General features: G+C 32.3%; 5 protein-coding genes across 5 annotated transcripts; 4 read left to right on the forward strand and 1 right to left on the reverse strand.

The window, feature by feature from the left end:
• Positions 1-475: 475 nt before the first annotated feature.
• Positions 476-1,405, forward strand: LOC141546730 (olfactory receptor 10AG1-like). The gene has a single exon (XM_074274728.1). It carries the CDS (start codon positions 482-484, stop codon positions 1,403-1,405), a length of 924 nt encoding a protein of 307 aa, XP_074130829.1. The 5' UTR covers positions 476-481.
• A 12,161-nt stretch (positions 1,406-13,566) lies between these two features.
• On the forward strand, positions 13,567-14,526 carry LOC141547507 (olfactory receptor 10AG1-like). Its single transcript, XM_074275903.1, has one exon. It carries the CDS (start codon positions 13,591-13,593, stop codon positions 14,524-14,526), a length of 936 nt encoding a protein of 311 aa, XP_074132004.1. The 5' UTR covers positions 13,567-13,590.
• A 12,942-nt stretch (positions 14,527-27,468) lies between these two features.
• On the forward strand, positions 27,469-28,431 carry LOC141546909 (olfactory receptor 10AG1-like). Its single transcript, XM_074275073.1, has one exon. It carries the CDS (start codon positions 27,508-27,510, stop codon positions 28,429-28,431), a length of 924 nt encoding a protein of 307 aa, XP_074131174.1. The 5' UTR covers positions 27,469-27,507.
• Positions 28,432-47,103: 18,672 nt separating this feature from the next.
• LOC141547508 (olfactory receptor 10AG1-like) lies at positions 47,104-48,039 on the forward strand. The gene has a single exon (XM_074275904.1). It carries the CDS (start codon positions 47,104-47,106, stop codon positions 48,037-48,039), a length of 936 nt encoding a protein of 311 aa, XP_074132005.1.
• An 8,577-nt stretch (positions 48,040-56,616) lies between these two features.
• LOC141547037 (olfactory receptor 10AG1-like) lies at positions 56,617-57,574 on the reverse strand. The gene has a single exon (XM_074275336.1). It carries the CDS (start codon positions 57,538-57,540, stop codon positions 56,617-56,619), a length of 924 nt encoding a protein of 307 aa, XP_074131437.1. The 5' UTR covers positions 57,541-57,574.
• Between the last annotated feature and the right edge of the window lie 14,515 nt (positions 57,575-72,089).

A 72,089-nucleotide genomic window follows, 5' to 3' on the forward strand; every position in this document is an offset into this window, starting at 1 on the left:
ATCTTATGTGAAAATTATTGCTTCCTATGTCAGGATATAAATGAATTTTAAAATAAAAGTAATGTAGAATAGTGCAATATGAGATTTAGGTTGGTTTCAAATGTTTTACTGGATGATATTTTTAGAACCATATTTTCATACAAATATCCAAGAAAGATAGTCACAGAATTTATTACTTTCCCTGACACGTAGTACATATTTAACCTAAATTCATTGGTTGCTTTTGGCCTTATGACAGAGAATATAGAATGTTAATACTAATAAGTGGTGTTGAACAACAGAACATTAGTTACTATTTGTTGAAGGAATGATTCAACAAAAATTATAAAAGCTAAGTGTGATACAGGAGCTCATTTAATCAAAATTTCTGTTCCTCCCATAGGCACATTTATTTTTCTAAGGTAGAAACTGAAGCCTAGCGAAAGAAAGGTATTGGCTGGTTCAGATTTCAGTATTTTCACACACAGAAGAAATTGATAAAATGGAAAGAAGCAATGTTACATTTGTGGTGGAATTCATTCTCCAAGGATTTTCTGACCTTCCCAATTTTAGAAGACTTCTATTTGGAATTTTCTTAGTCATCTATATGAATATACTTATAGGAAATGGCCTCCTCATTGTCGTAACCAAGATAAATCCTGCTCTTCAAACTCCCATGTACTTTTTCCTGGGAAATTTTTCCTTCTTAGAAATCTGTTACACATCAGTCACTCTCCCTAAAATGCTGACAGACCTTTGGACTCAGAAGGGAAATATTCCATTCCTGTCTTGTGCTTTTCAAACTTGCTTCCTTTACATTTTAGGAGTTGCAGAATGCTTACTCCTAGCTGTGATGGCTTATGACAGATATGTGGCCATCTGTAAGCCACTTTATTATCCTATCATCATGAATCATAAGGTTTGTGTCCAACTGGTAATTGCTTCCTGGATCACTGGTATTCCAGTACTGATAGGACTCACATACCAGATTTTCTCTCTGAACTTTTGTGGTTCTAACAAACTCAATCATATTTTCTGTGATGCTCCACCATTACTGGAGGTTGCCTGTGGGGACACATATCAGAAAGAGCTTTCTGTTCATGTTGCTGCTCTCTTTTTTGTCATGATTCCTTTTCTATTGATACTCATATCCTATGTCAAAATCATCACCACCATTCTAAAGCTTCCATCAACCTCAGGGAAATCTAAAGCCTTCTCTACTTGCTCTTCTCACCTCATGGTTGTAGGTTTATTTTATGGGTCTGGTAGTATTGTGTATTTGAGACCCAAATCCAGTCATTCAGCCAAATCAGACAAAGTCTTCTCTCTTTTCTATACTATTGTGACTCCAATGTTTAACCCCATAATATATAGCCTGAGGAATAAGGATGTAATAGCTGCCTTGAAAAAACTCCTTCCAAAATGATTGATTCATGTACCAAATGGTCAAAACTAAAAAAAAAAAAAAATCTAAAATTAAAAAAAAAAGTTTTCATCTTCATTTGCTACATTGATAGTAAGACATAGATTTCTGTTCTTTCATTAAACATTTACAACATACTGAAAAGAAAGTACAGGAGATTATATTTTAAAATACCCAACATCTGGCTTAAATGCACATTTTATTTTACTAGATCTTGACTTGGTTATGAAAAGTGTTCTTTATCTCAAGTGGTGATTACTCTCAACAGAAACCTTGAATGCAACTTCATTATATTTTGTTGTTTTGTCCTAAAATGTCCTAAAAACATTCAAACTTAATCCTTTTACTGATAATTTAGTTATTTAAATATTGATCACTTTAACCATGTATGTACATGTGCATGTTAAATTTAATTAACAGTTTAAAATTCTTGCTGTGTGACAAGAATTAGTTTTGGTGTTGAAAATGAAAATAAGAAAAAGCCTTCTAGTCTTTTCCTTGAATGTATTTGAAATGTAAGGGAGGAAGAAAACATAAAAAGAAAGTGAATTTGGACTGTGGAAATTGGGTTGGTCGCAAGGACTACCTTGTAATAGGAGCTTGATGTTCCATGGAGTCCAAAAAATGAGTTGTTCTTAAAGCAAGGAGAGACAGACAGACATAGAAGAGAGACAAAGAGAAAGAGAAAGAGGCAGACACAGAGAGAGAGACAGTAAGAGGTAGAGAGAGGGAAAGAGAGGAAGAGAGTGGAAGAGAGAGGAAGAGAGAAATGGGGTAGAGGGAAAGAAATTTAGATTCAGACAAACTGACAGAAAGGGAGAGAGGGAAGGAGGAAAAGAAGGAGATTTGGAATGCTGTATTCAGGTTAATTTCATGTCAGTTCTTAATTCCACACAAATCAAAATATCTGCAAATGAAAGTAGAGAATTCTGAGTTGAAACTTTGCTTTTAAAAAATAGAATATGAGGATGCAAAACCTGAATTAAAAACCATGAGCCAATAAAGTTAAAGCTAGAGGGAAGCTTAAGAAACAGAATGCCAGATCTGAGAGAAATACAGAAGTGAAAACTGAAACTCAAAAAACAAGTTTCCTTTCTACTAACAAATTCTTTATGTCCCCAGATATAAAACACAGTAAAAATGATAAAACACAATTTGATAGTCAAATCCATCCTCTTGTAATTTTCTGACCTATGTTACCATATGTTTCTATATTACCATATATAAGCTTCCCAACTATCCTCTCATTACAAATCCCAAGGTGTACCACCTAACAAAAATTTTTCGTGAAAAAATTGGCTAGGATCAAACAGATAGAAGTTGCTTTTATTGTAATAATGGAACTGCCCAATGGGGCTGAAGGTTTGCATTTGCTTCTCTTTCCTTATAATATATTTATTTTTGACAATTAGTCTGAAAATCCTTACTGTATTACACATCATTTCTAATAGAACAATAATATTCCATAACAATTATATATTACAACTTGTTTAGCTATTCCTCTGTTGATGCTGCCCCCCAATATTTCCATATTTTTCCCTATAAAAGGAGGTGCTGGGAGGGGGCAGAACAAAGATGAGATATGTCTTCATCTTAGCTCTCCCTTAAGGTCCTCAGATCAACATCAAAGCAAGTCTCTGAACTGGTTTTACATTGACAAAACCCACAAATGTTTGGAGTGAAACAAATTACCAGCCCGAGATATTTTGGGAAAACTTCAGAAAAAAAAATCTGTTTCAACTGGGCGCAAAAGGAGACAGATGAGCACAGGCACAGCACATTGACCCAGGACAGCATAGATTCTGTGTTCCGGGAGTAATCTACAGCCGTGTCCTGGTTGCAAGTCAGTAGATCAGCATTTTATTGTAAGACCCAACCCCCAAACAAAAGGCAATTAGTAAGCCTCTGAACTCCTGAATAACATGGAATCTGAAGAGGCCCATTCAACACCAGATGTTAGTCAGCACAAACCCAGCACAGCCAATGTGGGGAAGCTTGGAGAATCTTCTTTTTACCCTAAAACCAGATATCAACTTTTTTTTAATGAGCAAAAAAATCAAAAAGAACTCTGACCATAGATTATTTTTATGGAGAAAGGAAATAACAGACCTCAAAACTTGAAGACCATTAAAAGTAGATTATCTCTCAATGAAGTCCCAAAGGGTGATATAAGTTGGGTCTATCACAAAGGGCTCTCTTGGAAAAATTCAAAAAGGACCTTAGAAAGCACAGAAACGGCCCAAGGAAATGAGAACATTGCAGTAGTATTTAGAAAATAAAACACACAAATTATTTGATGAAAATATCTTACAAAATAAATTTATTGAAATAGAAAAAGCCTATAACTCTTTACAAAATAGATTTAACAAAATGGAAAAAGCAAACAACACCTTGAAAAACAGAATTTGTGAAATGGGAAAAAAAATCTATCAAAAAACAACTCATCTGAATAGACATGTTTATGTAACAAATTGGGATCTGTATCTGCATCAGTGCCCATCATGGACCAAACTGTGCCGTAGTGCGCTCAGCACTGAGCAAGCCCACTGAGGCTGAAACCCACCCCCCCAACCCTGTCTTAGGTCGGTCAGTCAGTCAGCCTGCCTGCTGTATTTGGAGTCCCTGTTTTCTTCTGGACTGTTCAAACAGAAAAGGTAACTAATACCTCCATCTCCTTTTGCGCTTATTAATATGTAAATTTTAGTTTTAGTGTTTAACTGGCATGGATTATAGAATTTGGAGTTTATTTTTAAAGAAAATGCACAAACTAACTTTAACATAAGTCATCACCCTTTATTTTATTAAAATGTATGATTAACTTAACTGGAGAAAGGCGAAGATTCCCCTTGGGAGTACGTTGTCATAACATTTAGAGAGATTTCCCTTCATTTAAGCTAAATGACTGTTCTGTGTTGGTCTCCCTTTTTTTCTGTATATTTGTCACAGAAGTACTTGCATCTTCTTGGGTGTATTGGAACAATAAACTTTGAGTTGTAAACCAAAAAAAAAAAAAAAAAAAAAAAACTCATCTAAAAATTCAATTGGCCAAATACAAAAGGAAATAAAAAAGCAACTGAAGAAAATAATTCACCAAAATTCAGAATTGAAGAAATGGGAATGAATGACTCAATGAGACATTAAGAATCAATCAACTAAACAAAACAAAACAAGTAAAATATCTCATTGGAAAAACAACTGCCCTGGAAAATATATGTAGGATAGACAATCTAAGGATTAGAAGATGTTCTAAAAACAATAATGAAAAATGAGCTTAGACATCACCTTTCAGGAAATCATCAAAGAAAACTGCCCTGATGTCCTAGAACTAGAGGATAAAATAACCACTGAAATAATTCACTGATCACCTCCTGAAAGAAACTCCAGAATCAAAACTCCAAAGAATATTGTACCTAAATTTCAGAATTATCAAATCAATGAAAAAGTATTTCAAATAGCCAGAATGAAACAATTCATATATTATGGAGTCACAATCAATATTACCCAAGATTGAAGGGCCTGAGATTTAAAAATAAAAACCACCAGGAATATTATAGCTAAATTCCACAACTCCCATACTGCAACCATCCAAAAAGAAACAATTTAAGTTTAGTGGAGACACAGTCAGGATAACATAATGTTTAGCAGTTTTATATTAAAGGACCAGAGGGCTTGGAATATTCTGTAGAGCAATGGAGCTAGGATTGCAACAAGAATCACCCACTCAGGACAACTGAATAAAAAATAGTTATTCAATGAAACAAAGGATTTTAAAGCATTCATGATGAAAAGACCAAAGCTGAATGGAAAATTTGATTTTCAAATAAAGGCCTTTGGAGAAGTATAAGGAGTTATATAATCAGAAATGTTATATATCATAAGGGACTTAATAAAATTTATCTATCAATGAGAAGATTGATGCTAGTGTCAATGATCTTGTGATTAAGGGAGCCATCACACTCAGAGAGAGGACTGTGGGAATTGAATGTGGATCATAACATAACATTCTCACTTTTTTTGTTGTTCACTTGCATTTTTTCTTACTAATTTCCTTTCTTTTTTTATCTGATTTTTTCTTGTGCAGCAAGATAATTGTATACATATGTTTACATATTGGATTTAACATATTTAACATGTTTAATGTTATAGATAAGAACTCTGAACTTGAAACAAGTTACTAAGTGGAATTAATGAGACAATGGTTATCTACTTTATGATGGTGATTAATAGTATTCTACATTCAGTATGATTGATTTAATCTTATAACAAATAATGGTTTCCTAGAGATATGATGATTGGTTTATACTCAGTGTGAAGCCTGTAAGCAGGGACTGAGAGCCACAGAAGAGAAGCTCTCAGAGGCAGAGAAGACAAGAGAACAGGAGGCAGGAGCTTAAGCTCTCAGGGCCAAGGAGCTAAATTCATTCAATCTTCAGTCAGGCTGCTGAGGGACTGAGAGGCTAAGAGAGAGAGCTAGAGAAGAAAAGGACTGGAGGCTGAAGCACAACCCCAGGGACTTACAGCCTCATTCATTCACTCCATCTCACACCACCTTGGTGACAGGATCTCCTCCTGCACTTCTCCCCTGAAACCAAGGCTCTGGAAGGCCTCTAAGAAAGCTAACTAGGCCCCAGGAAAGGAGATAAGACTTTGGAGGAGATAATAAAGTATTTCAATTTTAACATTTGGCTGTTCTTGTGGTGATTACTAAACTGAAAGGAAGGCTGCTCCCAGAGACTCCAGAAAACCGAACTAAGAACATTGCAGTTTAACATATATTGAATTGCTTGTCATCTAATGGAGGGGGTAGTGGGAAGAAGGGGAAAATATGAAACATAAGGTTACGCAAGGGTCAGTGTTGAAAAATCATCTGTGCATATGTTTTGAAAATAAAAAGCTTTAAAATAAACAATAAAGAAAATAAAGTTTTTCTGTATACATTCTAACATAGGAAAATGATACTTGTAACTCATCAGAATGTTCTCATTATTATGGCAGTTAGAAGTAGTAGTAAAGTATATATAGACAGAGGAAATGGTGTGAGTTGAGGATGAAGGGCTTATATATATATATATATATATATATATATATATATATATATATATATATTTAATGATGAAATTAAGTGGTGAGAGCAGAAAGGGAGAAGTGGAATTGTCCAAATTATCTGCTATAAAAAATAAACAAGAAAAAAACTTTAAAGTAGAGGGGAAGAGTGGAAGGAGAGGAGGAGTGAACTTTACTATCATCTGAATTGGCTCAAATAGGAAATAACATGCATGTTTAATAGGGATATAGAAAAATATCTTACCCTGCAGGAAAATAGAAGGGAAATAGGATATGGGAAGAGAAGAAGGATGATAGAAGAGAGGACATATTGAGAGAGTAGCAAAACCCTTTTGAGGGTGAAAGGAGAGATAAAATAAATGGGGGTAAAATACAGTTAGCAATAGTACTTATAAAAAAAAATTTGAAACAAGTTTCTCTGATTGAACATTTTTGTTTTCTGAAAAATGATGAGCAGAATCCTCTTGAGAAAAAAAAAACCTAGAAAGTTCACTGTGAACAAAAAATGAAATACTGTATACAAAGTAATAGCAATGTTCTGGGATTACCAGAAAATTCTAACAAAATAAATGACTATTATTCTCAGTAATACAAGCAGTCACAACTACTCTGAAGGGCTTGTGATGAAAAATCTGATCTAGACCATGAAAAGGAACTCATTCAGTCTGATTATATAGATCAAATCATTCTCTATTACTCTCTCCATCTCTCTATATATTTTGACTTAATTTTTCTTGAGGTTTTTCATTTTTATTAGAGTGGAAAATCTCAGGTTTCTTTCAGAACTTGACTTTTATGGGAATGTTGTGTGTAGCTTCAAATGTGGTTTTATAATTGTGGATAAGGATAAGGGAAAGATGTAGAACTCAAAAATCTTAAACGCAAACATAAAAAAAAAAACTATTTTGAGTATAAATGGGAAAATATTATTATTAAACAAAGGCTCTCCCAATGGTTTGCTAAAGTGGGTTTGGTTAATGATTTCAAGAATATTTCATGAACTTGATTATCATTTTTATCTTCTCTTGTTAAATGTTTGTCTCAATTGTCAATTTCTTTATTTGAAGAATGGCTTGTTATAATACATTTTTGGTGATTTATGAATTTAAAAAAAATTGTTATATTTATTATAAACATGTTATTGATATAAAGCTTATTTTCTAATTCTGTTTTTTTTTTTTTTTTTTCCTGGTGGTGCTTGTTTTCTGTGTGTTTGTGTGTATGTGTGTGTGTGTGGTGTGTGTTTTTTCATTTTGTTTTGCATATCAGCCTTCCTCAATACTATCTTCTGCTCTATCCACTATGCTACTAATATCAGTAGGTAAAAGTTTACCTTCCTACTAAAGAACATTTTAATGATTTCTACTAATGATGAAGTCATATTTATCTATAACTATATGCATTTAAATGCATTTTTATTTCTATATGTCTATATCTATCTATCTATCTATCTACACACACACATACACACACACACACACACACATACACCCACAGAATCCAACTCAGAAACAGTCTATAAGAGTTAAAAGTTAATCAGAAGGTTATTGACAAGATATATTAAATAACAGAGTTGAATGGTATATCAATTAAACAAACAGGAGACTTGGAAAAGGAAGAAGCTTAAGATTCAGTTTTAGAACAGGTGATCTGGCCCAGTGTCCTTCCATCTTACTTCATTTAGTTTATTGGTGATTCTCTGTTCATTCAAGTATACAATTTAGGGCAGACAATTATTTAAAACATTTAATCCAATCTGCTTAATTCAGATAAGATCAAAATAAGTGAGGAAAATAAGTTTTTAAGGTTACACAATAAAAAAAATGAAACAGGGATTTAAAAGCATAGTTATAATTTATAATCCAAGTTTCCTTCTGATTATACTCTGTGCCTCAATGCACAGGTTACTGGTATACCTTCCAAAGATCTGAACAATGAGTTCTAGGTAGGAAAATGCCAAAAACTTTCTTTCACAGATAGATGCTAAGAAAAAGATTGTATTCGGTCCTAGGATATAAGAGGCAGGTTGATTTTTAAATAACTGAATAAAAGCATTGATTAGTATAAATTTTATAATAATAAAATATATTTAAAATGTCCAACCTTTTGATATGTAATTTATTCCAATAAGACTATCATTCAAGGAATTCAAAACATTATCATTAAAACATGGAAGAAAAGGTTAGGAGAAAGTAGAGACCTTTCAATTATTACATAGTAAGGAAACAAGAAAGCTATGTTTGCCATATGTTCCTTGACTCAAATCCCCAGATTATTCTACTATATAATACTACCTTACTAATTGAAGTTTAGAAGATTTGAACTTTGAGCCAAAAGACCATTCTCATTAAAATGTGATAAGAACCATGAGAAAACCTTCCCAAGAGAACATAGAAGGATAGACATCATATCTACTTAAACAGTGTGGTAACAATCTAAATGATCATTTTTAGGAGTCAAGTTTACCCTTCCAACTCAGGTAGAACATTGCAATATATAATAATGTTTAAGGGAGTAAAAGAACAGATTAATGGGAAGATCATGACATTGCTGAAGTCAAAATTTCCTCTGACTCTTAGCCAGGTTATTCAAATAATGCAAGTCACAGTCTCTTAATATGTCAAGTGGAAATACCTATAATATCTATATTGGAGAACTTATGTCAGGATAAAATAAGATTTGGGAAATAAAAAACTTCCCAAATATTAAAGTACCTTATTTTTGCTAGCTGTTAATCTGATACTATTTTCTTATTATGAATTAAAGGAAGTACCTGCATTTGATTTAATATCATCTAATAAAGGTAAGTGTAAAGTCTTTTCTTTGTTTACTTCCTACTTCTCTTATTATGAAGAAGTTTATAGACCCACTCATTTAGAAACTTCCTGAATGTTTCAAAATATGCAATAATATCCAGCACTCACAAAACCAAGAAAAAATCAACTTCCCCTTATATATAAAACATATAAAACAAAAGTCAAATAGCACCATGTACTCTATAGCCATCTAAATAAAACCAGAGTGGTGTTTCTGTGGTTCATGTATTTCCTTCTAAATAATTACACTTTTTTTACATTACACAAATTATCTAGTATAACACTATTCTTATATTCCTTGTAAGAAAGAAAACAGTTAAAGAGGAGAAGGCATTAAAGAAACCATTTTTAACAACTTCTTTTAAATGCATTTTAATGTTTTCTTTCATTTTAAAATATTATATGTTTCCACATTACATGTAAAGGTAATATTTAACATTCTTTTTTAGTTCAAATATAGGAAATTGATACATACATACATATATATATAAACATATATATATATATAGCACACACACATACATATATATATATACATATATACATATGTGTGTATATATATATATATATATATATAATGTATAGGTTATATATGTACAAGTGATAACTTTATCATTTCTCCAGAATCATAGTTGTCCAGACTTAAGATGCTAAAAGGGAGGAAATATGTTTCAGCATTTTTTTCAGGAATAAATATTTCATTGAAATTAAATTGAACTCACCCATGTTTTAGATTTCCTTTCATTCAAATTACTGTAATTATTGTAGTTGCTGTTACATTAGTTGTATTTCTTTTCTCTGGAATCATTTAAATTTTGTTTTTCTCATTTTCTTTAGTTGTCCATATTCTTTTTCCTTAACATACATCATTTCATTACAGTCTCTGCAATGGACTCTCATTTTATTCACCATTAAAAATGGTATAATATTGGATGTCATTAACATATATTTAAATATTACTCCTACCTGATAATGGTAATTACAAAGCAGAATCTAAAATTACTGGGACTTTTTATATATTTATATACAAGTATATTTTTTTTATTTATGTATACATGTCCAAACAGTTATTTTGCTGTACAAAAAGAATCGGATTTTGAAATAGTATACAATTAGCCTGTGAAGGAAATAAAAAATGCAGGTGGACAAAAATAGAGGTATTGGGAATTCTATGTAGTGGCTCATAGTCATCTTCCAGAGTTCTTTTGATGAGTGAAGCTGGTTTAGTTCATTACTGCTCTATTGGAACTGATTTGATTCATCTCATTGTTGAAGAGGGCCACGTCCACCAGAATTGATCGTCATATAGTATTGTTGAATTATATAATGATCTTCTAGTCCTGCTCATTTCCCTCATCATGTGAGTCTCTCCAGGCCTTTCTGGAATCATCCTGCTGGTCATTTATTACAGAACAATAATATTCCATAATATTCATATACCACAATTTATTCAGCCATTCTCCGATCGATGGGCATCCACTCTGTCTCCAGTTTCTGGCCACTACAAAGAGGGCTGCCACAAACATTCTTGCACATGTGGGTCCCTTTCCCTTCTTTAAAATCTCTTTGGGATATAAACCCAATAGTAACACTGTTGGATCAAAGGATATGCATTCAAAAATTTATTCTCAATGTAGCCTTGTCATTGTGATCAGTCACTTAACCCTGTTTGAGTTCATTTTCTCATATGTAAAATAAATTGAGAAGACAATGTCAAACCACTCCATTATTTTTTTCAAGGAAACCCAAAATTGGGTCACAAAAAAGTCAAATTTAACTGTAAGAACTGTACAGCATCAATGAACATTTGGCAAATTAACAAACACAATTATACATGAGAATCTCACACTTACTCATTAGTCAATAGATGAGAAATCTGTATATTAAATATAAAGGATGAAAGTATTCTTCAGACTTCAATAAATAGAATAACTTAAATTGGTACCTTTTCACAGAGTAGATTAGTGCACACAATTTGTGTCTATATTTTAACTCAAAAAATAACAAAAGAACTATTAAAACAGTGCTTAAAAGTTAAAAGTTAGGAAAAATTGATTTTCTATAGAAAAATATTATTCTTCTCCAAGCTATGTGAAATAAAAAAAAAATCCAAAATATGGAAACCAATCAAAAAAAATCAGACCAATTTTTTTTAATGGAATGAGTTATATATCATCAAAATGCTCCAAAAATATATTCTGTGAGTCTGTACACAATAAATTGACATCCTAATACTTAAAAAAAAAACAGTTTTCATCTATTCAGTCATCCACAGACTATAAATGAAATAAGATTATCAATAGGTTTATGACTTACATAGGACAGAATTCTTTGTAAAATGATAATGAAGAAATAATGGTGATGACAATAAGGTCTTAAATTGAAATGTGTCGACTTTTGTAATTTTCAAAATGTTTTGGATGCATAATTTCAATTAATCATCAAAACAAAAGGAAGGCAAAGCTGGAAAGATGTTTTCCCTTTCACAGATGAGAAAACTAATACTTGAGAATTGCAATATCTAAATTCAGTTTATTGATTTACATTATGATGGACTTAGAACTCTAAATGAAATCCAATCATATACATCATCTAGTGTAAAACTAAGTATTTCTTTGCCTTTTCTAAGATTCAGAAATAGAGTTTGAAGATGGGTGACAATAAAAGCTTAAATGATACTGACATTCTCAGAGAATCATAGACATTAACCTGAAAGGAATCTCATAAATTACCTATGCTAATCTCTTTATAATATAGATGAGTAAGTTAATACCCAATAAAATTAAAAAGTGCAGATAATAAGCAAGAGAGACTCAAATATGTATTTTGTGAATATAGATTCATTGTGTTTCATACCTTTATTCAATTAAAAGAAGAGTTTGTTTTTATTTTCTTATTGTTTTGCTTTAATAAATATTAATCCCCTGCATCTGCATATTCATTAAAAACCCAAGGATTACTACTCCATCATTTTACTTATTTTTTACATGAAATAGATTGACCAGACTCATGTCTTAGCTAAAGTTGAAATGCAGTATAATTCAACATGGTAATGTAATATGCATGCATTTGTAAGTCCATATATGTATATGCCTGTATATATGTATACATGCCAACATATACACATATAAGTGTATATATGTATGTACACATGCCAAAATATTTCTGTGTTATTTTAATGTAAAATCCTCTGTTTAATATACACTGAATTAGGATTAAATAGACAAAGAGTTCACATAAAATATTGAAATGAGGAGAAAGATTTAATGAATTGAATGTGATCATTTGTTAAGACAGATGAATGAATCTATAAACATGGTATTTTAAACATTAACCACAAAAAATAAATATTTATGAAGAGGAAGTATCCCTCAACTCATTTATGTATTTCCTTAAATGCATGTTCAATAATCACCTGTTGTGTTCAAAGTTCATGAATATATACAAGATATGATTAACATGTAAAATGACTTAGAATCATGGAACCAACATTGGGGGGGGGAATGTATGTGTGTATATGTATACACTAGTTAGCAAATTCATTATATAAATTTCATTATGCATTCATTCATAGATGTAGAAATGTCAACTAAATAAGATCAGGAAATATCACACAGAAGAAATAATGAAGTTGAGACAGGTCTTGAGAGAATTGGATGATTCTGATGACAGTTATTTAATAAAAATTATCCAAGCAAAAAAAACAATTTTGAACAAAGCTAAAAGGGGATAACATAAGAAACCACATTAGACTAGTACTAGGTAGGGAAATTAATGATATATCTAATTTTTTTCATATATTCAATATCTTATATGAAAGCTATATAGCTTCTGGTATCAGGAAAGAACTACTTTGAAAATAAAAAATGTTAACTATGAAATGGTGTATATGAAATTTATGGATTATTTCAAAGTTTTTACTAGATTCCCTCTCTTAGATCTATTTCCTTTTCATCCAAATATACAAGAAAGGAAGTGATAGAACATTACTACACTATATGATACAGAGTCAATCAATATTTAACCAAAATTCACTGAAAAATTGGTCCTTGTGACAGAGAAAATTGAATGATAACACTTAGAAGTAAACCTTCAAGAATGAAACATTAAATCCTAACTACAGAATGGAAGATTAATATATATGCATGTTTGTATATGACCTGAATGATATGGGAAATCATTTAAATAGTATCCTCTGTGTCCCCCTCTGCTCCATACTTTTTGTTTTTCTATCATAGAAACTGATGCCTTGGGAAAGAAAGTGGCTGATTCTGATAAATATTTCCACAATCAAAAGAAATTGACCAAATGGAAAAGGGCAATGTTACATTAGTGCTGGAATTCATCCTCTTGGGATTTGCTGACCTTCCCAACTTCCAACATCTTCTATTTGGAATTTTCCTAGTCATCTATCTGTGTATACTTATAGGAAATGGTCTCCTCATTGTCATTACTAAGACCAATCCTGCTCTTCAAACCCCCATGTACTTTTTTCTTGGACATTTTTCCTTCTTAGAAATTTGTTACACATCAGTTACTTTCCCTAGAATGCTAAAAGATCTTTGGACTCAGAAGAGAAATATTCCATTCCTGTCCTGTGCTATGCAAATTTGCTTCCTTTATATTCTAGGAGCTGCAGAATGCCTACTTCTGGCTGTGATGGCTTATGACAGATATGTAGCCATCTGTAAGCCTCTTTACTATCCTCTCATCATGAATCACAGGGTATGTGTTCAACTTGTTATCGCTTCCTGGATCACTGGGACTCCAGTTCAGATAGGACTCACAGTACCAACTTTTCTCTCTGAATTTTTGTGGCCTAATAAACTCAATCATATTTTTTGTGATGCTCCACCATTACTGGAAGTTGCCTGTGGAGACACATATCAGAAAGAGCTCTCTGTTCATTTTACTGCTCTCTTTTTTGTCATGATTCCCTTTCTGTTGATATCTGTATCCTATATCAAAATCATAGCCACCATCCTGAAGCTGCCATCAACCTCAGGGAAATCCAAAGCCTTCTCTACTTGTTCTTCTCACCTCATGGTTGTATGTTTATTCTATGGTTCTGCGAGTATTGTGTATTTGAGACCCAAATCCAGTCATTCGGCAAAATCTGACAAGGTCTTTTCTCTTTTCTATACTATTGTGACTCCAATGTTAAACCCTTTGATATATAGCCTGAGGAATAAGGATGTAATTGCTGCAATAAGGAAAATCCTTCCAAGGTGTCGTGATTCATGAATCATATGAATATAGAGAAAAAAAATTACTGTACCCTTTACTTGTCCCATTGGTACTAAGAAATTGATTTCTGTTCTGTCATAAGACATCTTCAGTATGCTGAAAAGAAAGTATGAAAATTTATATTTTAAAATGCCAAACATTGGCCTGAAACATCCAGTTTGTTTTACAAAGCCTTGATTGGAGTGCTGAAACTGTCCTTTTTCTCAAGTGGTGTCTATTTTCAACAGAAATATCAAGTGGAACTTTACCACATTTTGTCCTTTTGTCTTAAAAACATTCATACTTTCTCCTTCTACTCATAATTTACTTCTTTATATATTGGCCATTGTAACTATATGCGTGTGTGTGTGTGTGTGTGTGTGTGTGTGTGTGTGTGTGTGTGTGTATGTCAATTCAATTAACATTTTAATTGTCCACTATGTGGCAAGAAATGGGCTAAATACTGGGAAGAAATATAAGAAAAAGAAAGATCTCAAAAGTTTAAAATCTAAAGGAGTAAGAAAATATTAAAAATAAGCTGAAGTTTGGCTAGCAATTTGGGGTGGACACTAAGGACTCCCTAGTGCTGAAGACATGATGTTTTATGAAAAGAAGGAGGGAGAGAAAGAAGAGAGAGAGAGAAAAAAAGAGAGAGAGAGAGAGAGACAGAAGGAGAGAGATAGTGAGACACAGAGACACCTACAGAGAGAGAGAGAGAGAGAGAGAGAGAGAGAGAGAGAGAGAGAGAGAGAGAGAGAGAGAGAATAGTACTTCAGATCACTCTTCACACTGCATCAAGATGAACAGGCTTCTGGCTTTCCAAGAGATATTCTAATCTTTCCCCAATAAATCAGCAAAGCAATGAATAATCAATTTTCTTGTAGATATAGCTATACAATGGTCTCTACAGTAACATCATTGCAAATTTCTGAAAGTCCCAAATGATCTTGGAAAATGTTACAAATGTTATTTAAAAAAAAAAAATGTTACAAAGAATAAAAAAAAAAATTCCAACATGGAGTAGAAGTAGACACAATTGTAATCATACATAACCTACTAGCCACTACAATAAAAGACCTCAGCTCTTGCAACATTATATATGGAATAACAAAATAACTAATGTGATGGCTGAAAATATCATACCCAGAAAAATTGAGAAGACAAAATGGTTGTTCAATGAATTGTGAGAGAATCCTTCCCTTCTCTACATATATGACATGTAGACAATCCCTTGCTCTTCTAATTTCTCATGATGTCATACTTTGTCCTAATCATATACTCATTTTGCTTATTTCCTTGTTTATGGAACATTATTTATTCTTTGTGTTTTTTAGAATTTTTAAGTTCTAGATTCTCTCCTTAGCCTGACACACAATTAAGAAAAGAAATATGTGCAAAACATTGCTATACAAGTTAAGTTTTTATATGGATATAATAATTATTAAGTAGACATTATGCTCAGCACTGGGGATACAGATACAATAAGTAAAAAAGCCCTTACCCTCAAAGAGCTTACATTTTAAAACTCAGATGAGACAACCCAACAAGGGTATTTGAGTCAGCAAAATCACAGGTATGGTGTGTAAAGTCATAAAGCAATTCATTGACCCCTCTTTTCTAGAATGGTAGTGTTGGTTTGACTATTATTCTTAGGTAAAGTTGGCAAGTGATTAAAGTTGGATGTAAGGGGAGAAGTTATTTCCCTCCACTAGAAATATAGCATGAAGATAGTGTAGTGAGTCTGGGCCAAGTTACCTATGGTGAATTCTTACCAATCAGAGACCAGGTGTTCAAGGAACCAGAACAGAACTAGAGTTGAAGTGCCAGATTTGGGGTTAGAGAATAAAGTAAAAAGCATTTAACTTTAGTGTTGAATTTTAGTTACCAGACTGAGCATACAGAACAGAGTCAAATTAGAAATGACTGAGTAGAAGAAATTCTAATAACATAAAGATCAAGTTAGTATATCTCCTTCAATTCATTTCCATGAAGTTGATAAAATAATACAATAGAATAAGTCCTATCAGTTCTCCAATCCCAGACAGAAAAACTGGGTTCAAATCCTCTCTTTGCACTTACTATTTTTTGACCATCAACAAAGCACTTCGTGAGACTCCAGTTTCCTCATTTGCAAAATGAAAGGATTGAATTACACAGCTTCCGATGACGCCTTTTTAACTCTAGACTATAGTGTCCTGATTTTTCTAAAAGTCAAATTATGAAAGAAAACATAAATCTCCTACCTAAATGAAAATAAAAAACCTTAAGAAAAATTAAAAGAGAGAGAGAAGAGGAGAGAAAAAGAGAAAGAGAGAAAAAGAAAGAGAGAGAGAGAGACAGACAGATAGACAGACTGCTTCATTCTGAATTCAGACACAATCAGTTTCTTCTCTGAGTATGGATAAAATTTTTCATCATAAGTTCTTTAGAGGAGTTGTGGATCATTGTATAGCTGAGTATAACTAAATCATTCACAGTTGGTCATTCTGGAATACTGCTATTACATTTCACTTTGCTTGAATTCATAGAGGACTTTCCAGAATATGTTTTTTGCTTGTTTGTTTATTTGTTGTTGTTGTTTTTTTCCTGAGAGCATACTGTTCATCATTCTTCATAGAACTATATTGTTCTGGCACAAACACATACCAAGTCTATTGAGCCATTCCTCAGTTGATGAGTATCCCTTTAATTGTCATTTTTTTGCTTTAGAAGAGAGCTGCTATTTAAATTTTTTTTTTATATATAAATCATTTTCCTTTATTTCCTGAATCTTTTTTGGTATTCATCCCTATCTGTAGTATTGTTAGGTCAAAGGATATGCATGACTTTATAGCTCATTGGTCACAGAACATGGCTTTTGATAATTTTCAACAGAGTCATGGCCCTTATTTTTTTCATAAATTTTATAAATTTCACTCAGTTCCATCTCTGTTTGAGAAATGAGGCTTATTAGAGAAACTTGCTTCGAATTCTTTTTACAATTACTGTTGCTAACTATATTTCCTCCCATTTATTCTCTCTCCTTGAACCTTGTCCCTCCTCAATAGTGATTTACTACTGACCACTTTCTCTCCCAATATTCCCTCTCTTTTATTACCCTCTCCCTCTTTCCTTCCCCTCCTATTATCATGCAAGGTAAATATATATTTATATACTCTTTTTGAGTATGTATGTTATATCTTCTTTGGGCTAGTTCTGATGAGAGTAAGGTTCACTCATTCATTCTTTCCTCCTCTTTTTTCCCCTTCATTGTAAAAACATCTTTTGCCTCTTTTTATGGCAGATAATTGGCACCTTTCCACTTCTCCTACTCCCTTTATCCCAGCACATTCCTCTCTCCCCCTTTAATTTCATCAATATTTAAAACTATATTATTCCTTCATATTCAACCTATACCTGTTCTCTCTGCCTATATATAATCTTTCTAACTGCCATAACAATGAAAACATTCTAATGAATTACAAGATCCACCCATGTAGGAATGTAAACAGTTAAACATTATTAAAGTACCTTATGATATATCACTTGTCTGATTACTCCACTATGCTTTTCCAGAGTCTTGTATTTAAAAACCAAATATTCCGTTCAGCTCTGGCCTTTTTTATCAAAATGAAAAATTATGTTTCATTGAATGGCCACCATCTTTTTCTCTGAAGGATTATATAAGTTTTGCTGGGTAGGTGATTTTTTGGTTTTAATTAAAGTTCCATTGCTCTCTGGAATATCATATTCTCAACTCTCCAGTCCTTTAATGTAGAAGCTACTAATTATTTTTGTTATCCTGACTGTGTCTCCACTAAACTTCTGGATTCTTGCAATATTTTCTCTTTGACCTTGTAATTGTTGAATTTTGCCATAATATTTTATGGGAGTTTTCATTTTGAAATCTCAGGAGATGATTGGTGGATTCTTTCTATTTCTATTTTACTCTCTGATTCTGGAATATCAGGACAAATTTCTTTAATAATCTCTTGATGGGATGTCCTGGTTCTTTCCTTTTTTTTTTTTTTCTTTTTTTCTTTTTTCTTTTCTTTTCTTTTTTTTTTTTTTTTTGATCATCACTTTTGGGTCAAAGAATAATTTTTAAATTTTCTAATTTTAATTTTTTTTTTTGTTTTCTTTATTGTATCTTGATTCCTCATAAAGTCATCAGCTTCCATTTGCTCAATTCTATTTTTAAGGGATTATTTTCCTCAATAAGCCTTTTCTTCCTTTCCCAACTGGCCATTTTTTGCTTTTTAAAGTATTCTCCGGCCCTTTAGCTTTTGTATTTCCTTTTGCAGCACTCTCACTTCTTTTCCTAATTTTTTCCTATATTTCTCTTGTTTTTCAAAATCCCTTTTTAGCCCTTCCATGGCCTGAGGCCAATTCTTACATTTCTTGGATGCTTTGGATATATGAGTTTTGACTTTATTATCTTCTGAATGTGTGTTTTAATCTTCCTTCTCTCCATAATAACCTTTAACATTTATAAACTTTTTTGTTGACTTCCCATTTTCTTAGCCTATTACTTAGCTTATAGCTATTTGTTAAAGTAGATTTTTTTTTTTCCAGAGTGGAGGGTGTACTGTCCCAAGCTTCAGGGGTTTTGTTTAGCTTTTTTCAAAATCTTTCTAGGAATCTGACCATAAGCACTCTTAGGTAACCCCTGTCCTACTGTATCTATACATTTAGGTAAAGCATCAGATCTCTGTTTTACTAACTCTGGGACCACCAGGGTTTGGGCCAGGGATCTCTTGATGTGATCTGCTCTGGGATTTACACTAGACTTCTACCCCACTGACTGTGACCCTCTTTGCTAACTTTCCAAATCCTTCCTGGTATCACAGGATGAAGAGGGCCAGAAGCCTTCAGTACTGCTGTTGATTCATTGATCCTTGATTAGGAAGGCCATAGTCAGTGCTAGGGTAGGGTTGGGGCCTATTTACATAATTTGTTATCTTTCTAATTTTCTGGCAGGTAAGATAGATTTTTATAAAGTAATAATTTTATATATTATTCCCTCTTTCTCACAATATTGATGAGTGTAAAATTCAAATGATGTACATCTATCACTCTCCCATCCTTCCATTCACTGTAAGAGATTTTTGTGTCCCTTCATATAAAAAAATACCCTATTCTATCTTTTCTTTCTTTCTGCATTGAGTGAACTCTTTTTTCATCATTTAAAAATATATTTTTGTCATTTCCTCAAATTCATCTTATATTGTTTCTGTCTGTTTCCTTGTAGATTTATTTTCATTGACCTCATAGTTCTGAAATTTGAATATAATGTTGCTTGGGATTTTATTTTGGTATCTTTTTCATGAAGTGATCTCTGAATTCTTTCAATCCTCTTTTGTCTTATGATTCCAGGACATTTGGACAGTTTTCCTTCTTAATTTCTTGAAAGATGCTATCCAGACTACTCTTTTGATTATGTCTTCTATGGAGTCCAGAGATTCTGAGTTTGTGTCTCCTAGATCTAGTTTTCAGGTCACTTGTGTTTTTATTGAGGCATGTTATATTTTCATGTATTCCTTCATTGTTTTGAAATCTTCCACCTGGCCAATTATGATTTTTAAGGAGTTGTTTTCTCAGATTTATACTTCCTTTTATATTTGACCAGCTGAACGCTTTAAGTTGTTTTCCTCAGTGGATTTTGTATCCTTTTTAACATTTCACCATGTCAACTTTGTAAGTACTTATTTTCTTTTTCCTAGCTCTTATTTTTTCTAGACTTTTTTTTTGTCATTTTGCCAGTTTTTTGACATCGTTGCAGTCTTTTGAGTTTATGTCTTAATTGCCCCTGTTACCCCAATAACTTTTTATATTCAGATTCTTTTTTTGTTTTTACTTTTGCCCATGTTTTCAATCTTTTTTTTTTTTTTTTTTTTTTTTTTTTTTACTTTAAAATGTAAGCTATATTCCAAGATTTAAAAAAAGGTCCAGTTTCAGGCTTGTTATTCTAAGGCATCAAGGCCTTGACTGTTTATCTGATGCTGCACTTAGAAGATGGGATGGTATCATGAATGGTGAAACTGAAGGCCATAGGGGTTTGACAGCTTACCTGGCACTGAGCTACGATTCTTGTAGTTGTTTCTGGCATATGCTAAATCCTATGGATTTTTTTCTACTTTTCTCTAGGGCTATGCTGAAACATAAGAGAACAGAAAACCCATGGAGGTTGCCTGTTTGTTCATGGTTGTGATAAACCACATAATGGTTTCTGGAGACAAAATCTGCTCATTCTCCTGGTTATGCTGAAGCATGTGGAAGATGGGGGAGAGGTTCATATTTTTATTTGCCTGCTCCACTGCACTGGGGCTCAGGCTCTCCCAAAGGTTTGCTGATGTGGGTGTATTAATAATTTAAACAATATTTTCATGAAGTTGCTAATCATTGTCTTTTCTTCTTTTGTTAATTTTTCATCTCAGTTGACCATTTCTTTCATTAAGGAGTGGTTTACAATGTTATTTTTTGTCTGATTTAACAGTCACACAATGGTCATACTTGGTCATATTTATTATAACCATGTTTTCATTATAATATTTATCTTCTAATTCATTTTTGTCATGTTTGTTCTCTCTCCTCTTTCTATGTATGTCTTATAAATACTGCCCTCTGCTCTAAAAAATATGCAACTATGTCTATATGTAAAAGACTATTCATACTAAGGAACATTTTAATGGATTCAATTAATGATAAAGATATATATATATATATATATATATATATATATATATATATATACACAACACATACATACAAAACAAATCAGAATCACATACATGTATATACATAAAAGAGATTCAGCTGCAAAACAGGTGAAAGCAGATTTTAAGAATTAAACACAAGTGACTGTCAAGGTCCAAGTACATCAAATAATACAGATAGATGGTATAGCAGTCACACAAATAAAAGATTAGGAAAGGAGAGTAGCCTAGGACTAATTTTTAGCAGGTTTTCTAGCCCTGAGTCCTTCCTTATTTTAATTTTATCATTTTAATTGGTGGTTTTGTGCTAATTCAATTTCCCTATTCAAGATAGACAAGTATAAGAAACATGTAACTCAATCTGATGCATTCAGATGAGATCACACTAAAAGAGTCAAATAACTGATATACAGTTATTTAATAAAAAAAGTAACAAAACAAAGATTCAAACCCATAAATTATCACTGACAATCTTAGGATTCCTTATGATTATATTCTGGGTATCAATGCACTATAAGGCTACTGCTATAACTTCATAAATATGAAGAGGAAATGCTAGGTAAAAAAACACCAAAACCTTACTTTCAGCAGTAGAGCCTAAAGAAAATATTGGGTTGATTACATGATACAAGCAGCTGATTGATTTTCACCTAATTGCATAGATTAAGCATAAAATAATAAAATTTTATAATAATAAGTATGGTTATAGCATTCTACCTTTTGTTATCTTATTTTTTCATTGTAACATTAGGTATCAAAGAATTCAAAATATTATCATTCCAACTTTGTGGAAACAGGTTAAGTAAAGAGTAATGACCTTCCAATTATTAGATAGTTAGGAATTAAGAAAGCCAGGGCCACCATATGGTCCCATGGCTCAAATCCCTAGATGTCTACTCTGTATAACACAGTCTCATTAAGTAATACTTAGAAGACCGGACTATGAGCCAGAAGACCATTTCCATTAAAATGTTGTTAGATTCATGGGAAATTGTCTCAAGAGAACATAGAAGGGCAGAAATCATTTCTACTTAAACAGTGTAGTAACTGGATCATTTTTGGAAGAGGTCTGATTCCCCTTTCAAAGTTATATGAAATACTGTAGTAGATGATAATGCTTAAGAAAGTAAAAGAATGACTGGGAGGAAAGGTCTTGAAATCCCTGAATTCAAAACTCCATCTGACACTGAGCCAAATTATTCAATATTTTGAAGCGCAGTCTTCTAATATATGAAGTGCTACCTATATTAGAAAAATGGAGTGAAAATAATAGGTAATAATATAGGTACAGAGCTTCCCAAACATTTAAACACCTTATTTTTGCTAATTATTATTTTCTCAGATTGTTTGAATTAAGAGAAGCACCTGAATATGGTTTGATAACATCTAATAAAGGTAAGTGTGAACTCTTTTGCTTGACCCCCCCTGAAAAATCTCTGATTATGAGGAAGTTTATATACCTCTTCATCAAAAAGGTTCTTGAAGTTTTAAAATAGAAAAATAAATCATGACATTCCGGAGGGGCGGAAAATGGCCAAAAAATTAATTTTCCCACTCCAAACTAAGTTCTGATCTATCAGTTTACCAAGAAAAAAAATAATAAAAAAGCAAAAAAGTACTATGTATTTCATTTCCATGTAAATAACATCTTTTTTTCTGTTGTTGCTTATTTCTTATTTATAAATATTCCCAATTTTTTTTTCTATACCACACTTACCTAGTATAGTGCCATTCCCATATCTTTTGTAACAAAGAAAACATAAAAGAGAAAAAGCATTAAAGAAACCATATTTATAACATATTTAACTGTTTTAATAAACTGTTTTAGTTTCAAAATATTTTCTATGTCACTTACAAAGATAATATTTAACATATTTTTCAAATTTTGAATTAAAATATAATCATTGTTTACAAATATGCAACTGATAAGTTTTTAATTCTCTACAACCATTTTTCTCTTGACCTAGGATATTAAGAGCTGCTGAAATGCATCTCTTCCAGAGGTTGATTGTTTATTAGAATTGATATTAATTCACCTGTGTCTTAATTTTCCCTGCATTCACATTACTATTATTATTGTGGTTACAGTTATACTGATTGTATTTCTTTGCCCTGAAGATATTTATAATTTATTTTCCCCTATTTTAGTTCTTCACATACATTTTCCTCATATTATGGCATTTCATTCATCCCCACCAAAAAACATTGTGGGTTTCACATCTAGAATTTTTTTTTTCATTCCATGTTTTTCCCCCTCTTTCATAAAGCAAAGATAGTTTTTTGTATACTTTCTCACTGTGGGACCTGTGTATCACTGACTTCCTTAAAGCCACATTAGTGATATTCCTGAGTCAAAGGCTGTGGATAATTAATTGACTTATACTTGCATAATTCCAAAAAGTTTCTCAGAATATTTAGAAGATTTAACATTTCCGATAACAATGTACTAATATGTTTCTCTTCTCTAAGATGGACAAAAAGTGATTGTCTAATTTTTATCCTATTAGCTACTTTGTGATTTGTGAAAAGGAAAACAAAGCTTTTAAATCATGATTTTTCATTTAGCAAAAATTTTCTTTATTAGTAAAGTGTTTTTAATGACTAATGATAATTTACAATTCATATTTTGTATATACCATCTGCTCATATTACTTTATTATCTACACAAGAATAATGGATCTTGGGATTTTCTATCAAGGATAATTTCAAATGTATTTTGAATAACAAAGTTTGTCAGGCATATATTAAAATTACTTGTGCTTTTTTTTAGAATTACATTTGCATCAACATTTTGGTAAAATAGCTTTTTTTATTTTGTCTAACTAAAATGACTTCTGTTGTTTGTGTTCTCTTTTGTCCCTTATTTTGTTATTCACATCGCTTCTTATTGGAACATAACTGTTGGCATAGAATGAAGGAAGACATGAGATCCAATCCTTCTTCTGATATTTGATCATTCTAGGAACTTTGTCAAGTCAATTAAGCTCTCTGACTGTTATTTCCTCTGTATAAAGGAGATCACAATCACTCACACCTCAGAATTGCTTGTTTATTGAATAAGAGGGAGTATGTAAAATCCTTGACAAACCATGAAACCCAAAATAATAGCTACTTAACGGGTTATATAATCATAAATCTGTAATGGTCTTCCTCATTTTATTTACCTTTAAAAGTGATCTGATCTTGTATGTCAATAACATACACATTTAGCTGCTACTTCTAAATGATCAATTTTCATTATGAAGCAAAAATCTAAAAATTCTGGCAAGTAAAATGAGAAGACCATAAAATATCTAATGGGGAAAGAAAGAAAACCTCTCTTGTTAGTGATTCTAAATTTAAATCATACTTTTAGAAAGATAGTAAGTGATTTCAGAGATCTTTTCTATGCAAGAGTATAGAAAACTAATTACTACACTGTCTGACACTGAAACATACGTGTCTACTCTTTGAATAGAAATGAAATTTAATGATTAAGTATTTTCTGATATGGCAAATTTCCTGATTTATTTTACTTAGTTCTACTTTGCAATAAAGTAGAACCTAATGTGACTATGTGTGTTTGAGAGAATGTTGGAAGGGGAAGTAAAGAATCAGGATAAGTGAAAATAAGTGACAACAATGTAAAAAGCAACAATAAACACATAAAGGGAACTTTTGCTATTTTCTTCAAGAAGAGGAAGAAATATGTTTTAGTGAAGAAAATTAGAACTTAAGATAAATTTTCAAGGAGGAATAATTAAAGATTTGATCTTACATTTAAGTGAGGTTACTATAAAAGTGACACAAATATTTATGCTAAGTCTTGGACTTTATGTTTACCTGTTTCATTCGATTGTGTTTTTCTTGTTGTTGATGTTGTTGTTTTCTTTTGTTTTTGCTGTTCCTTTTTTCAAAGTCACATAAGGAGAATGGAATAGCTTTTCCCAGTACATAGATTAATGACGATTTAGTCTAAATTATAACTTCAAATTTGGTTTGTATGTGAGTGGGAAGAGAAAACTTTGGCTTCACATAATTACCAACAGATATTTTACAAACACCTTCTTCCTGATTTCAAATCTGGCCTAAAACACTTATTCTCCTTGAAGCTTTATTGTTGTGATCAATCAATTAACCCTACATGTCTCAGTTTCCTCATTTGTAAAATGAATTTGAGAAGGAAATGTCAAATTATTCTTCTGTCTGCCAAGAACACACTAAAGGGGTCAATCAGAAATGATTGTATGACTAAACAGCATCAATGATTATTTGGCAAATTGGTGAACAGAATTTTACATCTGAATCTCACATTTTGCAAACTTATTCATTAGCAAACAGATAAGAAATCTGATACTAAAAATACAGAATGATATTAAACTTGGGTATTCAAAGAATAAACTAATTGAATTTGATGCCATTCACAGACTACAATAGTGCCCAAATTCCTGAGTAAGCTTAAAATCATTTAAAAAAAAAAAATTGCTGAAGTGCCCTTAAAATAGTGTTAAATACTTAAGTATTAAAAGTGAAGAACAAATGGATTTTCCATGCCAAATACTTTCTCTTAAAGCTATGTAAAATTAAAAAAATTCAAAATATGCAAGCCAATTAAAAGAAATCAGACAAATTTTTGAATGCAATTAATTATATTTTATCATATCATCCTAAAATGTATTCTTTGAGTTTCTTGACAATAAGTTGATATCCTAATATTTTAAAAACTATTTTTCACAATACAAACTCCCACAGATCATTAATGAATTAGGATTATCAATAGAATGTGACTCAGTGGAACAGAATTCCATATAAAATAAACATGAAGGAACAATGGTGATGACAAAGATATCCTGAATTGAAGTGAGTCAATTTTTACAATTTTCAAAATATTTTGAATGTAACATTTCAATTATTTTTCATTGTAAAAAGTGGGTGGAGCTTTAAATGTGTTTTCCTTTTTATAGATGAGAAAGCTATTGTATGAGAATTATTATAATTTAATCCACCTTATTTATTTAATGATTGAATCACCATTCTAAATGAGATCCCATCATATGTTTTCTAGAATAGAACTGACAATTGCTTCATTTTTTCTAAGATTGAGAAAAAAAACGATGAAAATAGATGATATTAAAAACTTAAATGCTATTAATATATTCTCAAGACAGACAATCATAGACATTGACCTGAAAGGGATTTCAGGAGTTAATTAATCTAATCCTTTTTAGTTTATAGGAGGAAGCCAAAGCCCAGGAAAATTAAATTACTTGTTCAAGGCAGAAGATAATAAGGCACCAAGAGAAACTTCAATATATGCTTTATGATGTTACTTTCTATCATTAGTTTATTGGAATTGCTTTAAAGCATCTCATTGTTGAAATGAGCCAAGTCCATCATAATTGATGATTACATAAGTTTGTTGTTGCTATGTACAATGTTCTATTTTGTTGTTGTTGATTTCTCAGCATCAATTCCTATAAAAAAATTGGAATTGACATGTAATAAATATATGAAAAGATGATTGAAGGTAGCAGAAGGCAAACATATACTAGCTAGAAAATTCGGGATATAATTCTTATGAATTAGTAATTCAAGGACACGAGACATATTTGTTAATCAAGATGCCCAGGGAATGCCACACTGAGGAAAGAGTGAAGTTGAGATAGGCCTTAAGAAAATGGGGAGATTCAGATAATGAAACATGAATAGGGAAAAAATATTCCCAGGGAGAAAGAAAATCATGAATAAAGCTTAAAGGGCTAACATAACAAGGAGTATAAGACAATGATATTTAGGAAAATTAATAATATATTAAATTTCTCCTATTTCATATCTTATATGAAAACTATAGTGTCTGGTATCAGAACAGAGTTACATTTCAAAATAAAAATAATCTGGAATGGTGTTTCTGGTGGTATATATGAGATTTAGGTTGATTTCCAAGGTTTTATTAGATGACATTTCTTAGATCCATATTTTCATTCAAATATCCAAGAAAGATAGTCACAGCATTTAGTACATTTCCTGATGCATATTAAATATTTAAACGAAATTCATTGGTTGCTTTTGGTTTTAAAAGAGAGAATATAGAATATTAAGACTTAGAATTGACCTTGGAAAACAGAACATTACTTGTTAGATATAAAATGCATAATTCAACAAAAGTTATAAAAGCTAAGTGTGATACAGGAGATCATTTAATCAACAATTTCTGTTCCTCCCACAGGCACATTTATTTTTCTGAGGTAGAAACGGAAGCCTAGGGAAAGAAAGGTATTTTCTGGTTCTGATTTCAATATTTTCACACCCAGAAGAAATTGAGAAAATGGAAAGAAGCAATGCTACATTTGTGATGGAATTCATCCTCCTAGGATTTTCTGACCTTCCCGATTTCCAAAGGCTTCTATTTGGAATTTTCTTAGTCATCTATATGAATATACTAATAGGAAATGGACTCTTGATTATCATAACTAAGACCAATCCTACTCTTCAAACCCCCATGTACTTTTTCCTTGGAAATTTTTCCTTCTTGGAAATCTGTTACACATCAGTCATTCTTCCTAGAATGCTGATAGACCTTTGGACTCAGAAGGGAAACATTCCATTCCTGTCCTGTGCTATACAAAATTGCTCCTTTAATATTCTAGGAGTTGCAGAGTGCTTACTCCTGGCTGTAATGGCTTATGACAGATATGCTGCCATCTGCAAGCCTCTTTACTATCCTATCATCATGAATCACAAGATGTGTGTCCAATTGGTGATTGCTTCCTGGATCACTGGTATTCCAGGTCTGATAGGACTCACATACCAGATTTTCTCTCTGAACTTTTGTGATTCTAACAAACTCGATCATATTTTCTGTGATTCTCCACCATTACTGGAGGTTGCCTGTGGGGACACATATCAGAAAGAACTCTTTGTCCATGTTGCTGCTCTGTTTTTTGTCATGACACCCTTTCTGTTGATACTCATATCCTATATCAAAATCATCACCACCATTCTAAAGCTTCCGTCAACCTCAGGGAAATCCAAAGCCTTCTCTACTTGTTCTTCTCACCTCATGGTTGTTGGTTTATTTTATGGGTCTGGTAGTATTGTGTATTTGAGACCCAAATCAAGTCATTCAGCCAAATCAGATAAAGTCTTCTCTATTTTATATACAACTGTTACTCCAGTATTAAACCCTATGATATACAGCCTGAGGAATAAGGATGTAATTGCTGCACTGAAAAAAATCCTTCCAAAGTGATGTGATTCATGAATGAAATTGTCAAATTTAAAAATAATGTTTTCTTCTCCATTTATTCCAATGATGCTAAGAAATAAATTTCTGTGTTTTTTATAAAATATTTTCAAAATCCTGAAAAGAAAATACAGGAGATTATATTTTAAGATATCCAACACCTGGTTCAAATATATATTTTATTTTACTACACATTGATTGGTTATAAAAACTGTCCTTTATCTCAAATAGTACTACTCTCAACAGAAACACTGAGTGCAGCCTTATTATATTTTGTCTTTTTGTCCTAAAAATGTTCAAACTTATTCCTTTTACTCATAACTTCATAATTTACTTATTTTTATATTGATCACCTTACCATATATGTATGTGAGTGCATGTTAAATTCAAATAATCTTTTAAGGTGCCTGCTATGTGCCAAGAATTGGAATTGGTCTGTGTTGGAAATGAAAAAAAAAAAAAAAAAAAAAGCCAGCACTTGCCTTCAAGGGAGGAGAAAACATATAAAAGAAAAGAAGGTCAAGTTGGGCTGGGGAAATGTAGTGGGTCCCAAGGACTACTTAGTACTAGGAGCATGATGTTCCATGGAATCCAAAAACATGACTTGTTCTTAAGGAAATAGGAGAAAGACCCACATAGAGAGACAGAGAGAAAGAGAGAGAGAGAGAGAGAAAGAGAGAGAGAGAGAGAGAGAGAGAGAGAGAGAGAGAGAGAGAGAGAGAGAGAGAGAGACAGACAGAGCAGGGAGAGGAAGAGGGAAGGATATTGAGAATGTTGCACTCAGTTTCATTTCATATCAGTTCTTAATTCCACATAAGATCAAAATATCTACAAATGAAAGTATAGAATATCTACAATAGAAAGTATTGAATCTTTCTTTAAAAAATAGAATATAGAATATAACAATTGAATTGAATTTAAAAGCATAAACCAATAAAGTTAAAGCTTGGGGAAACTTGAGAAAGAAAACATCATATCTCAGAGAAATCAGAGAAATATTATATAAGAACAAATTCATCTTTTCATTTATATCATTTATATAAAGTCAGAAAATAAGTTAACTTCCTACTTTTGAATTCATTATGTAAGACAGTAAAAAAAAAAAAAATAGCAGGAGACAATTTTATTTTAATGGTCAAATTAATCCTCTTGTGATTTTTCTGACCCTTCTAACTTCCAGGGATTTCTCTTTAGGATTTTCTTATTTAATCTTCATTTTTATAAATAAAGGAAATATTGTCAATTTTGTTATAACCAAAGTTGATCCAGCTTTTCAAACCTTTATCTACCTTTTTCTTGGAAACTTTTACTTTTTGGAAATAATCTGATCTTCAATCACTATCTGTAGGATGTCGTCAGTCCTTTGGAAAAAGAAGAGAATCATTTATTTTGTGTGCTGTGTTATACAACTCTGTTTTTTACATGTGGTGAAAGGCAGTATCCACAACAGGATGTGATAGCTTATGATAATAAATGTGTTACCATCTGTAAGCTTCTCAACTATTCTCTCATCATGAACCACAAGGTGTGCCTCCTAAGAGTCATTTCCTCTTGGATTTGTGGTATTCCACTTTTTTTAGACAGATATGTCAGATATTCTATTTTCTTTTCTGTGGTCTCAAAAAAATAATTATCCATCAACAAGATTATATGATAATCAATTCTGATGGACATGGCTCTCTTTAACAATGAGATGATTCAAATCAGTTCCAATTGTTCAGTGATGAAGAGAGCCATATACGCCTAGAGAGAGGACTGTGAGGACTAAGTCTGGACCACAATTTTCATTCATTCAGTACATATTTGCTTGCATTTTGTTTCTGTTCTCAGGTTTATTTTTCCTTCTTGATCCATTTTTTTTTCTTGTGCAAAAGATAACTGTCTTTATATAGAAATTGTGTATTTATATAGAATTTAACATATTTTAAAACATATTTAATATGTATTGAACTACCTGCCATCTAGGGAAGGAGGTAGGATGAAGAGGGAAAAAATGGAACAGAAAATTTTGCAAGGGTCAATGTTGAAAAATTATCCATGTATATGTTTTATAAATAAAAAGCTTTAAAAATGCTTCAATAATATATTCAATGATGTCTCATCCCTACTCAAAATGGCCTATGGAGACACCACTCCAAATGATTATTTTGTCTATGCTGATTCTGATAAATTTGCCTCCCAAATCCTGACTCCCGACTTCCGACTCTAACCCTAACCCTAAATTTCTTTTGCTTCCCAAGCTATTGATTCTCATATCATGTGTTAGAGTTAGTACCATCCTAAAATTGCTATCAATTTAGGGTAAATTCAAGGCTTTTTCCATCTGTTTTTTTTTTTTTTTCCCCACCTTACAATTGTGGGACTATTTTATGGGACAGTTATCATTATGTATTTGTCCTAAGTTCAGCCACTAGCTAAAACATACCATAGTAAGCTCCATCTTTAACCCCCTAATATATAGCCTAAGAAACAGGTATGTTGGAGTAGCAAGATTGTGCAGTGGATAGAGCATGGCCCTGGAGTAAGGAGGATGTGAGTTCAAATCCAGCATCAGGCAGAAAGAAGGATGGAAAGAACGAATGAAGGAAGGAAAAAATAAAGAATAAAGGAAACAATTTTTTAAAAAGGAAAGGAAGAAAGAAACTAAGAAAGGAAAAGAGAAATAAAGAAATAAAGATAGAAGGATATTATAGTTGAACTTGAGAAGTTAGTACCAAAGAGGTTGAAGTAGTGAAGTAATATTCAAACTACTGGAGATTTGTTATTCTTTCTTAGCCTCCAGTCTGTGAACTCCTCTTTCTCAATCTTTACTTTATCTTTAGTATACACATTGCAATGCACAAATGCAATGAAGGCTGGAGCTGTTATCTTTGACAATATCAGACAATTGCCTGAAATTTGCATCTCAATGTTCTGAGTCTCCACAGAACCACTTAACCACTGTAAAGATTTATTGTGAAGATTGGGTAATATCAGGATATCTTTATTTTTCTAATCCAAGACTGAAATTTCCTTGACCTATAATTTCCTAGAGGAATGAATTCCACTTCCATGTTTCTGTTTTTGTATGAAAGGTTATTGTTTGTCCTTCATTCTTGAAGAAATCAATGATATCAGGGAGGTGATGACATGACAAGCAAGGGAGAGCTGGTGAATGAGGGATAATAGATTGACTGAGAGAGACAGAGAAAAACACAAATGAAGACAGACAGAGATCAGATTAAGAAATAACTTGAAGTTTTATAATCTTAAGGCACTTCTTTATCCTTGAAACTTATTTCTGAATACATTTAATCTTATATGCAACCTGTCCATAAAACATCCAATTTTGAAAATTATGTTCTAATTTTGCTATGACCAGGACAGAAATACTATACACTCCTCTATCCTGGATATTATGACACCATTAATATGATATAATTGCTTATTCATTTTCCATTAATATTACATTTAAACTCATTCAATTTTCAATCTTGTAATATACAATTTTTTAATTTAAAAAAGTATGCGAATTCATCTCAGTAAAATTGTCCATGTAACACAAGTTCTTGATATAAGTAGGTTTTATGTTTAATTATATTGAATTATATTTTATTAAATGTCACTGAAGTTTGTTTCACATATTTTGTTGGGATATTAAATCTTCATCACAGTCTGTGAACTATTTCATCTATTTCTATAATAGTATGCATTCTAGAAATTTTCTTTTTCTTTGAATAGAATTCAAACTTTTGTCAGTCAGTTATGAGTATATTTAAACAAGTTAACTTTTTTTGTTTTTCAGTAAAATTTCCTCCAAAATCTCTTAATGGCTAGAAATGTGTTAAATTCATGCTCATTAAACTGCACCAGAAGCAAAAGAAAATAAGATATATGTGAATCCAATAAAAAAAAGTTTCCTGAAATAATTGGTTTGGATGATTTAAATTGCCCTTAATATATTAATATAGCTGTTCAATAGAGCTAACAATCTAAAAGACTTGTACTTTGTTCTCTTGCCTTATAACCTATTAATTTTTGACAATTACTCTGGAAACCCTTAATTATTTCATATCATCATTTCTAATAGAACAATAATTTTCCTTTAAAGTTCTATACCTAACTTGGTTTACCATTTCTTGGGTTGATGCTCCCCTTTTCAATATTCCCATATCTTTGTCCCAATAAAAGCAGTTACTGAGGTTTTTGTTTTGTTTTGTTTTGTTTTGTTTTTGTTTGTTTTTTAATAAATAAATCCTTTTACTTTCTAAAAATATTTTTAAATAATATTATTGTTGTTGCTCAGTTATACTTTTTATTCTTAAAGAGAATATATCAAGAGGGCAATGTCAACTTAATAAGTGATTTGGATTCAAGTGGAGCAGGGTTGTCTCTTCAAGACTCAACTGAGTTCAGTGACAAGACATAGATCAAAACAGCCCCAGACATAGTAGGGACCCTGGTCTTTTTAAGCTAAGTGGTTTTTTCCATGTTCTCAGTTTTTCTGAAACAATGTTTATTCAGTGTTTGAAATTTAGGTAAGCAGTTTATGCACAATTTTATGTTCTTTGGGCATAGTTATAAATTATCTTCTAGAATGGTTTGATCAGTCCACAGTTCTAATCAGACTGCATTTTTGTAAGTATTTTTCCATATTGCCTTCAGTATTTGTCATTTTCCTTTTCTGTCATATTAATCTATCTTGCAGATGTGAGGTGATACCATAGAGTTCTATTTTTTATTGTTCACTTGAATAGTGATGTAGAACATTTATTCATGTGACTATCAATAGTGTTTTTGTTTGTTTGTTTGTTTGTTTGTTTGTTTGTTTGTTTTCCGAGAACTGCTTTTTCAGGGAAAATGACCCACATGTGCAAAAATGTTTGTAGTAGCCATTTGTTTGTGGTGACAAGGAATAGGAAATTGAGTGCATGCCCATCAGTTGGGTGAATAAGTTATGGCATATGAATGTTATGGAATATTATTTTTCTATAAGAAATGAGCAACAGGATGATTTCAAAGAGGTCTGGAGAAAATTACATGGACCGATGCTAAGTGAATCAAGAAAACATTGTACACAGCCACAACTATAATGGACTTGGCTCATTTCAACAATGAGAGGACTGAGAACAATTCCAATAGACTTATGAGGGAGAGAGCCAACTGCACACAGAGAAAGAGGTGGATAATGAATATGGATCATAACATAGTATTTTCATCTTTTTGGTTGTTCTTTGATTATTTAAATTTTTAAATTCTTTTTCATATCTTTGATCATTTAGCAATTGAAAAATTCCTCTTATTAAAATGAATTTGTCTTGATATCACATATTTGAAAAGAAACTTTTAATAGAGAATCTTGCAAACATTTCCCTAATTTCCTATTTTTCTTCAAATTAATGGGAAAATATCCTTTGTTGACATATTATAAACAAAACAATCCATTTTATTTTTTTTTTTTGTAATCTATCCTTTGCTTTGGTCATAAACGTATGCTTTTCCAAGGGTCTAACAAATAAAATTTTTACTTCTCCATAATTTGTCCAAATTATGTGACCGTTTGGCTTACATTATGAGATAGTGGCATCTGCCTAATGTCTGCCAAATTATCTTTGATTTCTCTCACATTTTGTTAAAAATAGTAAATTCTTATTCCTCAAATCTTGCATCAATACTACTTCTAAAAAAAAAGTTTAAAAAAGCCTAAGATAATACTTCTTTCATTCTGGGATCAGAGATCAAATTTAAAAGAAAGGAAAAAAGTGCAAAAAAGTGAGAAAAAAAAAGAATCTGATGATAGAAAGTTGATGATGACAAGGAAGACCAAGACACAAACTGAAACAAGAACAGCATTTGTGAAACTACCTATTGAGAAAAATCATAAAGTAAAAGCAGTAAGTGGTCTTAAGTACAGAAGGAATATATGAAAGAGCTCAAAAAAAAAGAGCTTAAAATATATAAGAGAGGTGAAATGAAGATAGAAAAAAGAAGAAAGAATGATGCAAAGTAATTATGGAAAAATTAACATTTTGGAAAACTGCTTAAAAAGTAGAACTGGACAAATAGAAAAGGAGATAGAGAATCCATTGAAGAAAACAACTCCTAAATAGTACATTTGGGCAAAAACTAAAGGACAGAAGGTAATTGAGGAAAACAACCTTAAAAGTTAAAAAGAGGCAAGGCGAAATTCACAACTGTCTGAGACAACAAGAATCAATCACCCATATTCAAAAGAATGAAAAAAAATAATAAAATACAAAATATCTCATTGGAAAAACAACTGACCTGGTAAACAGATTAAAGAGAAACAATATAGAATCAGTGGACTGCATGAAAGACATAAGCATAAGAAAAGACATAAGACATAAGACAGCATCTTTCAAGAAATTATCAAGAAAAATTACCCTGATATCCTGGGACCAGAGGGAAAAAGAACTTTGAAGAAATCTATCAAGTATCACAGTAAAGAGATTGAAAAATTAAAACTCCTAGGAACATTATAACAACATTTAAAAACTATCAGGTCAAGAAAAAAAAAATACTACAAGTGTCCAGAAAGAAACAAATCAAATATTGGGAAGTCATAGTAAAGATTACACAGTTGAAACATTAAAGGATCAGAAGTTTTGGACCATGCTATTCCTCAAGGCAAAGGACAATTACAAGAAAGAATCATTTACCCAATAATCAATGAAATTACCAATCAATGAAATGTAAAAAGTCCAAGATTTCATAAGTAGAATCAACTTCAAAATTTAATCAACAATATTAAGACCTAAGAGAAGCATAAATAGGTAAAAAGGGAAAAGAAATGTGATTAAAAAGAATTAACCTGTTTATAGCACTCCATGAAAAAATTATACTTATAATCTTTAAAAAAATCACTAATAGCATAGCTAGAAAGAATATACACAGACAAAGAGTATGGGTATAAAGTGAATTTGAGGGAATGATCTTAAAAAAATTAAGGGATGAAAAGGAAGTATACACTAAGTGGTGATGGAAGGGAGAGATGTAATGAACTAAGTTTTTACATGAAAAGTCATAAAACAAAACACTGATTCCAATAGAGAGGAAGGTGGGAAGGTGGGCAGTGAGCAGGATTTGACCCTTACTCTCAGCAGTATTTACTCAAAGTTGGAATAACATACCCAATAAATTGAATGTAGAAATCTAACTTTCAGGACTGAGGTGTATAAGGGAAAGAAATTGCATAAGAGGACAGTTTTTTTTTTGGGGGGGATGGGTGGACTGACAAAAGGGAAGAAAGATTCGGGGAGATGATAGACGGAATAAAAATGATGTGTCAGGAAAGAAAAGGTTAAAAAATGGAGGAAAAGTGGATGGATAGATAGTAATCTTAACTTTTAATGTGAATGGGATGAATTCTCCCATAAAATAGAAGTGGATAGCAGAATGGATCTAAAACTGAAATCCTACACTGAGTTGTTTAAAAGAAATATATTCAAAGCAGACAGGTCCACAGACAATAAAGGGAACTTGAACAAAATCTATTATTCTTAAGCTGAAGTATTAAAAGCAGGGTTAGCCATCCTGATCTCAAAATAAAAGCAAAAAAAAAAAAATAGACTTAATTAAAAAGAGATGAGCAAGGAAACTGCATCTTACTAAAAAGAACTTCAAATAGTGAAGTGATGTAAGGGGCCTTTAAATGGGTGCCACAGCGCATCGGGAGATTGAGGCCCGGAAGTAATTTCTGTGGATATTAGGACTGCCCTTGGGCGGGATCCTGGCCATATTGAGATAGCTTCATAATGGGCGACTCTCTCGCTGATTGGCTGTGTGTGTGACCTCACAGGCCCTATGTAAGCCCACTGCAGGCATCAATCGCCCTCTTTAACCTGGTGTTCTTCACCTTGGCTTCCTAGCCTGGGTGGCCAAGCCAAGATGGATAGCCAAAAGAGGTAAGGGTTTTGGTAGTGAACACATGGGTCTTCTGACCAGGTGTTCACTCGGGAACCAACAAGTCAGGGCATCAGTTAGGGCATTATGTGAGTAGGTATAATAAAGGCTTTTAAGATTACATGTGGCTGTTCTTGAGTACGCTACTGGTTATTAAGCTATAGATTCAAGAGATTGTGGCCAGAGACCTTTGAAGGCCTCAGAGGAGGCGAGCCGGGTAGAGTTCACACTGCAAAGGACAGTGGTCAAAGGTACTCTGGTGGGTCTAGGACAGACTAGTAATTGTAACTGCCGGGAGAGCACGTTACAAAGTGATATCAATATTAACATATTTGCACCAAATATTATAGCATCCAAATTCTTTTTTTTTAATTATAGCTTTTTTTTATTTACAAGATATATGCATAGGTAATTTTACAGCACTGACAATTGCCAAGACTTTTGTTCCAATTTTCCCCTCCTTCCCCCCACCCCTCATCCCCAGATGGAAGGTTGACCAATACATGTTACATATGTTAAAGTATAAATTAAATACAATATAGGTATACATTTCTAAACAGTTATTTTGCTGTACAAAAAGAATCAGACTTTGAAATAGTATACTATTAGCCTGTGAAGGAAATAAAAAATGCAGGTAGATAAAAATAGGGGTTTTGGGAATTCTATGTAGTGGCTCATAGTCATCTCCCAGAGTTCTTTCACTGGGCGTAACTGATTCAGTTCATTACTGCTCTATTGGAACTGATTTGGTTCATCTCATTTTTGAAGATGGCCACATCCATCTGAATTGATCATCATATAGTATTATTGTTGAAGTATATAATGATCTTCTGGTCCTGCTCATTTCACTCAGCATCAGTTCATGTAAATCTCTGCAGGCCTTTCTGAAATCATCCTGTTGGTCATTTCTTACAGAACAATAATATTCCATTATATTCACATACCACAATTTATTCAACCAATCTCCAATTGATGAGCATCCACTCAGTTTTCAGTTTCTGGCCACTGCAAAGAGGGCTGCTACAAACATTCTTGCACATACAGGTTCCTTTCCCTTATTTAAGATCTCTTTTGGATATAACCTCAGTAGTAACACTGCTGGGTCAAAGGGTATGCACAATTTGATAACTTTTTGAGCTTAGTTCCAAATCATTCTCCAGAATGACTGGATGTATTCACAATTGCACCAACAATGTAGCAGTGTCTCTGTTTTCCCACATCTCCTCCAACATTCTGTATTATCTTTCCCTGTCATTCTAACCAATCTGACCAGTGTGTAGTGGTATCTCAGAGTTGTCTTAATTTGCATTTCTCTGATTATAATGACTTGGAGCATCTTTTCATATGGCTAGAAATAGTTTCAATTTCTTCGTCTGAGAATTGTCTGTTCATATCCTTTGACCATTTATCAATTGAAGAATGGCTTGATTTCTTATAAATTAGAGTCAATTCTCTATATATTTTGAAAATGAGGCCTTTAGGACCTGTTTGTGCCAAAATGTTTGTGGCAGCTCTTTTTGTTGTAGGTAGAAACTGGAAGTTGAATGGATGTCCATCAATTGGAGAATGGTTGGGTAAATTATGGTATATGAAGGTTATGGAATATTATTGCTCTGTAAGAAATGACCAGCAGAAGGAATACAGAGAGGCTTGGAGAGACTTATATCAACTGTTGCTGAGTGAAATGAGTAGAACCAGAAGATCTCTGTACACTTCAATGTTGTATGAAGAGGTATTTTGATGGAAGTGAATATCTTCAACATAAAGAAGATCCAACTCACTTCCAGTTGATCAATGATGGACAGAAATAACTACACCCAGAGAAGGAACACTGGGAAGTGAATGTAAATTGTTAGCACTACTGTCTATCTACCCAGGTTACTTATACCTTCGGAAGCTAATAATTAATGTGCAACAAGAAAATGGTATTTACACACATATATTGTATCTAGGTTATATTGTAACACATGTAAAATGTATGGTATTACCTGTCATCAGGGGGAGGGAGTGGAGGGAGGGAGGGGATAATTTGGAAAAATGAATAAATAAAAAAATAATAAAAAAAAAGAAATTGAGGCCTTTATCAGGACCTTTGATTGTAAAAATATTTTCCCAGTTTATTGTTTCCCTTCTAATCTTATCTTCATTAGTTTTGTTTGTACAAAAACTTTTCAATTTGATATAATCAAAATTTTCTATTTTGTAAGCAATACTGATCTCTAGTTCTTCTTTGGTAATAAATTTCTTCTTTTTCCAAAGGTCTGAGAGGTAAACTATCTCTTTTCCCTCTAATTTATTTGCAATTTCATTCTTTATGCCTAGATCATGAACCCATTTTGACCTTATCTTGGTGTATGGTGTTAAGTGTGGGTCAATTCCTAGTTTCTGCCATACTAATTTCCAATTTTCCCAGCAATTTTTGTCAAACATTGAGTTCTTATCCCAAAAGCTTCAGACTTTGGGTTTGTCAAACACTAGATTATTAAAGTTATTGACTGTTTTTTCCTTTGAACCTAAGCTATTCCACTGATCAACTAGTCTATTTCTTAGCCAATGGTTTTGGTAACCACTGCTTTATAATATAATTTTAGAACTTGGTTCAGCTAGGCTACCTTCATTTGATTTTTTTTTCATTAATTCCCTTGAAATTCTTGACCTTTTGTTTTTGTTTTTTTTTTCCATATGAACTTTGTTGTTATTTTTTCTAGATCATTAAAATATTTTTTGGGAGTCTGATTGGTAGAGCACTAAATAAATAGATTAGTTTAGGTAGAATTGTCATTTTTATTATATTTGCTTGCCCAACCTAAGAGCATTTAATATTTTTCCAGTTGGTTAGATCAGACTTAATTTGTGTGGAAAGTGTTTTGTAGTTTTGCTCATATAGTTTCTGATTTTCCCTTGGCAGATAGATTCCTAAATATTTTATACTATAACTAGTTACTTTAAATGAAATTTCTCTTTGTATCTCTAACTGTTGGATTTTGTTGGTGATATATAAGAATGCTGATGACTTATTTGGGTTTATTTTGTATCCTGCAACTTTGCTAAAGGTGGGAATTATTTCTAATAGCTTTTTAGTAGAATCTCTGGAGTTCCCTAAATATACTATTATATCATCAGCAAAGAGCGATAATTTGGTTTCCTCTTTACCTACTCTAATTCCTTTAATCTCTTTCTCCACTCAAATTATAGCAACTGAGGAACACCTCACTCCTATCAGATTGGCCAATGTGACACAAAAAAAGGGAAATTGATACATGTTGGGGAAATGTGGGAAAATTGGGACACTAATGCACTGTTGGTGGAGTTGTGAATTGATCCAACCATTCTGGAGAGCAACTTGAATCTAAACACAAATGCCAATCAAATTGTGCATATACTTTCATTAAGCATTACGACTATTGAGTTTGTATCCCAAAGCAATCATAAAAAGGGAAAATGACCTAATCATACAAAATATTTATATCAATCACTTTTGTAATGGCAAAATAATGAAAATTGAGGAGATGCCATCAATTGGGCATTGACTGAACAAATTGTGGCATATAAATGCAACGGAATATTATTATGTAACAGAGTCTCTTTTTTCGAATCAATTTTTTTTCAAGTAAGCACCGATATTTTATTTTTCATCACATGCATATATTATAATATTGACAATGAATTATTCTGCAATTGAATTATTCTGCAAGTTTTCTTTCAGGATTCCAGGAGGGACTTAAACTGAATGAATATTCAAAGAAAGGATGATTGCTTAAAGGAATTGTGATTTGGGATAATGGAGAAAAGGAACCATCAGATATGCAAAGCTCTGCATCCTTCAACATCAAATAAATATATATATATATATATATATATATATATATATATATATATATATATATATATATATATATATATATATATATATATAAATCGCTTCTAAAGAAAAAGAAAAGAAAAAGCCAAAATGGCCCAGAAAAGAGTGGAACTCACCTTAATTCTCAAAAATTCCTCTCTAAACAATTTAAAATAACTCCTTAACACAAACTCTGCAGCAGCAAACTCTTTCCCATCAATTAATATTTGGTGAAGAAGACACAAAAATCCAGTGAAAAGATTTGCTTTTCACAGATTATACTCAGAAAAATTTGTAAAGACTTGCATTAACTGATGCAAAGTGAAATGAGCAGAGCTAGGAGAACTTTGTATACATTAGGATGAAAATCAACTGTGAATCATTTAAGTATTCTCAGCAAAATGATTCAATACAATTCTGAAGGAATAATGATGAAAAGTACTATTCATTTCCCCCAAAAAAGATGGATTGATGGAATCTACAATCAGGTCAAATTATACTTTTTCTTTACTTTTCTTGAATTTTGTCAGCTTTTTTCTTTCAAAACATGACTAAGGAATTTATTTTAATGTTATTTTTAAATCTGTAATTGGGGAGATATAAAGTATTAAAATTTTTAAAATTCTGCAAATACAAGTATTATTTCAGAGGAGTTTTTTCTTTGTGTTGTGTATAACTCTTGTTGACTTTGTTTGGAGACTCTGTGACAAAAAAAAACTGGGGCAGTTTACCATTTGCCTCTCTAGAACACTTTATACCTAAATAAACTAAGGCAAAAAGTGTAAAAAGAACTGCTCAGTATCATACTCCTAAGATCTGAGACCCAATTTGAACTCAGATATTCCTGACTCAAAATCTATCACTCTATCCTATGTATCACTTATCTGTCCACCTTCAGGAGGCATAAAAGTTTTTACTACAACCTAACATCACAGTTTAAGAGATTTTGCATAGGCCTGTGGCAGTGAAGTATTCCTTCTTTCCAGGAACATTCCCAAGAATAGGCTAAAAAATGATACTTTAAGAAAATCAGCAAGACAAATTGTACTGGTCACAGGACCAAAAATTTTAGAGCTGGAAGTGAATGAAGTAATTCAAGGATAAATTGGTAGAAGGATAGATGAATGAATGAGTGGATACGTGGATAATATATGTAATGTTCTTTTCTAAAATATAATGTTCTCTCGGAGCAGGTTTCTTGGGGGGCTTCTGGGAGCAGCCTTCCTTTTAGTTCAGTTTCAATAATCACCTCAAATTCAGCCAGGAGTTAAAGACCAAATCCTTTGTTGGTTCCTTTTAATTCTTGTCTCTTTTCCTGGGGCCCAGTTAGCTTTAATAGAGGCCTATCTCCCTCCTTGGTTCCAAGAGCTCCCTCTGAATGTCTCCAAATCCAAAGGTTTGTCCTTCAGCCTCCAGCCAGCACAAAGGTGAAAAATGGAATGAATCTAAATTCACCTCCGAGAGTGGGCTTGTGGGCTTTGGTGGGCTTGTGGGAGCTCCTCCTTATATATGGTCTCTTAAAGGTGTGATCTCTAATAAGTACTAAGTACATAAAAATTGTCTCTATCCATTGTGAATGCACTAGCTTCTCTTTTCAAGATCTAGGATAACTGGATAATTATGCCATATGTTTCATTAAGCAGTGCAATGCTATAGAGGAGACAGTATGCTCCAAGATATCAGTCTACATTTTTCTAAATATGTGCATTACAAAATTTAAGACAATCAGTGATCATTTACTTCAATTATTATAATGAATTGTTTAAAAAAACTACTACTTGCTAATTGCTTTTCTCCCTATAACATCGTGAAACAAGGAATGAAAATAACATTGTTTACTTTTTACATATATAATAACTATTCCAAAGAGACATGTGATCTTATAGCAGAGATATTTGTGGATCCCCAAATCTAAGATCTCAATATATCCCTTGACTCAGGGCTCAGGATTTTTCCTCTATACAACCCTGCTTCATTAAGGGTTGTTTAGATGATTGGACTTTGAGCCAAAGACATATTCTCTCATTAAAAAAAAAAAAATATGGCCTGAGAGAGGAGCCATCCCCAGAGAACTAAAGGGGCAATAATCATTTCTATTAAAGAACAGTTCTCAGTGATTTCATCTAAAATTTATTTTTATGAGGCAGTCCAGTTTCTCTCACAGAGTTTGTTGGTGCCTTCTTTTGCATTGTAATATTTATGGTAGAAGAATAGTGGACTCATCAAAAGGGTTTTGATCCATGATCTTGAAAATATCATATTCAAATCTTCTTTGGCATCTAATAGCTCTGGAATTTATAGGAAATGTAGTCAGGTTGAGTCTCAATCTTCTCATGTGTAAAGTCAGAATGCCTGTGAAATCTGTTTTATAGTGCTGGTTCAAAAATGTACATAAAAAGCTTTTTTTTTTTTGCAAATATCATGTGGATGTAAATAATTATATGCCTCTGTTATTTTCATTATCATTACTGAAGAAGCAAAGAGTTGAATAATATTTCATTCTGTCTATGAAAGGTAAGTCTGAGCTTTCTTGCTATCTCACCTTAATTTTGATGATCTGAAGTGGATCATCATCTATGACCTTCATGATAATTTTGAATTTTATGAACCTATTCAGCAATAGAGATTCAGAAAAGAGATTATCCGGGGAATTAAACATTCTGTACATTCCCTGATCTTTCTGCCAACCAAGGTATATGTATGGAGGAAGCTACCCACTTCATCAGTAGTCAGTTAATTGGCTTAAAAAAATCATCTAGCTTGTTTTAGAGTGCTTCAGATTTATTTTCTTTTGTTTTGTTTTTGCATTTTATATTTTAAACCACAACATTTCATCCATTTAAGTTCCATATTAAAAAGGGGAAAAATATATTAGGGAAAAGCAGCATCAGGCCAAATACATATAACTAATGACAAATTCCACATCCAAACTCACTTCAAAAACACTGGTCAGAAGAGAAAAGTCAACTTTGCCTAGTCGAAATTCTTGTCCTGCTTCTGCTTTTCTTTGTTATGTTTCACTTCTTTAAAAAAAATCATTACAAAGCATTGGTTTCTAATATTTGATTTCCGCATATTTTTTTTTATTTTAATAACTATATTCTTTCAATTTTTGCTCTAGTTTTAGCTAGTTAAAATGAATATATGTTTTAATATATGACATCCTTTTACCCCTGTCACTTATCTCGTTTTAATATATCCCACAGTAATGTGATTTCTTATACAGTGTGTAAATAGTTTAGTGGCTTGATTTCCATAATTCCAAATTATTTTCTAGAATACTTAGATCTATTAATTTCTCTATCAATAGTATATTATTATTTTTAATATCTCACTAAAATTCTATAATTAACCAATTCTATACTTTTTCAACCTTGACAACTTGCAGATATTAGGGGAATATAACTTTTAGTTTCTTTTTTTATTAATTCTTTATTTATATTAGTGATTTATTTTGAGAGTTACTGATAATTTTCCTTTGATATTATTTTACATGTTAATTATTGTGGGATATAAGCATTCCTTATTTTTACAAATTCCTGGATACATATATTTTTAACATTAGAATTTTATAAGATATACAATATATATTTTTGTCAGCGGGTAGGTGTATGGGGGTTTTGTTTTTGCAATAAATTCTTATTACACTAAATTTCTTTTAGTATTTTAAATATATTGTTAGAATTATTCACTCTGTGTTTCATTATCTTTCATTTCATTATTTATGAAGAGATATTATTGGGGTAAGAGTGCTGGACTTGAATTCAAAAGAACCTAGATTCAAATTATGTTCAAATTGTTATGAAGTATATAGATATTGTCAAGTTTATCAGCCTCTTTGCTTCATGTATGAAATAAAAAAAAATATATGATTTCAGTTTTATTATATTACTTAAATTTTACTTTACATTAAAACCAGTAATTCCAAGTATGCTTTTATGTTTTGGCTAAAATGATGAAGTATTTGAAATTCCTGGCAATTAAGTTGATCAGAGACTTGCAAGATTCTTGTTTTAAATAGATTGTTGTTCTATTTCTTTTGGTAACTCTAAAGAGAAATTTTATTTTTACACATTTAACTACTTCAAAAATACTTCTTCACATCGATTCAATTCAACAAGCTTTCATTAAATTAATATAGATTGATAGTATTATGTGTATGTTATAATATATATATATATATAAACATAAAACAATAAGTTTATGCTCATACTTATGTGCAATTAGGTAAACATGTAAATATGAGGGAACAGACCTTTACATAGATACATAAATATATGTGTGCATATATACATATATATGTCTGTATATGTGTGTATATTCTTGATCAGTAAGAATTAATAATTCTGAGTGATTTTCTCTGATAGTAGAAAATAGGAAAATGTCTGTATTTTGGGAAATTTTTCAATATTATGTGCTACGGAGTTCACCAAAAAAATTGCCAACAGATAATTGAAATTAAATATAAATAGGGGCACATAAACTGAGTAATTTAGCATCAGTGAGTGAATTAAAGCCAGAAGACATAGATTATTTTCCCAGTTCACCAAAAGTATTGCCTTATGGGATGAGTAAGTTATCATATACACTATTTGTAAAGGGAATTGAGAACAACAGGCTTATTGAAAAAGTCAAGAACATCAAATACTATCATTTTTTGAAAGTGGACTGGAGTTTTATATTATATGTAAGGTCAACTGATTGCTGGGGAAACTGGGGGAAATATTACAGGAGCATGCATGGTAATGAATATAATATAATGAAATTTTCACTTTCAAACAATGCATAGTTTGATTGAACATATGTTCTAATTAATTGTTCTATATTTGAATAGATGTAATTAGTAAACTAGTAGATTAGGAGCATATCATAGAATTTACATTAAGTTCATGATTTATAAAAAAAAAAAAAAATTCAATGTACCACTACTTTTAGATATTCTCCTTACAGAGATCAAAGATACATACAAGGCCAATGTATTAAATCATTCTCATAAAAGCCCTTTCACAAAGAATTATTTTTTTTCTAGACACTAATCATTATTATAGAAGAAGGTAAAGACTATGACTTCAACATGGTGCTTGCTTTGAAATTCTGAGATGGTAATAATGGTGTTAATATTGAGATTAATGCTGCCTCACATATCTATTTCACTTTTATAATTTTGAAACTCTTAGATGTCCTGTCTAAAATAATCTTAATATTAATTTTGTGAAAATAAATTTTGATACTTTTCACACAGAACACAAAAGGAAGCTGTAACACAGAAAATTAAATGATGTAATCTTGGCTACATAATTTCTCTCTGATAGAGCCAGAAGCAGAATTCAAGGTCAGTTAACTTCTTCCAATATATAACTGTATATTGTCTCCTCACCTCATGCTAGAGGAATAGAAAATAAGATGATATGCAAAAAGGCAAAAATACAAAAATAAAGGGAGAAGTTATCTTAGAAGTCCTCCCTCATATTACAGATGAGAAAAATCAGGCTCAGAAATGATAAATCACTTGCTACTTGCAACATAGATAATAAGATTTGTGCTGAGATTTGAATCTGTTTTCTGAATCTATACCTATGCTTGTGTTATAATACATTTCCACTCTGAACAACCCAAGCTGGCTAGAGATGTTGTATGTTAGGTTCAGGGGATTTAAAAAAATTTACATAAATTTCTTTAGCATTTCTTTCAATTGTATCAGTTTTCTCAGCACCTATCATTCTAAAGTAACATAGAACTTTCCTAATACTGTTTCATTACCACCACTCTCTACCTGGAATAGTTTTGCCTGGAGTATATTACAGTTCAAGTATAAGAATATGAAATATTATGTTTTGCCAGTTTGTCTATCTCATTTTCCCATCAGAACCCAAGTAGATGTTGTAATAAGAATAAACTGATCAATATTTCACATATGAAACAGAATAAAGAATGGTGAGTGAAAACATTCTAAAATGGGTAACCTCTTATCTCTACTGAATGAAACTGTAAATCTGGAAGTTTAACTATCAGTTACTTGGGAATATATTTTAGAAAGACATAGGACTGAAGCCATATTATAGAAAAAATGTATTTCTCCTAGCAAATTTTATTGAGCAGTTACTATGTGTAGTGCACAGTTTGAGAGACATAACTGTATAAGACATGGCTTTTGCCATTAAGATGTTTAGAAAACAAGAGTGAGTACAAGATATACATATGAGGAAAAAAACAACACATTAAGCAGAGGGCATTTGCTAATTTTCCAATTTTTGTATGGCTCCTGTAATTTGTTCAAGAAATGCTGATGATGGAAGGAAAGTTCTTTGAAGAAAAATAAGAAGGAATACTTTGATCTTTAAAAAAAAACTGTGGGATGCTGTTAAACTACAGAGATTGGGAAAAGATTTTCTAATGGAGAAAATAATACCAGGAGCAAAGATAGACAATGATGTAAAAACAATAAGAAAAAATTGGGGGGGATAATCTGTTCTTTTAAAATTTCTATCCTCTATCTTACACAAGGAAAAAATCCTGCTTTTGGGAAATTGTCATTTTATTTAAAAAGAAAGAAAAAATATTAAGTATGGCATTGCGTTACACTTCCTGTTGAATACTTAGATTAAGTACTATTTTATGGATCATTTGACCAGATATCTTTAACCGTCTGTATATTTCCATTTAATTACCCAAGGAAAAAAAATAGAATTTTAGTGTTGTTCTTGGTATAGAAAGCATTTCATAACCACTTACTAAGTGATTTTGACTATATTCCCCCAAGTTAAAATGTTGAAAGATATTATAAAATGTTGGGGAGGGAAATTAAAACTTATATATGGGAGTAATGTTCTGGTCATAATATTCATCCTTCTCTTTTTTTCCTAAAAAAGAAACTGAGAACATAGAAGAAAGTGATTGGCTGGTCCTCAATTCATTTTTCTGAAGCAGAGCATTTAATGGAAGGAGAAAATCTCACAGTTGTGAAGGAATTCATTCTCCTGGGATTTTCTGATCTTCCCAACCTCCAAGGATTTCTCTTTGGTGTTTTCTCTGTCATCTACCTAAGTATATTGATAGGAAATGGTCTCCTCATTGTCATTACAAAAACTGATTCAGGTCTCCAAACACCAATGTATTTTTTCCTGGGGAACTTTTCCTTCTTGGAAATCTGTTACACATCAGTCACTCTGCCTAGAATTTTGGCAGATCTCTGGACCCAGAAGAGAACTATTTCATTTCTACAATGTGCTGTACAAACTTGTTCCCTTTATATTCTGGGAGTGGCAGAGTGCTTGCTCCTGGCAGTGATGGCATATGATCGGTATGTGGCCATTTGTAAGCCTCTCTACTATCCTCTCATCATGAACCGCAGTGTATGTATTCAACTGATTGTGGTGTCCTGGGTTATTGGAGTTCCAATACTTATAGTAGAAACCTATCTGATTTTCTGTCTGAATTTTTGTGGTCCTAACAAACTTAATCATGTATTTTGTGATGCTCCACCATTATTGGAGTTGGCTTGTGGGGACACATATAAAATAGAAGTCTCTGTCCAAGTTGCTGCTTTGGCATTTGTTATAACTCCATTTTTATTGATACTCACATCCTATGTCAAAATCATAACTACCATCCTGAGATTGCCTTCTACTTCAGGGAGAGCCAAGGCCTTTTCCACCTGCTCCTCACATCTCATGGTTGTAGGCTTATTCTATGGGTCTGGAAGTATTGTGTATTTGAGGCCAAAAACCCGCCACTCTACTGGATCAGTCAAAGTGTTTGCTCTTTTCTATACCACTGTGACCCCAGTATTCAACCCCTTGATATATAGCCTCAGAAATAAGGATGTCATTGCTGCATTGAAAAAATTGCTTCCTAAGTCAACTTGGTCATAGTCATGCACAAAATATATGAATTGGGGTTATATTTTATTTAATTTTACAGTTCCTACAAAATACATATTTCCTTATTTTTTATATTTCAATGAAAATGTACATAAATGAGAACAAATCCAGAGGAATTACAGTACAGAACATTTGCATAAAATTTTCATTTTCTTTTGCTAGATTGTGAAAGAGCTGAACAATTTCAATGACTTAAATGATTTCAAAAACCAACAGACACCTTGAGTAGAATAATATTATGATTTCTATTATGACTTGGGGAGGGAAGAGGCAGAGAGAGAGAGAGAGAGAGAAAGAGAAAAAGAAAAAAAGAGAGAGAGCAATAATTCAGCAAATTTGCTGAATACAACAAATCAAAAATCCTTGAATGTTTTATAAAATTTTATATATGTTAATATTTATCAGATTGCCTACTATCTTGAAGAGAGAAGAGAACAGGATAAAAAGATTGGAACACAAAATCTTACAAAAATGAATGTTGAAAATAGGCTTGATGTGTATTGAAAAAAAAGATTTAAATATTATTTTAAAAATCCTTTAAACTTCAAAATAGTGCTAGTATTTTTTTTTATTTGTATCCTAAGTGTTCTATTTTAGTGCAATTCATTTTATCTTTATTTTAAAATGGTCTCTTTAGAAATGGTTCAAAATATTCTGAAATTTCAGTTGTACTCTTTCCTAGGTTTTTTGGTATAAGGTTATAATAAGAATACATATAATTTCAGCTATCATTTCTATTACACAACAATTGTAGGCAAGATGTTGGGATAAGCCCATTTTTAATATAAATCCCATCTATCTATCTATCTATCTATCTATCTATCTATCTATCTATCTATCTATCTATCCACATATTTATGTGTGCATACATTTATATGAAGAGATTGACAGACAGACAGAAAGAAGCAGAGACAAAGAAAAATTAAGAAGGTGGAAGATTTTAATAATTTCTTATGTCATTACCCTGATGTCAGCTAAGTACTTTGAGAACCTATTTTATGTTTTTTGGAGCACATTTATGGATTTAATTAATAATATATGTATATGTTTCTGTATGTATATGCATGCTTATATTTGTACATATAAATAACACGCCTGTATATGTTTATAGACATATATGCATACATATATATGTATGTATATATATATATATATATATATATATATATATATATATATATATATATATATATATATATATATATATCATTATATATGTGTGTGTATGAATTTTGCCTTATAAATGTGCAAAGGCAGCCAGGTGATGCAGTTGTTAGAGTGACAATCCTGAAGTGAGAAAGACTAATCTACTAAAATTTAAATCCAGTTTTAGACAATCAATAGCTGTGGGACCGTGGGCAAGTTATTAAAGCCAATCTGTTCAGTTTCCTTGTCTATAAAATGAGTTGTAGCAGGAAACATTAAACTACTCCAGTATGTTTGCCAGGAAAAGTCAAACAGGATCAATGAGAGTTGTTTGACTCAATTGATTTAATAATAAATGTATGCATATTTATATGTGTACATTTATATATGCATATATGTATATTTATGTATATGAAGATCAATATTTGCTTTAAAGAAACAGTCATAAGTGTATAGATCTATATGAATCCATATATTTGTTTTATGTGTATATGTGTATATGGTATATGTGTGTGTCCAAAATCCATATATGTATTGTTACATACTGGTATACACATATGTACATATATATGTATGTATGTGTATGGCAGGTATATGTTTGCTTTAGAAATAGAATTATGTTATAGAATATAGAAGTAGAAGTGATAAAATATAATATGCATATCAGGAATTATAAAAATTAAGTAGTGAAAAAATTCCAAGATATGTACATATAGGTACTTGAAGAAATAAACATAAATGTGACATATGTATATAGGAAAATAGAAAATTAAACAGCTTTTTGAATTACACTACAGTCACAAAATGAAGCAGAAATCATGGTAGGTTTGAAAACACGTCATTATTATGGAAGATAAATTAATATATTATTGGTAAAGGATTTAAATTTGCAGAAATTAATATCGCTTTGCTCTCTTCTCTATGTCTCTATTGCCCTCTCTGTCCTCTTTTTCTGTTTCTGTCTTTCCATGTGTCTGTCTCTGCCTCTGTCTCTCTGTCAGTGTCTTCTCTCTCTCTCTCTCTCTCTCTCTCTCTCTCTCTCTCTCTCTCTCTCTCTCTCTCTCTCTGCCTGTCTCTCTGTCTGTCTGTCTGTCTGTCTCTCTCTCTCTCTTTTTTTTTTATCTTTTGAATAAACCTGGACAAGATACTTAACCCTTTTTGCCTCAGTTTTCTCATCTGCAAAATGATCTGAGAAAGAAATGTCAAAATACTCCCGTACTTTTCCAAAGAAAAACCGAAACAGGGCCACAAAGAGTTGGAAATGACTGAAATGAAAGAATAACAATAGGTAAGAATACTAGTCTCATTTCCAGGAGAACCTTCTATTTCTTGAAATACTGTCTCCAACTCTCTGAATATATGTGAAATGCCATATAAATCCATGTCATTTTATTAACTATAAAATGTAAGTAGTTCACTTTACATTATATTACTTAGAATAGTTCTTACAATATTATTTTTTCATATTGCTGATTTGAGCATAGCTCTTAAATGAAATATTATAGTGTGAAATTATTTTATAAATCTCAAAAAATTTAGGAAAATAATAGCTGTTACCATGGCCTATTCTGAAACCATGCATATGAACTCTATTATTTTTTCTTCCTCCATCAATCATCCCAACTACCTTCGCCTCATAACAATTCATCCATTTGCTTATAACTTCTATTTAAATGATTAATTTTAATGAAAAAATATATAAAATTCCTGGCTAGTAATATGTAAATCAGAGTTCTTCTATAACACAGGAAAGGAGAATGTTTCTCCAGTTCCTTAATGACTGTAAATGTCAATTTTTAATTTACTATCTAAATCTACTACTTCAGAGAATCATTCCTAAGTTCAACTAGGAATTTTGTTGCTAGTCCAGTGGAGGCATATATTTATTTATTTAGTATTGATATTAGTTCCTCATCTATGTTCCATTTAAGTAGGATGTAGTTTCCTTTCTTATCCTTTATTTTATTTTAAATAGATCCATTATTTTTTGCTTGTTCTGAGATCAGGATTGCTATGACTTTTTTTTTTTTTACTTCACCTGAAACATAATAGATTCTATTCTAGCCATTTACCTTTACTCTGTATGTATCACTCTGCTTTAAATGTGTTTTCTGCTTTAAATTGTAGGATGCTGTCTTGTATCTGCTTCTGATATGGGAGTTCATCACACATCACATTCAGCACCATCTATGTAGACCCATAACAGAGATACAGATATCAATGTATCATTTTCCCATGTAGAAATATAAGCTTTTTAAATTTTAAAAGATATTTATTTTTTTCTTTCCTTTTTATGCTTCTCTTGAGGCTTGTAGTTGAAGATCACATTTTCTATTCACTTCTAGTCTTTTCATTAGAAATAGATGAAATTCACCTGTTTCATTGAAGGTCCATCTTTTTCCCTAAAGATGATGCTCAGTTTTGCTGAATAGTTCATTCTTGGCTACAATCCAAGTTCATTTGCCTTTCAGAATATCAGATTTCATGTCCTTAGATCTTTTAAACCTGGCTACTTGCAAAATTTTCTCCTCGATTTGATAATTCTGAAATTTAGTTACGATGTTCCTTGTAGTTTTCATTGTGGTGTCTTTGTCAGGATTTGATTGGTGAATTTGATGAGAGTTAGATAAAGGGTACCTGAATGAAATTAGGGTTAATTGAGGTCTAGTGGCAGGTTTGGGGTACAGGGAGTCAAATAGAGCTCTCCTATAGGAGATTGGATTCAGTGCAAGGATACAGAGTTAAATGAAGTCTAGTAGTGGCACAGAGTCCCCTATAAAGGAATTTACAGATCTGAAAACCTAGATTAATAAAAAAGGTTTATTTGGGGATTTGGAAGTAAAGGTAATGGTAGAAAAATGCCAGGGCCAGAACTGATGCCGGGTGGACAGGAACCCTGACATGGCCAGCATGAGGATGCCATGTTTGGGGCTCCTGCAAAGAGTGGGCTCTAGGGTTCCCTTTTTTATAATTGGGGGCTTTTGGTAATCTTGAAGGTGATTGGAGTCCCAGGCTCCTGGCTGGTTTCAGCCAGGATTAGAATTGAATAGAATTCAATGGGTTTTTAGATAAGAAACTGTTTGTACTGGGGATGGGGGTTGGGAAAACCTGAGCAGATCATTAGAGTAGGGGCTGAGACAGCCCAAGGTAGCTCAGATCCAGTGGGGGCTGGGAAAGCCCAGATATCTTCCATTGGGATTCATGGGGCTGGGAATTAGAAAGGAATATGTAATCCCTATTTTACCCTCTGTTTCTGGGACATTCAGGCAGTTTTCATTGGTATTGGTGATTTCTTGAAAGATGATGTCTGGGCTCTTTTTTTTTTTTTTTTTTTTTTTTTTTCATTATGGTTTTCAGGAAGTCTGATTATTCTTATATTCTCTGTGCTATATCTATTTTCCAGGTCAATTATTTTTCCATTGAGGTATTTTACATTTTCTTCTATTTTTATTGTTTTGGTTTTCTTTGACTGATTCTTAAAGTCATATTGAGTCATTCACTAACATTTGTTCAATTCTAATTTTAGTGAATATTTTCTTGTTAGCTTTTCTATCTCCTTTTGCATTTGGCCAGTTCAACTTTTAAATGAGGTATTATATTGTTTGCATTTTTTTCTATTTCACAGATTTTGTTTTTAAATGAATTGGTTTCTTTTTCCTATGTATTTTCTAAGGAGTTTTTTTTTTTTTTTTTTCCATTTCATCAAATCTATTTTAAAGGAGTTTTCTTCAGATCTTCAGATCTTTTTGTTTTTCCTTTTCCATACCTTCTTGTAAAGATCTCATTTTCTTTCCCCATTTTTCTTCTAACTCTATTTTAAGATACATTCTGAATTCTTCCAATAGAGCCTTGTGAGATGGAGACCAATTCATATCACCCTTTGGGGCTTCATCTGGAGCTGAATTGCCTTTAGGATGATTAACCTAATTATCTATTGAAATCATAGAAATAGTATATGGCACTTGTAAAGTATCAAATACTTAACCATGGTAAGCAAAATAATAAATGTATTTTTGCCTCTTTATCTATCCCTGCCACTCTATCATTGTAGATCTCTCCCTTCATCTCTGCTACTCTTACTCTCTCTCTCTTCTCTCTATCTGTCTCCCTCTCTATTATTACCATAAATGAATATCTTTATTTTTTAAGAAAAGTAAAATGCCCTAATATTTTAATCAAATTTTCTTCTCTCTATCATTCCATTGCAAAGTATAGAATTTGGTATGTTCATCCCACAACATGCTTTATGTCCTAAATCTGAAGATGATTTTGAGATAGCAGAACAGTGCTAAGAATGCTTGTTTTTGAATACAAGGGAAAGGGTGCAAATCCCAGCTCCCCTGCTTGCCATTTTGGCTTTGAATAAGTTATCTCCTTTCTTTGCATCTCAGTTTGCCTAAAAATAGGATGTTGTAATATATTTTATTTCTAGTTCTTCACCTTCAATTAAGGCCACTATTATTCACAGCAATTGGCCAGGTAGACATGATTTAGCATGAATGTATATAAGAACTGGAAATAGATTATATGTAATTATATATCAATTGTTTTATTTATGTATGTGATAAATATGAACAATTATACATAAACTTTTCCATATATGCTCACAACTATATATAGTGCATATATATATATATATAAAACACTTTACTATGTATTAATATTTGCATATATTTCATTATATACACTCTCTGGATGTATGCATGTATATGTGTGTGTATATATATGTATATTTATATATACATATTATTTATTACACTATATAAAAGTATATATATATATATACACTTATATATATATATACACTTTTATATAGTGTAATAAATGTAGCACACTATTCTGCATGTCTATGTGATGTGTAGTAAATTATATAAATATTTGTATATATGCATGTATATCTGCTTTATATGTTTTTGTTCACATATAATGTCTACTAACAAAATTCTAGAGAATGCCTACAGATAACATGTATATGTATATATTTATTTATAATTTGCATATGTATACACACATTTACATACAGATACTCATTATATATACATTTAAATTATACATACATACTGGCACATGTATAATTATATGTATGTAAATGTGTCTATGCATAATAATTGGCTTCACTCTTTTTCTATGTCTCTGAGTGTGCATTTGTATGTGAATAAACACAAAGAGAGATTTGCTCAAAAAGAACAATAAATAACTTAAAAATAAAGTTCTCTATTGGCACTATAATTATAGGATATATTTTTTAACCTACTAGTTTCTAATTTTACTTTAATAAATCTATGTAACATGAAAACATGCATGTGTAATGATCCATAGAGTAATGATAAGGAAAGTGGAGTTACTCTGCCATATTGCAATATCTCAAATATTTGAGATCATTTAATACCAATGATAAAAACAAAAGATAGCATTTATTCTGATGACCTTTTAAGGTCAAATAAAGCTAGGAGAAAGGGATTACAAGATTAGTTAGTCATATTACTCCAATTCTGGTTCAGTACAAAAGAATATTCAAGGGACTAACAAATAATGGATGTAATTAACAGACCAAAAAAGCAAAAAAAAAAAAAAAAATCATGCATTGAGAATGAAATTTACTTTGTGATTCAATCATTTCAGTCATGTTCACTCTGTGACTTCATTTAAAATGTTCTTTGCAGAGATACTTGTTTTTCATTTCCTTCCACAGATCATTTTACATCTGGGAAAACTGAGACAAACAGACTTTTTTGTTTGAGTGTTTGATTAGGGTCACACAGCTGGTAAGTGTCTGAGTTCTGCTATTAGTTCAACATGAAGAGTCTACCTGACTCCAAGCCATTGTGATAATTAGACAAATGCAGTTTATTTAGAGAAATATTTAAAATATTTGGTTGGGTTTCAAAAATCTCTTGTTATTATTAAGTTACCACATTGTTGAGTTTTTTTAACCTATGAATAGATGCAGAATTAGTTTAATAAATGAGATAAATAGCTGAATAATTTTGTTATCTGTGAATTCATTGACAGTGACATAATTTCATGACAATAAAAGCTGTTGAAATAATTGGCTGCAAAAAATGTGTCATATAATTCAGATTTAGAAAGCAAGTATACTAATGTGCTATGTTAGATTAATGGTGGAAAATGATGTTCCATTTGGCATGCCATTAAAAAAAATCCACCATTAGTAAATATCTTGCAGAAGGTGAACAGGGAAATTAAGGGATACCAGGTACGATTCTAGTCTTGAATTAAGAAATTGGCTGTGAAGACAGAAAGGACAAATGATCATTGTCATCATGAATGTGAAAGTCTCTCATGTAAGGGAAGAAGTTTAGAGATATTTAGCTTGAACCTAAAGAGAAAAATAATTAATGCAAATATTAGAATTGCAGAAAAGTAAATTTAAGAGAGTCCTAATGAAAGAATCTTCAAATCATAAGAATTATCCAAAAGGGCAAAGGGCTGTCTTGGGTTATATGAGACTATAACTCCAAGTGCAAAAACTTAGTATACATGATTTAATAAGACATTTGTGAAAAAGTGAAGTTTCATCACTGAAATAAGAATTCATTTCCAGTGCAAAGTGCCATAAATTAACTCTCATGTTTGTTATAAATTTATTTTCCTTAATTTATATCATAATGATGTAGAAAGCTTATTCTCAATCTTTTATAATTCTACTCATTATTTTTCCTTCTTAATTATGTACAGTTATGATTCTTTATTAAATATTTTATTTTCTCAGTATAATAACTTACTCAGAGACAGAAAACACATTAGCATGATTTTAGATAATTTTACTGTACATGGAAAGGGAGAATTATTAAAATGAAGACATAGAGCTACTTGCTCTAAATTGAATGATAAGGAGGGCTATGGAATTGTAGAAATATTTTATATGTCTTAATTTGCCCAAAGAAAAGAAATATTCTTTCTGTTTCTGTGTCTCAATTTCTCTGTTTTTATACTCCTCCCCCAAACTGATTCTCTCTCTCTCTGCCCACAAATATGACTGAATTTCTCTCTGTCTTTTTCTTGCTTTTATCTTTCTCTTTTAACCTCTTCCTCTCTCTTTCTTAAACACAAAGCCACAAAATCATAATTAAATTGAAATTTTTAGGAAAAATTTTTCGTGTTGATAGAAAACTAATAGAAAGTATAATAAAATGGCACTCAAAGTACCTCTTGATCTTTGTCATTATTTAAGATATAGTAAAAGGTTTCAACCTCAGTCACACTTGACTTAAGGAAAATGGAAATTTCAGGCCAGTTTTTTATATTTTCAAATAGAATCTCTTGACAGACTCACTTTTAGTACATTTTAAATGCAAGGGGAAAATAAGCTGAATTTTTTTGTTTGTTTTTTTATATAGGAAGTATGACAAAAGAGAATGTTAATGCATTTAGATTTGACTAATTGCTCTATACATGGATTTACTTAGGAAGTAGTTTTCTCAGTGCAGCAATGACATCCTTATTTCTCAGACTGTAGATGAGGGGGTTAAACAATGGAGTCACAATAGTGTAGAAAAGAGCAAGAACTTTGCTAGATCCTGATGATTGACTGGATTTTGGCTGCAAATATGCAATACTTCCAGTCCCATAGAAAAAGAACACAACCATTAGATGAGAAGAACAAGTAGAGAAAGCTTTGGCTCTTCCTGAAGTAGAGGGCAATTTTAGGATCGTAGTTATGATTTTGATATAGGAGGCAAGTATAAACAAAAAGGGAATTATAACAAATAGTAGAGCCACAACATGGACAGAGACCTCTATCTTATATGTGTCTGTGCAGGCCAATAGGAATAAAGGTGGGGCATCACAGAAAATATGATTGATTTTATTAGGGCCACAGAAGTTCATGGAAAAAATCTGATATGTCTCACCAATCAGGGCTGGGACCGCAGTCAACCAGGAAGCCACAACCATTTGGACACACGCTTTGTGATTCATGATGAGAGGATAATAGAGAGGCTTAGTGATTGCCACATAACGATCATAAGCCATCACAGTCAGGAGAAGGCACTCTGCCCCTCCAAAAATATAAAGGAAACAAGCTTGTATAGCACAGGCTATGAAAGAAATAATTCTCTTCTGGGTCCAGAGATCTGCCAACATTCTGGGCAGAGTGACTGATGTGTAACAGATTTCCAAAAAGGAAAAGTTCCCCAGGAAAAAATACATAGGGGTATGGAGAGCTGGATCAGTCTTGGTTATAACAATGAGGAGGCTATTTCCTATTAGTATACTTAGGTAGATGATAAAGAAAATCCCAAAGAGAAACCCTTGGTGATTGGGAAGGTCAGAAAATCCCAGGAGAATGAATTCCATCATATTTGTGAGATTGTTCGCTGTCATTTGGTTTTTCTTCTGCCTGTGGAAATGATGAATTCAAAATGAAGCAATCACTTTCCAGCTCTGGTCCTCTCTTTCCCTCCTTCAAACAGGAAGAGTTGGATTAGAAGATCCGCCTAGATTTAATTTTACATTTTTATCACCAACTCCAATATTCAAGGTTATATTCTTTCAATTTCTTTTTCATTTCTAACATTCTATATAATTGGAGAAAAGTCCAAATCAACCAATAAGGAATTATTAAATCTCTATCCTGTGCCAAGGACTCTAATCAAATTTTATAACCATACTTTTAAGTTAAAATTTCCCTTAAAATCTTAATTTTAAATAAGAACAAAATTATATACCATATTGAAATTCTGTTGTATGATTTTGCCATTATTTTCAAATTTTATCTTATTTCTTTATCTTCCACTATGTAATCTTCATTTGTATTTGCTAGGCAAAAATCAATTCCTCCCTTTCTTGAATCACTATTTTATAGCATTTATTCTAAATGTTTGTCAATTAACAAATGTTTGCTACTTAACCTTAGTAATGTATTCCATGTGTATATCCTATACTTGTGAGATATTTTCAAAAAATGATAGACATACTCTCTAGACCATTTGATCATTAAAAAAAAAAAAGAGCCCAACTGGTTATTAATGAATGGATGATTATTTCTTCATCTCTCTTAGAACAAAGACAACCATGTTGTGGGTTCACAGTTTAAAACTTATTCCAATGGGGACTGATGCAACATTATAATATCACCTGTGGATAAAGAAAATTTCTAGGGCATAGAGGACTCCTAGTCTTGATCTATCCAGAAAAAATGATCTGTCTCCATACAACTGCAGTAGCACAGGATAACATTCCATACCTCGGATTATATTCCTGACAAGATTTGGGTGGGGTTTGACCAAGATGGAACAAAGTCAATGTAATCTAATTATCAGTAATACCATTTTGATGAAAAATGATCTTATTAAATAAGGAATTTAGAAGAGAGAGCCTCAGAATTTCCCCAGCGTACTTTTTTTTTTTTTTTAAATAATTTCTCACCCTTGGTCCTGGGTTCTTAGTACCTGAAAGTTAGTGAACATGCATTTTGCAACTTCATTGATTTTGAACTGAATTCTGCACAAAACAAGAATTTAATAAATGTTTCACTGAACTTCTGTTGAAAGAAGGAGCTACATACTTCTGTGTTAGTCCACTGAAGTAAAAAAATATTTGATAAATATTCTGATTTTCTTTTCTTTCATTTTAACACATTTGCTGATGTCATTTTTCAATAATGCTGAACACTCCTTGATACTGTTTGAGATTTTCTTGCAAAGATAGTGTAGGGATTTGTCCTTTCCATCTCCACCTCATTTTACAAATGAGAACCTGAGTCAAAGAGTTAAAGAGGTTGCCCATAATCACTCCTAGTTGTGAGGCTGGATTTGACCTCAATGAAACTAATTCTGCTTCCAAATTCAGTGCTTTATTAATTATATCATCTATCTGCCCCATCCTCTATTAAGATTAAAAACCCAAATCTCTTTAACTTGCTATTTTGTTGTACTATAATATTTAAATAAAATCCTGTAGCAAAATCTTTTTCATTTTTAAAATATTTGTATTTATTTTGTCAATTGTTTTCCTAATTCTGCCTATTTTGCTTTTGATGAGCTCATACAAGTACTAATAATGGTTAGTAGCATTTACATATAATTATTTGACATCTGTGAAATATTGTATAATCACAGTCAGCTCATTTATTTTTGTTTTATATATATATATATATATGTATATATATATATATATGATTCAAAATTTGCTCTCCATCTTTTCTTATGTTATGACAATAGTGTGACAAATAAGTGTAAAATATTGCATAGCATATATATGTGTGTATATATATATATACACAAATATATTTCATTTAGTATTATCCTTTCTTATAACAATGCTGCAGCAAATAATTGAAATATATAATCACAGTCAACTCATTTAAACTTCATTATACACACACACACACACATATATAAATTTACTCAACATCATTTGTTATGTTATAATATTGTAACAAATAACAAGCTCTTTCTTAAGACACACACACACACACACACACACACACACACACACACACACACAAGGGCAGTCAAAATGGCAAAGAGGGGAGCCAGGATTTACAATCTTGTCCTTGTATTTATAATTGGGTCTTCCTGACTATAGGGCCAGTATTTTGTCCATTATGCAACCTAAGTACCTTTAAGTATTTGACTTATGTCCCATAGTTAATAGAACAAAGAATATCAATGCATATTTCATTGTTATTATTTATGTGACAGAAAAATGAAAATTAATACAACTTTCTCTTTGACAGCATATCTATTAAATTAGTTTACTTTAAAAAATTAAAACACAAAAAATTTTGTTTTATCAATACTAAAGTTCTAGCAAGAAGACAATAACAATGATACTCTTGGTAATTGATCCATGATTCTCAAAATCCATTTGGAACTTTGCAAGAAAAGTCATTGAACTAGTCACTCTACTTGGAACAGCAGCTGATTATTGTAACAAATTCTGGAAGGGTATCAATGACAGAAAGAAATATCCTACAGATAGCAAATTTTCATAGTACTATTTGTGTAAACAAAACAAACATTCAAAATATGGAATGAAATCGATATTCACAGTGAATATATAAACATTTGTTGATATGCTACTTTAACTAGGGATTATACTAAAAAAGATGGCAATATGAGAAATAAAATATAATGAATTAAGAAGAAATTTAATGAGAAATTAATTGAGAAAAAAATTGAGAAAAAATTAATGAATTGAGAAGAATAGAGTATCAAATTCTGTTCAACCTTACAGTGAATTGACAATAGTAAAAGGAAGCTCAGTTGAGATTGTTTGCACTAACAATTATCTTGAAGAACAAATGACGAAGCCTGCTTTCCTGTTCTTAGAAATGAGAGTTGAGGGGAATATAGCTCTGCAGTATTGGATTAGTGCTTCAGTATTGTTGCTCCAATGTTTGTTTTTCTTTAAATCTTTCTAAATTCTTTATTAAAAATAAAATTAAGTGGTTGGGATGTTTAGAGAAATGGTTGTGCTTAAAAATAAATTATAACATACTTTTAAATATAAAATGATTTACAAATAAGCTACAAATTGTATTCATTTGGCTATTTTTATGTATGCTGATGAAGAGTCATACTTTGATAATTTGAATGGTAAGATGAGAGGGGATATTCTATATAAAATCCTTCCTTTTTTGCACACCCTCTTTTCTTAGTCTCTATCCTTGAGAGGGTTCATAAAATTCAGGCCTAATACAGAACTCATGGTTCAGAGTTCAAACCATGAATTTCTTCCATATAAGACAAATTCAAAGATTGACAACAAAAGAGACCACACTTACCTTTCTCAGATGAAAATAATCATATCCAGCTGCTTATTTCTCTGAAGAATATAGTAAAATAATATTAGCACATAAGTGGCATCCTTAAATTTCTTTAGTGCTTATAAAGATGTTTAACATATAATTTTATCTAAACCTCATATCAAAACTAAAGGACAATATTCCAGGTGTTTCTATTTTGCAAATTAAGAGACTCCGATTCAAACAATCTGAGTAACTTTTTTCAAAAAATCACAATGATTGTCAAAGTAAGGATTGAAACCCAGTGTTTTTATTACTTCTGCTTCAGTACTCTACTAGATATTTCTCACACAAGAATTACATTATCTCCAAATTACATAATTACAATATCTCATATTAAAGCCATATCCTGCAAAAATGATCAACTTCTCTGCTCAAAATGACTCTTTAATCAAAGTTGATGACCTTTATAAATAGAAATGGTTCCTGACTTTTTAGCCCTGTGGGGACAGCACTTCTCCCATGCTACTTATGACATTTTAATGAAATGGATGATATACTGGCTCAAAGTCCAGTAAGCTGAGCACCTCTTAATGAAGGAATATTACATATTAGAAAAATCTGAGGGTTTTACTCAAGAGATCACGTTTCATTTTTCCTTCAGACCTTATAATTTATTTAACTAATGCACAATGTCTATTCAACTGTCAGCCTGAGTTTTCTATCTGTAAAATGTTGTTTTACATTCCTTGTATTCATGATTTTTTTGGTGAAAATTATAATTAGGAAGTATTTTCAGTCACAGTAGTTATTATCATAAATAATAATTACTCAATTCTTCATTTTATTGAGAAAAGTGAAAAACTGGATATTTTTAACAAAATTATCTTTTGTATATCATCTCACTGAAAATTATAAAACTTGTCATGTTTACTCCATCACATGTTATAAGTTCCAAATCTGAGAATGATACACCTGTACATCTGTGTACTCTTAATGTATTGAGATAAGAGAAAAATGTTAAGAATTCTGGATGATGAATACTATGACAAGGGTGTGAATCCTAGCTCCCCTCTCCCTTGTCTTTTTGACACTGAGTAAGTTATTTATCTTCTTTGCTCCTTTTTTGTACCTAAAAATAGGATCTTGTAGTATATTATGTCTTTCACCTTTACTAAAGGCAATATATATTCATAGCAGTTGGCTAGTAAGCATTATTTACTGTGAATTTATATAAGAATTAGAATTAATATGCTGTATAATGATGTATATTATGTTGTATTTCTATATATAGAGTAAATATGCATATTCATGAAATTTTACACATTTGCATATAACTATATATCACACATAAATGTGCACATATGTGAATTTACATCCATATGTAAACCTGCACTTTGCATGATTATATGATTATGTTTCACTGTATACTCTGTGTATATGTATATATATATATATATATATATATATATATATGTTTTTGTGTGTTTACACATATACATATGGTAATACATAATATATATATATATATATACATTTATTATACTCCACATTCCTTATACAGATACATGATGTGAAGTATATTATATAAGTATTTGCATTATAAGTATTTGTTCACATATAATATCTATGATCACAATCCTAAAGATACCTACACATGGAGCCAACATAGCTGAGAATAGACATATATCTATCTGACCTCCACCAGGTTTCCCTCAAATTAACAGCAGATTAAGGCTCTGAACTGGTTTTGGAGTGACAGAACCCACCAATATTTGGAGTAAAACAAATTTTCAGAAGAAGATACTTTGGAAGAATTTCAGAAAAGGAAGGTTTTTGTAGGGTGAGGGAGAGCTGCCAAGTTCAGACCCAAGCAAAGGGAGGCCGGGGCAGGGAGCTGGAGAGGGTACCCAAAGTGTTGCAGCATCTGTGCACCAGGCAAATCTACTGAGGGCTTTTAGGTGACTCTGTCCCGGTTACACGTGAGTGGCTCAGCAGATTTGTTCTAATAAAGTCAAAGCAATTACACAAGGTAAATTGTGAGCCTCTGAACCCCAGGACCCCAGAAAAATTGGACTTAGCCCCACCTACTCAGCACCAGAAGCCAGTTACTAGCACAGGCCTTAGGACCAACTGAAGCAGCTATTGTCCCTTTCTTGTAAGAGCAAAACTCAACCTTTTAAAAAAAATGAACAAAAAAAGTAAAAAGAAATGACATTTCTTTTATAGAGAAATGGAAGAATGGGGGCGGAGCCAAGATGGCGGAGAGGAAACACACGACTCAGTGAACGTCCTCACTCCCTCACAACCAATTAGATAAATTAAGTCTCAAAATTAGCTCAGGACTGATAGATACCACAAGGACTGGAAGCACGACTTACCAGCTGAAGAGAATCTGGAGTTTCAACAGGAAAGGTCAGTTCTCAGGGGAGGAATAAGAAAGACCAGCACAGACGGTGGGGTAGGGGCACACTGCGCCCATTGCGCTGGGAAGGGCTCTGGGATCAGAGAAGCCACTGAGGTAAAGGAATCTGGCACAGGCTGTTAGCTCTTCTCTGCTAATTATTTAGCAGTTCAGAAGAGAAAGCCAAAATATTTTAAAACTCAGATTAGATTTTCCCCGATCCTGGGGGTGACTCGGCACCAGGGGGTGTGGCCTCAGCTACCTCCTGAGAATAGTTAAGAGACTGACAAGTGGGTGGATACGGCCCAAGGCAACACACACTGCCTAGCTTAGCTGGAGGGAGTGGAACTCAGCTCCAGGAAGTCCCAGAGAAGCGGAACCTTTGAACTAGGGACCGCGGTTTCTGGCAGACACTTCCAGTTTGAGCGCAGGGGCTTCTTACGTCACCTGCTGCAGACACCCACTCCCCACCCTGACACATAGCCTGGGCTTCCTGCAGTCTTCACTATTCTACGCCCTCGAAGCACAGCAGTGCTAATCACCTCTGAGGCACTCCCAGGGAGAGGGTGGGGAACTCTCTCCCAGAGCTCTCTCTTAGCTCAGGCTCAGGAGCCGCTGCATCCATCCCGTCTGGGAGGAAGCTGGTAAAGAAGTAAATAATTTCCTACCCCAGAGACAGACCCCAAAAGATTTTTTTTAAGTATGAACAAAAAAGCTAGAAAAACCATAGATTCCTTCTATACAGAGAAAGAGCGGGTGTCCAACCCCGAGGAAGTTGACAGCAGAGAATCAGATAACAACCTAAAGGGGAACGATTCCTGCCCCCCATCACATAACTCTCTCCTAGAAGAAGCTCTTAAGAAATTGAGGGAGATCGAAGAAAAATGGGGAAAAGAAAGGGAAGTTATGATAGAGAATAATAATGTCCTGAAATTGGAGTTGGAAAAAATAAAGAATTCACAGGAGATGCAGGGAAACAAAATTAGTGAATTAGAAAAGGTTAAAAAAACACAGGAAAGTAGGATTTCTGAATTGGAAAAGATAAAAAAGTCTCAAGAAAATAGAATTTCTGAATTGGAAAAAGAAAATAATTCTCAAAAAAAAAAAATTAGGGAAATGGAAAAAAACTCAATAGAGCAAAATAATTCATTTAAAAACGAAATTGGGCATTTACAAAAAGAACTAAAAACTGTGAAAGAAGAAAATAACTCCTTAAAAGTCAGGATGGAACAAATAGAAATGAATGATTCACAGAGAACCCAAGAATCAGTCAAACAAAACAAAAAAAATGAGAAGCTGGAGAACAACGTCAAATACTTACTGAGAAAATCTATAGATCTGGAAAATAGATCTAGGAGAGATAATCTGCGGATTATTGGACTTCCAGAAAACTATGACCAAAAAAAGAGCCTAGATTCTATTTTACAGGAAATTATCAAAGAGAACTGTCCAGAGATAATAGAAACAGAAGGGAAAGTAGATGTGGAAAGAATTCATCGAACTCCTTCTGAAATAGACCCTAAAAAAAGAACACCACGGAATATTGTGGCTAAGCTGCAGAATTACCACACAAAGGAGAAAATCCTGCAAGCAGCTAGAAAAAAACAATTTAAATACCAAGGTGCCACAATAAGGGTCACCCAAGATCTGGCTGCCTCCACATTAAAAGATAGAAGGGCCTGGAACCTGATATTCCGAAAGGCAAAAGATCAAGGACTGCAACCAAGAATGAACTACCCAGCTAAGTTTAGCATCTTTTTCCATGGAAGAAGATGGTCATTCAATGAAACAGAGGAATTCTATATGTTTCTAAGAAAAAAACCAGACTTAAACAAAAAATTTGATCTACATCCACAAGACTGAAGAGAAACAGAAAAAGGTACACAGAACCCTTGAGAACTGTAACTTTGTTGTGGGTATATAAAAAATACTCAAGGATAATTTGATTTTACTGATATAAAAGAAAAAAAGGGGGGTGTGGTAAAGGGAAGGAGGTCGGTTCAGAAAAAGGGGAAGGAGTGATAAAAAGAGGGAAACTACATCCCAGGAAGAGACATAGAAAATACACCATATCTGAGGGAACTTAGTGAGGGGGAGAATCATTGTGTGAATCTTACTCTCATCAGAAGAGGCTCAAAGAGTAAATAATTAACATATTTGTTTTTCAGAGAATTTTCTCTCACCTCATTAAAAGGGGGGAGAGGAAAAGGGGAAAGGAAAAGGAGAATAAGTGAAGGGACTTGGAGGGAGGGGGGAGGGATCCTAAAAAAAAAAAAAAAAAAAAAGAGGGAGGGTTGCGCGTCACAAGGGGGGTCTGTAAATTAAATATCGGGGAGGGGGATCAGGGGGGTCAAGGGAAAAAAGTATAATCTGGGGATAATACGATGGCAGGAAATACAGAATTAGTAATTTTAACTGTAAATGTAAATGGGATGAACGATCCCATCAAACGGAGACGGATAGCAGATTGGATCAAAAAGCAGAACCCTACAATATGTTGTCTACAGGAAACACACTTAAAGCAGGGAGATACATACAGAGTAAAGGTAAAAGGTTGGAACAGAGCTTATTATGCTTCAGGTAAAGCCAAAAAAGCAGGGGTAGCTATCCTTATCTCAGATCAAGCAAAAGCAGAAGTAGATCTCGTTAAAAAAGATAAGGAAGGAAACTATATCCTGCTGAAAGGTAGCATAAATAATGAAGCCATATCAATACTAAACATATATGCACCAAGTGGTATAGCATCTAACTTTCTAAAGGAAAAGTTAAGAGAACTGCAAGAAGAAATAGACAGTAAAACTATAATAGTGGGAGATCTCAACCTTGCACTCTCAGATTTAGACAAATCAAACCACAAAACAAACAAGAAAGAAATTAAAAAAGTAAATAGAACATTAGAAAAACTAGGTATGATAGACCTTTGGAGAAAACTGAATGGCAATAGGAAGGAATATACTTTCTTCTCAGCAGTTCATGGATCCTATACAAAAATTGACCATATATTAGGACATAAAGATCTCAAAATTAAATGTAGGAAGGCAGAAATAATAAATGCCTTCTTCTCAGATCACAGTGCAATAAAAGCTACATTCAGTAAAAAGTTAGGGGTAAATAGACCAAAAAGTAATTGGAAACTGAATAATCTCATCTTAAAGAATGACTGGGTGAAAGAGCAAATTATAGAAACAATTAACAATTTCACCCAAGATAATGATAATGATGAGACATCATATCAAAATCTTTGGGATGCAGCTAAAGCAGTAATAAGGGGAAATTTTATATCTTTAGAGGCTTATTTGAAGAAAATTGAGAAAGAGAAGATTAACGAATTGGGCTTACAACTTAAAAGGCTAGAAAAAGACCAAATTATAAACCCCCAACCAAAAATTAAACTCGAAATACAAAAATTAAAAGGAGAAATCAATAAAATTGAAAGTAAAAAAACTATTGAATTAATAAATAAAACCAAGAGTTGGTTTTATGAAAAAGCCAATAAAATAGATAAACCTTTGGTAAATTTGATCAAAAAAAAGAAAGAGGAAAATCAAATTGATAGTCTTACAAATGAAAAGGGGGATCTTTCCACCAATGAAGAGGAAATTAGAGAAATAATAAGGAGTTACTTTGCCCAACTTTATGCCAATAAATTTGATAACTTAAGTGAAATGGATGACTTTCTCCAAAAATATAGGCTCCCTAGATTAACAGAGGAGGAGATAAATTGCTTAAATAGTCCCATTTCAGAAAAAGAAATAGAACAAGCTATTAATCAACTCCCCAGGAAAAAATCCCCAGGGCCAGATGGATTCACATGTGAATTCTACCAAACATTTAAAGAACAATTAGCCCCAATGTTATATAAATTATTTGAAAAAATAGGGGATGAAGGAGTCCTACCAAACTCCTTTTATGACACAGACATGGTACTGATACCTAAACCTGGTAGATCGAAAACTGAGAAAGAAAATTATAGACCAATCTCCTTAATGAATATTGATGCTAAAATCTTAAATAAGATATTAGCAAAAAGACTTCAGAAAATCATCTCCAAGATAATACACTATGATCAAGTAGGATTTATTCCAGGAATGCAGGGCTGGTTTAATATTAGGAAAACTATTAATATAATTGACCATATTAATAATCAAATTAATAAGAACCATATGATCATCTCAATAGATGCAGAAAAAGCATTTGACAAAATCCAACATCCATTCCTACTAAAAACTCTTGAGAGTATAGGAATAAATGGATTATTCCTTAGAATAATCAGGAGTATATATTTAAGACCGTCAGTAAGCATAATATGCAATAGAAATAAACTGCAACCTTTCCCTGTAAGATCAGGAGTGAAACAAGGTTGCCCACTATCACCATTACTATTCAATATAGTACTAGAAACGCTAGCCTCGGCAATAAGAGCCGAGAAAGAGATTCAAGGAATTAGAGTAGGAAATGAGGAAATCAAACTATCACTTTTTGCAGATGACATGATGGTATACTTAGAGAACCCCAAAGACTCTGCTAAAAAGCTACTAGAAATAATTCAAAATTTCAGCAAAGTGGCAGGATACAAAATAAATCCACATAAATCCTCGGCATTTTTATATATCACTAACAAAATGCAACAGCAAGAGATACAAAGAGAAATTCCATTCCAAACAAATGTTGAGAGTATAAAATATTTGGGAATCCATCTACCAAAGAAAAGTCAGGAATTATATGAGAAAAATTACAAAACACTTGCCACAAAAATAAAATCAGATTTAAATAATTGGAAAGACATTCAGTGCTCTTGGATAGGCCGAGCGAATATAATAAAGATGACAATACTCCCCAAACTAATCTATTTATTTAGTGCTATACCAATCAGACTCCCAAGAAACTATTTTAATGACCTAGAAAAAATAACAACAAAATTCATATGGAAGAATAAAAGGTCAAGAATTGCAAGGGAACTAATGAAAAAAAACTCAGAGGAAGGTGGTCTAAGTGTACCTGATCTAAAGCTATATTATATAGCAGCAGTCACCAAAACCATTTGGTATTGGCTACAAAATAGACCGGTAGATCAGTGGAACAGATTAGATACAAAGGACAAAAAAGGGTACATCTATAGCAATCTAATCTTTAACAAACCCAAAGATTCCAACATTAGGGATAAAAATTCATTATTCGGAAAAAACTGTTGGGAAAACTGGAAATTAGTATGGCAGAAATTAGATATGGATCCACACTTAACACCATATACCAAGATAAGATCAAAATGGGTCCATGATTTAGGCATAAAGAGGGAGATAATAAATAGATTGGAGGAACAGAGGATAATCTACCTCTCAGACTTGTGGAGGAGGAAGGAATTTATGACCAGAGGAGAACTAGAGATCATTATTGATCACAAAATAGAAGATTTTGATTACATCAAACTAAAAAGTTTCTGTACAAATAATACTAATGCAAACAAGATTAGAAGGGAAATAACAAATTGGGAAAATATTTTTAAAAACAAAGGTTCTGACAAAGGTCTCATTTCCAAAATATATAGAGAACTGACCCAAATTTATAAGAAACCGAACCATTCTCCAATTGATAAATGGTCAAAGGATATGAACAGACAATTCTCAGAGGAAGAAATTGAAACTATATCCACTCACATGAAAGAGTGTTCCAAATCACTACTGATCAGAGAAATGCAAATTAAGACCACTCTGAGATACCACTACACACCTGTCAGATTGGCTAAGATGACAGGAACAAATAATGACAAATGTTGGAGGGGATGTGGGGAAACTGGGACACTAATACATTGCTGGTGGAGTTGTGAAAGAATCCAGCCATTCTGGAGAGCAATCTGGAATTATGCCCAAAAAGTTATCAAACTGTGCATACCCTTTGACCCAGCAGCGCTACTACTGGGATTATATCCCAAAGAAATACTAAAGAGCGGAAAGAGACATATATGTGCCAAAATGTTTGTGGCAGCTCTTTTTGTTGTAGCTAGAAACTGGAGGATGAATGGATGTCCATCAGTTGGAGAATGGTTGGGTAAATTGTGGTATATGAAGGTTATGGAATATTATTGCTCGGTAAGAAATGACCAGCAGGAGGAATATAGAGAGGCCTGGAGAGACTTAAATCAACTGATGCTGAGTGAAATGAGCAGAACCAGAAGATCACTATACACTTCAACAACAATGCTGTATGAGGATGTGTAGCGAGCTGTCGTCTCTAGAAGCTACCGGATCGCTCTCTGGGAAGAGATCTGCTGTGTCTACTCAAATCTTTAAGACAGATTCTTCTTCCTGTAGTGAACCGTTGTCTCCAGGCAGTTGCTGTTAACTCTTGTCCTTAGAAGTGACTTCCCTTCCTGCAGAGAGCCCCGTCAGGCCTGATGTAATGCAGAGAGTCTTCCTTCTTGAATCCTGGCTCTTAATCTCCTCCAGCTCTTATCCTTCTCCAGGCTGATCTGCCCTCTGCGCCCATTGCTGTCTCTTTTTATCCTCCCAGAGAATGGGCGTGGGATAATGCAAGGGCTTCTGGGAAGAACCACCCCAGCCAATGAGCTTGCCCCCTCTTATCAAGTCAACCTGAGTTCTCACCTTGTAATTGTCCAGAAAACCTGAATTCTCACCTTGTCACCCTCCAGACAACCTGAGTTCTCACTTAGTAATCCTAACATCTCCCCCTTTCTTTTGATTTAGAACATAGGACAGTCATGACCTTGAAACATAAATCCATCAATATGGGAAGTATTACAGATAATTACATAAATGACCTTGAAACATAAATCCATCAATATGGGAAGTATTACAGATAATTACATGAATTACATAAGCACATAGTAACATAGTAACATAACACATGCTAGAAGTATATAACATAATCATAAATTGAAAATTTATAAATGTCCATAAGTCCATTGTCCATTAGTCTCATCTTGTGTGAGGAAGTCCAATGGCTCTTTCAGTGTCAGATGTTTCTTAGATCTTCTCCTTTATTTTGAGATCTTTCTCTTTTTCTGTCTCTCTCTGATGGACAAGGCGAATATGACTCGTTGGCGCTATTTATGTTCTATTGAGGAAAAGGATGGGCTTCCCATGTTTGTGATCAAGATTGTGGAACAAGGCCATGAAGATCTTGTCCTTACTGATACGTCTCCTAAAGGTGTTTGGGATAAAATTCTGGAGCCTGTTGCATGCGTTCGAAAAGAATCTGAATGCTTCAGCTCTTTCCTGGGTATTTAAAAGGAGAAGATGTCTCCATCAGTACAGTACTAACAAGGATGTATTCTGATGGAAGTGGAAATCTTCAACATAAAGAAGATCCAACTCACTTCCAGTTGATCAATGATGGACAGAGGTAGCTGCACCCAGAGAAGAAACACTGGGAGGGGAATGAAAATTGTTAGCACTAATATCTGTCTGCCCAGGTTGCATGTACCTTCGGAATCTAATGTTTATTGTGCAACAAGAAAGTGATATTCGCACACATGTATTGTACCTAGACTATATTGTAACACATGTAAAATGTATGGTATTGCCTGTCGTCGGGGGGAGGGAATAGAGGGAGGGGGGGTAAATTGGAAAAATGAATACAAGGGATAATATTATAAAATATATATATATATATATATATATATATATATATATATATATATATATATATATATATATATATATATATAATAAAAAAAAAAAAAAAAAAAAAAAAGAAATGGAAGAATAAACCTAAAACCCAAATCCAGATAAAAGATGCTACAGTGATATAAGTTGGTCCCCATCTCACAAGGCTCTCTTGGAAGTATTTAAACAAAATGATTTTAATAGAGAGTTAGAAGAAAATGGGGAAAAGAAATGAGATCTTTCCAAAAAGGTATGGAAAAGGAAAAAGAGATATTATATGAATAAAACTCCTTAAAATAGATTTGATGAAATGGATAAATCATATAACTCCTTACAAAATAGATATAAAAAAGAAATCAATTCATTGAAAAATAAATTTTGTAAAATGAAAAAAAAAAAAAGAAATGAATAAAACACCTCATTTAAAAGTTCAATTTTCCAAACACAAAAGGAGATAAAAATGTAATTGAAGAAAATAATTCATGAAAAATTAGAATTGAAAAAATGGAAATGAATGACTCAATGATACTTTAAGAATCAGTCAAAAAAAACAAAAGAAAAGAAAAGAAAAATATTAGAAGAAAATATCAAATACTTCACTGGAAAAACAATTGATCTGGAAAATATACACAATCTAAGAATTATTGGACTACCTGAAAACCAAGATGGAAAAAAAAAAAAAAAAAAAAAAAAAAAGAACCTCAACATTATCTTTCAGGTAATCATCAAGGAAAACAGCCCAGATGTCCTAGAACAAGACAATAAAACGGGCATTAAAAGAATTCACCAATTAAATACTTAGACACCAAAAGGAAAACTCCAAGGAACATTGTAACTAAATTTCAGAATTATCAAATCAAAGAAAGTATATTTCAAGAAGCCAGAAGGAAACAATTTAAATATTAAGGAGCCACTATCAGGATTAGCCAGGACCTAGCAGCTTCCACATTAAATGATCAAAAGGCAAGAAATCTGATATTGTGAAAGACAAAGGAACTTGTATTGAAGCCAAGAATTAACTATCCAGCAAACTGAACATCATCTTTCAGGGAAGAGATGGACATTTAATGAAACAAGTAAATTTCATCTATTTCAGATGAAAAGACTAGAACTGAATAGAAAATGTGATATTCAAATACAGAACTCAAGAGAAGCA

This window comes from Sminthopsis crassicaudata, chromosome 6 (genome assembly GCF_048593235.1).
Source record: "Sminthopsis crassicaudata isolate SCR6 chromosome 6, ASM4859323v1, whole genome shotgun sequence".
Taxonomy (NCBI): Eukaryota; Metazoa; Chordata; class Mammalia; order Dasyuromorphia; family Dasyuridae; genus Sminthopsis; species Sminthopsis crassicaudata.

Excerpts from the sequence above, each read along its gene's own strand:
- LOC141546909 (XM_074275073.1), top strand. The coding sequence starts at position 27,508 with ATGGAAAGAAGCAATGCTACATTTGTGATGGAATTCATCCTCCTAGGA.
- LOC141547508 (XM_074275904.1), top strand. The coding sequence starts at position 47,104 with ATGGAAGGAGAAAATCTCACAGTTGTGAAGGAATTCATTCTCCTGGGA.
- LOC141547507 (XM_074275903.1), top strand. The coding sequence starts at position 13,591 with ATGGAAAAGGGCAATGTTACATTAGTGCTGGAATTCATCCTCTTGGGA.
- LOC141546730 (XM_074274728.1), top strand. The coding sequence starts at position 482 with ATGGAAAGAAGCAATGTTACATTTGTGGTGGAATTCATTCTCCAAGGA.
- LOC141547037 (XM_074275336.1), bottom strand. The coding sequence starts at position 57,540 with ATGACAGCGAACAATCTCACAAATATGATGGAATTCATTCTCCTGGGA.